General features: G+C 44.6%; 3 long non-coding RNA genes across 4 annotated transcripts; 1 reads left to right on the top strand and 2 right to left on the bottom strand.

Annotated features, from left to right (window-relative positions):
* Window positions 1-8,584: 8,584 nt before the first annotated feature.
* Window positions 8,585-17,209, bottom strand: LOC146437301 (uncharacterized). Its single transcript, XR_014852175.1, has 3 exons — window positions 17,113-17,209; window positions 10,997-11,197; window positions 8,585-8,708 (listed from the first exon to the last, which is right to left on the bottom strand). It is a non-coding gene; the product is annotated as an uncharacterized LOC146437301 (long non-coding RNA).
* Window positions 17,210-24,176: 6,967 nt separating this feature from the next.
* LOC146437302 (uncharacterized) lies at window positions 24,177-52,690 on the top strand. 2 transcript variants are annotated; one of them, XR_014852174.1, is made up of 4 exons: window positions 24,177-24,573; window positions 25,820-25,943; window positions 51,044-51,154; window positions 52,055-52,690. It is a non-coding gene; the product is annotated as an uncharacterized LOC146437302 (long non-coding RNA). The 2 variants fall into 2 exon arrangements; XR_014852173.1 differs by lacking the exons at window positions 24,177-24,573; window positions 25,820-25,943 and adding exons at window positions 49,655-49,698; window positions 50,011-50,036.
* Window positions 52,691-53,526: 836 nt separating this feature from the next.
* LOC146437303 (uncharacterized) lies at window positions 53,527-56,894 on the bottom strand. The gene is made up of 2 exons (XR_014852176.1): window positions 55,037-56,894; window positions 53,527-54,343 (listed from the first exon to the last, which is right to left on the bottom strand). It is a non-coding gene; the product is annotated as an uncharacterized LOC146437303 (long non-coding RNA).
* Between the last annotated feature and the right edge of the window lie 4,054 nt (window positions 56,895-60,948).

Below are 60,948 nucleotides of genomic sequence, written 5' to 3' on the forward strand. Positions count from 1 at the left end.
CTGTCAAATTTGTCATAGTTTATTTAATTACAAGTATGAGGAAGAAACAACCTGGTAGCTTTTCACAGTCTCCCCCCCAAGGGCAGATGGGTATTAAAGCCAATTCAGTCTGTTTCCTGATTGCTTCAGGCTACAGAAAATTGTTCCCCAGGGAAGAGAAGTAAATCAGTTATGATCTTTAGTCTCTCAGAGGGAGATTAGAGCCACCACACTGGTGAAACAGCAGTAGGCTTCCTCTGTGTAACTGATTTCACCTTTAATCCTGCCATTGATTGAATATTGCTAAGAACACTGCCACGCATTTTAAGGTCAAACCGATGATGAACACCCCAGGGAAAGGAAGTTATTTACACAGAAAGGTAAAGAGGAGCCTTTAGCTTTACTATTCCAAAAAAAGCAGTAAAACATCTCCTTTGGGGGAAAAAAAATTATTCCAATTTCAGCCATCAACCTTTCCCAAGTTTTTGTAAGGCTGCTTATCACAGTGGTATCTGATCATCTTTCAGGTAATATGAAATAGTGAAGCTTTTGTGGTCTTTGTTGAATGTCTCACTCTTTTTTCTTTTCCAGGTAAAGGTTGTCCTTAATGTGAGGTTTTTATTCTTTATCTGTTGATGTTAATTTTCTTTTAGGATTAACTAGAGTCAGGACAAAAAGTGACACTACAGTTGCAAGAGTAATTTTATGGCAGAAGGTGGTTTTATAGGAAAGGGGTGAAAAAAAGAGTTTTGTAAAATCCCCTAAGTTACTGCTGAACCTCCTCTCTTAGACTATTATTTTTTCATATCACAGCATGGTTTTTTTTTTCCTTGAGCTGTTATTTGTTTTTAACCAGAAAATGAGAATTCTTCTATCTCAGCTGGACTGAAAAGCACAAAATGTGCCTCCCAGGAAACCTTTGTATGGTTGTGTGCAAAACCTGTGTGCACAGAGCTGTGAGAATCACTGTGTATAGACCATGAAAAACACAATGTCTTGGTACAGCTGCAGGTGAGATCTGGCACAGAGGGTTTTTCTATTGATTTTGTCTTCCTGTTTAGAAACACTGATTTTTGAGAGACTCATTTGCCTTTTAATAAGGATGCACCCACCCCTCACTGGAAGGACAGTGAGGGTAATTCCTTCTGCCCTGGGTGTTTAGGTAAGGTTTGTAGAGCTGTTTATTTGACATGATACTTGATTAGGTCTGCAGATGTTAGTCTGCTGAGCATCTATAAAAATAAGTTCATTCTTTTTTTCTAATTCTTTTTGATTTCGTATATCCAGCTGTTGCATGATTTGTTTCCAGTCCTTCACACTTGAAATGAACATCTCTGTTTTTCCATCACAGAGGTTTTCCTCTATAGTGAGAACTTGTATTCAGATCTCATTATCTGTTCCTGTCTCTGGAATGCAGATCTGATCTGCTGGGTGATCTTGGAGTCCTGTTTTTCTTTCCAAGTGAGCTTCTTACTTATACTGAATGTTGTTGGGGGCAAAAACTCAGAACCAGCTCTTAAAAGAGCTTCAAAACTTTTGGGAATTCTGCTAATGACATATTTAAGATAATATAAATCAGAGTGAGACCTCGAAATACATGCAGGATAAGTACCTGCAGATAAATGACTGGACTGAACCAAAGTTGAGAAAACACATGAAATGAGAGGCAGCTCTCTTTTAAAACAGCTTTGTTAGTTGCTTAATGCTTGGGACAAAGTCTGCCCTTCTTCATGTGATCACAGCATTTCTGAGGAGACCTCTGGCTGGCTTAGGTAATCCATGGATCTGTGCTTTGCTGCTCCCTACCTAGGACCTATCTCATGATACTGCTTGGTGCCAAATGTCCTTTATCTGCAGGTTAGCTCCATGCCCTTTGCTGCCTCTTAATCCCAGCATTGCTGCTCATCCCATTGTGGGAATCCTGACAGGCACTTCGGTGTGTGGGAACATGATTTCATCAACACCCACAGAGCCTGTGCTGGTCCCTGCTGGGCTGTGCCTGTGCCTCCCTGGTGGCTGTCCTGGGTGGGAGCAAGGACAACCAGCCCCTCCCTGCAGTGACCCCAAACCAGCAGGTGCCTCGCAAGCCAGCAGCCATTCAGGACCTGCAAGCCACACTTGGGCTCGTGGGGGAGAGTTTAGAGCAGCCCCAGTGTGTCTCCAGGCAGGCAGCAGCCATTTGGGGTTTCTCCATGACCATACACTCCCAGAGCAGGTTCATCCCAGCCGATCCTGCAGTGCTCTGAAAAGGCTCTGCTGTGGAGGTCAGCTCTTCCACTGACCAGTGCAGGCCAAAATGGCTCTGCTGTGGAAGTCAGCTCTTCCACTGACCAGTGCAGGCCAAAATGGCTCTGCTGTGGAGGTCAGCTCTTCCACTGACCAGTGCAGGCCAAAATGGCTCTGCTGTGGAGGTCACTGCTTCCACTGACCAGTGCAGGCCAAAAGGGCTCTGCTGTGGAGGTCACTGCTTCCACTGACCAGTGCAGGCCAAAATGGCTCTGCTGTGGAGGTCACTGCTTCCACTGACCAGTGCAGGCCGCACACCGATGCCTGGGCTCAGGCTGACCTTCTCCCCTGCAGAGAAGGAGGGCACCCAGCAAAGCTGGCCTGGTTCTCAGGGGCTCTTGGGAGCAGGTCAAGCCCGGCTCTCTCCTGCCCTCACACAGGGGATTAGCCGGATTTGCCGCTTCACTTGGCCCAGGGCAAGCCTCAGGCCCCTGCCCCCTTCTCCTGCCTCCTGCTGGGAGGAGGTTTAGGGCCAGGAGAACTGTTTGCATCCCAGGACTCTGGCAGGGACACAGGGGGAGCAGGCAGGCAGGCCTGTGCCCTCTGTGGCTATGAATGCAGAGTTGCACCATTTTTTTGCAGCATTCACTGAGGCAGGAGGGGTTTGGTCTGCTGTTAGAGCCTTTTCGTGCTATTTTCCCGGCTTAATTCGTGTTGGTCCCTATTCCCAAGCACTTCTCTGGGTTAGCCACAAGGTGCCATCAGTAGACACTGCTAAACCAGGATTCCGGGGGCTGGAAACACAGAAAGCTAGGAAAAAAACACCCTGATGCTATGGAGAGGAAAAGGCTAATTAATAAAAACCATAAGCCGTGGGAGATCAAAATACAAAGGAAAACACACCAAGGACAGGCAGCAGGACCTGTGTGCTCCATGCAGGCTTTTTGCTGCTGCTGCACTGACAATCCAATCAGTTCAGATTTTGGGTTTTTTCTTAAACTGGTTTTAATCCTTAGTGCCCCTAATGCCAGTGGCATCAGGCAGTGTCCCTGCAGCCCTGTGTCCCATTGTGCTGGCTGCTGTGGGAGGACAAATGACAAGGCATGGCCCCTGCCTCAGATCCAAGGCAGGGAGCACATCAAGGGGAAATAATTGGGAAAGGGAGAGTGAAGATAAAAGTTATGGGGAGAGCAGATTTTTCTGGAGCATCTTCCTGAATGTGAAAGAGTATTTCCTGATGTTCTTTTGCTTTGCCCCTCTCAGGTGGCTGTTCCACACAGGCACAGATCTGACAAGGCAGGTGACAGTGAATTTACAGAGCAGCTCTGGAAGGAGTCAAGCTTGGGGAACAGCAAACAGGAAAAGAAGTCCCGGATCCACTTGAAATCCCAGCAGCAGATCTGGTGGAGACAGGTGTTGTTTACAGAGCAGGGCAAGACTGAAGTCTTTTCAAATGTGTGATGCCTCTGCAAAGTGTGGAGGCTGGATTACAGCCTGGATTTTGGGAATTGGGATGTAGGCCCTGGGAAAGCAGGTTGTACTCCCTGGCAAAGCAGAGGATGTAAAGATTTTCCCAGAAGGAATCATATTTTTGCTCTGTGGCAAAAATTGGGTGGCAAGGGCTGATTCCCACTAGTCTGGAGAGGAGCAGCCAGGATTGAAGGAGGTGCCAGTGGAAGATGTAGGAGGATAATGATGATTTTGGAGGAGCTGCCGTGCACCAAAGCACAACACCAGTGCCAGAGCAAAGGGGTGAATGGGAAAGCTTGGGTGCCATGTGGGGCAATGTCTGGAGGTGAGGCATGTGTTACCTTCTTGGATGTGAGGAACTTCTCCCTCATTGCATTTTTGAGTGCCTCTGACATAGCCTGGTTTGTTTGCTGAGTTTCCTTTTTGGCTCCTTACAAATTGACCCATTTGCTTTACTTTGTGTATTTTTAATTTTTCTTTGCGAAATAGCCGCACTTGGGGCTCATCTGGTAAATTAATATTAGTGTTTCAATAAGGCTGCTATCAGTCCTTATTTTACACTAAATCTTTCCTACAAGTTTTTCTTTCTCCCTCCTCCTCTCTATGACTAATAGATATAATTTCAACAGTTTGACTAACTGCCGTGTTATAGAAAAGGCAGTAATTTATACTGATGTAATGGCTGTGATAAAAATCATTTGTGTGCTGATTTTATAAATTAGGTAGGAAATGTGAGTGCCTCTGAAAAATGAAGTGCTACCACATGAATTCCAGTGTTGTTAATGCTTCATACCTTTCTGCTTCATTAAACCAATTTCACGGGGAGATGAGTTAGAGGAGGAAGCTGTGCTGCTTAAGAGACGCAACAATGGTTTATTGAAAGAAATGGGGATAAGATTAAATTAAGTGCTACTTGAGAAATATGGAAATACAAAAATATTCAAGCTTATAGATGGCGAATTCAAAAATATGATAAGTTAGCTCTTTCATACCCAAAGAACTGTCTCATCATAATTGCATAGGCTGAATTCACAGGCTACTAATTAATATTGAAGAGTTTCTTGAACCACTCTTATAAATGAATCAGAGTGCCCTAGAATTAATTTATAACTATTTCCTTTTGGAAATCAAGACAACTTAAAATGCTGCTTTCTGTGCATTCCTATCTTGGCTGCTAAATCCTTTGAAATTATTTCTGCCATGTATTTTATATTTATTTATTATTTCACATATTCCATTTATCAGCTGAATTTAAAGGGAGGACTAAAAAAAAGGTGTAAGATTAAGAAGCCTTCAGGTCTGGTAAGACCCTTCTAACTTAGGATAATGATCTGGAGCAACCTAAAATAACTTTTCTGACCACTTTTGATTTGAATTCAGCTGCATTGAAACCAGTGGATTTCAGTCACATTTATACCAGAATTGTTTTCTGACTGAAGCTGTGGAATATGTAATTTAAGAAAGAACATGTTTATGTCCACAGAGTGCCTTGGAGATCAGGTAAGATCCACAACTAAGAAGCTAATTGATTTTTTACCACTTCCATAAAATAGCTGCAACTATTTTTTTTCCCCCCTCCCTCGAGGACGAGAAGTTTTCATTCTCAACCCACTAAACCCTATTTGTCCTGTGGATGGTGGAACATGTAAATACAAAGGGAGTCATTCATTAAATAAGAGGCTTATGCATACACAAGTTTTAAAAAATGCATAGTTTGAAAGCCCAATGGAGAGGCTGCCATTTTCCCCCCCGGTTCACAATGAGAACCCTGTGTACAAGTGACCCAAGTGCTGGGATTTGGGCCAGCTCTCAGATTAGCACAGAAAACACGTCGGGACCTGGACGGCCCCCATCCCCCTCCCCCTGACTGCACTGGGGGCTCAGACTGTGCCCACTGGAGCCGTGTGGGGGATTTTAGGGGCAGCAGCACTGCCCTGCTCCTCTGGCCGTGGCTCTGCTCCCTTCTGGGGGCTCATCCCCTCACCCCAGCGCTCCTGCACTGCTGCCCATATGCTCTGCTTTGAAATCAATCACCCTACAAAATGGGATAATGTGCCAGGCAGCTTTGAGGCGGGATTGTGCCAAGAGCTCTCGATCCCAGCGAGAGGCAGGCAGAGCTGAGGACACTCAACTCTTCTCTGGAGCAGCTCTGGGCTATCACAACACAGCTCATGTCGGTCCTGGCAAGGATCTTCCCAACGAAGTGCTGGGCCCTGGCCAGTCCCAGTGCTGCTGGGTGACTCCAGTGGGGTTTGGCACCTCCCAGGATTGGCCTGTGGGGTGTAATTAACCATTCAGCTCATCTGCAAGCATGATGCATAGCAGGGTTTAGTTTTCTTCCTCTCTTTCTTCAAAATCTGTTTAAGGAAGGCAAGGCAAAATAGGATAGCAATAAAAATGGAATTTCTGTTTGTGCAAAAATTCCCAGAGCCCAAAGCCTTTGTCACTGCACATAATAAAAAGTTACACTCTTGGAGTTTGGAAAAAGAATTGGAATTTAGATATTCTAAAAATACGTATTTTCTTTTACCTTACAGAAATAACATTTTGACAATTTTTTTCAGAAAAACAAAAGGAACCTGTACATCCCCACAAGGATTTTTAGTATAGACATCAATTTCCAAGGAGAAAAACCTGTGCTTTGAAGTAGCCATAATTGCAGAGGACCCATATGGCTTCTCTTTGAATTACTCATTCTGTGAGATTCTCCCTCCTAACTGTACCAGAATAATGTTTTTCATTACACTGCAGAGATACCTGGACATTTTCTCTGCAATTTGGTGAGTTTTCACAGGTTTGAGTATGGAATTTCTTTCCCTGTGTAAGTTGGTTCCTGCCCATTTGCAGACTATCACTCCTTTCTTAGTGCTGCTTGGATGCTGAGGATGGAGCTGAGGCTCATGCTGGATTTGATGTGAGTTCCTGGTGGCACTGGTGTGTCACTGGTGTGTCACTGGTGTGTCACTGGTGTGTCACTGGTGTGTCACTGGTGGTGGTTGTTGTCACCCAGGCTGGCAGTGGGCAGATCTTGCTACCCGTGGGCTCCTCTGAGCAGGGATGGGGGAGCTCTGCTTGCTCCTGGAAGAACTCAGTCTCTCACAGGGCTGAGTTTATTTTTAAGATTTAGATTTCTTTCTCTTTTTGATCATGTATTTGATTTCATCCTTCTTTCTCTTTTGCATAGTTTATTTTTTTCCCCCCTTGTTTTTGGTCTCTTACTTTTTCCTTACTCTTTCCCTTCCCCTTTACTTTTTCATCTCTGTACTCTGCCTTTTATCCTGCACTGTGTCAAGTGAATGCAGCTTGTTTTGAGTCCAGGCATAGCAATGCTTGCCACTTTCTCTTTGCTCTGCTCCAGGCATGTGTAAAGCAGCAGATAAATGTTGACAGCATTTTGTCTTTGTACAAGTTGGGCTTACTGCAGGCATTGAGTGCAAATTGCAGAATAAATTCACGTGCTGAATACTGGAGAAGAATTACATCAAAGATCTAATAATGAGGAACTGAAACTGCCCACAGTTGCTAAAGCATTTAGCTTAGTGAGACACTTATAAAAGGTAAACATAACTACGAAAAAAAGAACTCTATAGTTTGCCTGCATGGATTCTTGAAGTCCATTCTTTCTTGTATCAATGTGCACTTTGAATCAGTTCATTAGAAGAGAATGAAAAATAAGAGTTTGTTTTACAGTGCCCACAAGATTTTGGCACCTTATGAGATATCTCACTCTTTTAAACACAGAGTGAGCTGTACAAGAAGCACAGCCTCACTTCCTAACGTTTTTTCTACCCCCAATTATATTATTACCCTGGTTGGTTTAATTTGGAGGCTTTCTGGGCTGCAAATTCAGTATGGAGGAACTGCATGCTTGCTATTATTAGAAACTGCATGTGCATTGTGGGACCAGCTTTGCTGTTTATGTTAGAAATGTTTTGGGGTTGCTGCTGTATTTTAGATAATCTGAATTAATTTTAGGGGTTTGATAGAATGGGTGACTATGTCCAGAAGTAGAGCTTTGTAACAAAAGTGTGGAATTTCCAGTATTGAGGCTCTTGACCTGCACAGTTTGGGTCAGTTTGTCACAAGTCTTCCTGCTGCTTCCAAATTTCCTTCCCACAGAAACCACGGCTTGGTAGGAGAAAGAACTTAAATATTCTTCATCTTGCTCTGACTTGGTTCCTCTTGTGCTTCTGAGCTGCTCTCAGCTCTGCCAAGTGAATAGTTTGTGCAAAGGTGTGAGATTTAAATTCTCCTCTCTGACTCCCCACCAAGCAGGCAGCACCTGACCACCATCACATCAATGATTTCCTCCCCTCCAAACTGCCCCTGCCAACAGGAGGGATTGATTTGTTTTGCACAGCAAAAATAGGAGGGCTCGGTATGCTCAGCCCATGGAAAATCTGGACACAATGAAATGCTTTCCTGGCTCATCTCTAGGTGAGTCTCATGCACATCTCTTGCAGAGTTACGAAACCAAACCCTCCAGAGTGCAAAACAAAAGTCTGAATAGTTCTGTGGCCCTGCTCATCGGCTGGCAAAAAATCACCAGCTCAGTGAGGCTGGATGCCTCATGCTGTACACGGCACTTTCTGGAATGTTTTATTCACTCACTGAGCATTTTGAGCCGTGGAAGTGACTCATGAGCACAAATCCCAGGACATTTAGCCTTTTTCACTTTAGGTTGTGTCTTTCCACCATCAAACATTCGTTGGATTTTCCTGTCAGAATAGCAATCTCTAAATGTGTAACTTCAGTGCCAGCATCAGAACAGACTGGTAAAACTAATCCTCTGTCTGATATCAGAATTGGGCAAATATCTTTATTTTGTATTCATCACTGAGCTGCAAGTTCAGACTTCTGAAAACAGCATCTGAAGTTTGATATTTGGTTTGATTTCACAGCCTAGACACCGGGCAGAAACTTTGGGGCTTTTAGTGCAGCTTTTTGCCTTTAATGAAGTTGAGCAGACCAGGTTCAGAGCCAGCTTTAGTTAGTTCCTTGCCACCCCTGTGCTCACCAGGCTGATGATGCTCCTGGTAAAACAGATACAAAGTTTACTCCCTAAAGTCTGTTTTACTCGCTAAAGTCTTTCCATCAATCATTTCTAAACAATGGTGACAATCCTTGGTTAGCAGAAATGTCAAAGAGTGGGTGGAACGTTCATAACAAGGAGCTATCGTGATATCTCGAAGAGAATAGGAAGGAAAACACGATCACAGGAGGGAGAAGTGATCAATACCATTGTAGGCAGTAAGAAGCTCCCCCTGAACTCCCACAGCCCCAGGCCTGGGGTTTTTATACTTTTCTATCTGTTGACATCAGTGTTTCTTTTGTATTATTGACCTGTAAGGTGGCAAGTGTGAGGAAATGAAAAGTGCTGTTGTCAATAATGTACAAGATTCCAGAAATGGGAAAGGAAAAGTTAAACTGAGAACTCAGCAGTGCAGCAGGAACTGGTGAATGAGGAGAACTGACCCTGGTAAATAGACCAAATCAGGACCATAAAAAGCAATGCCTCTGTTCAGGGGATTTTTTTTTTTTTTTCAGAAGGTTGCTGTTCTTTGGCTGTAGAAGTGACACATTTGCCTTTTTCTGAAGGTGGTGGTCTTATTTTCCTTGCATGTGTCATAGTAAAAAAAAAAAAACAACAAAAACCAAACATGACATGCAACAGTGATGACTTGTCCTGCCTTTATCTCTGTGTTCCCTTTCTGGTAGTGCTGTAAGAAGAAATGCTGCCCTTGAAAGTCATGTGGTTGATGACTTGAAAGTGTTGGGCATCTTCTGGCACTGCCAAATATGTTCTAATGCCAGGAAAACATTTCACAGAACAGTAGGCCTTTGCCCCTCTGTTGCAACATTAAAAATTAAAAAAAGTATTGTAAATTAATTTTAACATCCAGCTTCTATGTCTGTTGTGGAACTATAAATCCGCTTCTGTAATTAAGAATTTCTAAATCAAGTTGTGGCCTATGTAGCCTGTTATATAGACCCTTATAAATGGAAATAGTGCCAAAAAAAGGCCATCAGGAAGGTGTTGCTATAATTAGTGTCCTTGCAGAGAGAGAGAGAAAAGTATTCTGAGGCTTCTTCCTCCTTTTATGGCTAAGAAATATAATAATATAATGCCTGATGATAACATGATTCCAATGCAAATGGCAGGGGCTGGTGGCTTATTTAACAGGCCTGGCCTGTAGCAAGCCTCCCTTCCCTGCTTCAGTTTGAAATTGATTATTTTAATACAAAATTCCTGAATGAAAGAGGTTCTTGGCCTTTTCCTGGGCTGTTGAATAATGTATGTGGGAGAAAGCAAATAGAAGCAGAGGGTCTCAGCTGCCCGAACAATGGGCTGAGCACAGAGCTGAGGGGGCACATTAGTTTATCATTGCCTTGTCAATCCTCATAGGCTGGGAATCGTGGGATAGCCTGGAAAGAAGCAGCTGCTGAACGTGTGGTAAACTGACCGGGGCACTTTGGAGAGACGACTGCATTTACACATCTGAAAACAAGATATTGATTTTCCCCCGCAAAGCTGGGGAGGAAACAGGCATCCTGAAAAACGGAGCTGGCTCGGGGCTCGTTTGCAAAACCGTCGGTGCTTTCCTGGCTGTGCCCAGAGCTGGGAGCTTCCTCGTGATGGGGCTTGCAAATCTAAAAATAGTCTCTGCATAAACTTTGCTTTTCCTCCTCGCTGATTGACTGCCCTCCTAATCCTTTTAGTGATTCAGTACAAGTAAAATGTAAATGCAAGCCAGCTTTGGGAATGTTAACAAAAATATTTCCCCTAGATTTGTAGATTTTTTTTTTTTTAAGGTTAAAAATATTCCCTTTCATGGACCAAAGTGATCTTGAAGATAAATGTGTGTGATATCCCTGGTATCACAGGCTCTGCCATTTCTAAGGGAAATGGGATTCACTTCTGAATGCCAGTTTTGGTTTAGGACACATCCTCAGGCAGAAGGGTCTCTTTGGAGCTTTCAGAAATGACAGAAATAAGAAAGTGAAGCAATGCTTCACACGAGCAGGGTGGGATGATTAATTATTTTAAACAAGGAAAGGTTTAAGGCAGAGATGAGCACACGTTTCCTAGTGATTAATATTCAGGAAGATGCAGATGTCTTGCTCTAGGCCCAGTCATTGGGATGCTCTTATGTGGCTTTATTGCCACATGTTTATGATTTTAGCTATCAGAAATCCTATTTATGACTCAGGATTTTCTCTGCTGGCTCCACACAGGAACATGTTCACAATGTGAATCATAACATGGTAAGAAGTGTCAATTGAAAAAAGAGTGGCTTTTCAGAAAAGACACATTTTTTACCTGTGTAGGTCTAACTGTGGATCCAGATTCCCCACAGGAGTAATGAGTTGGTTTGTCCTTATCTTTGCAGCTTGAATGACATTGCAAACATGAAGACTCTTGGCTTCATGAGCTGCTCTTGTGATTTTGTCTGTCAAAAATCAGCTGCCTCAGCACGCACAGGCTGCTGTAAACATTGCATTTTAGCATTCCCAGTAGGAGCTGTAAAATAAAAGACTTAATATTTTGATTTTGAATATCATCGTCAATAGTCAAAAGGCTCTCCAAAAGCAGGACAAAGTGAAGGCACTTTTGCCCAGGGTATTTCTGGATTATTGCAATATTTTCCATCTGGATAGGCATAGGAAATCAGGCTCTTCATTGCCTTCCAGAATGACATTGCAACGAGAGCAATAGAAGAACTAGAACAGAACAAAAAGGCTTTGCTGCATCTTTTTAAAGTCAAGGAACGTTTAACACCTTTGGTGTGGGTGGATTCCTCAATCAGTGAGATGTGTCATGAGGTATTACAAAATATAATCACTTCAAATCAGGGTTCTAAGTCTGCATCTGATGAATTAATAAATGCTCAGGTTTTCTGCTGTTCAGAGAAGCCAGATCCTCCTGCTGATTGTAATGAGAATTCAGTGATTTTATAAATGATTCCATTCATTTGTATTTGGACTCAGGACTCTGGGTATAGGCAGCTATGATCTTAATTATTTCAGGAAAGTGGATCAAGGCAGATTTTGTTCTCAAAATGTGATCAAGGTTAACCTCACTGAATTAGTGCCCTCTTAGGAATTCGCAGATTTCTCACGGAAAATCAGAGGCTTCTCAAAACACAACAATTGTGTTGTGTGATTTCCTGACATCTTTGGGCTCTGGTTTGAGCTGCTCCCCATGAATGCTGTCCTTAGGAATAACCACATCCTGAAAATGGGAGGGGAGACACTTCAATTCTGTGGTGAGAGAATCCTGACTAAGCAGCGAGGAGAAAAGGCTGAATGACCTCAGCCAAAGACCAAGTTTATCACTTACTGGAACTTCCCATTATATTTGCTTCAGAGATTTTTTTCTGAGCAATGAAAAGCTCAAAGTGCCCAGTCTTTCATTCCTTTCCCTGTGATTTCAGGAGGAATTTTGCACAGGGTGAGCCAGAAAGGATCTTCTTAAAGTCTGAAATAGAGGAAGGGTACTTGTTTCTCCTCATAGCTAGACATTAATATAATCCTAAAAGATTTACTTGAATTAATTACATGGGCAGAAAGTAGTAACAGAACAAGATGAAGCCTTGACCCAAAAGATTCTGTTTCAGTATCTTTCCTTGGTGAAATAAATGCCAATAATTTATAAGCGAGGGAAGCCTTGGTGCAGTTTTACTGAGTACTTTTAAGACCAGCCCCAGACTCTAGATTCATTAAAATTCATTAAAATTCATGACTTATAGAGTGATGTGCCTGTCAGCTCGGCTCAGCTTTCATTCTGGTGGCACAATCGTGCCACTTGTCCACGGGGTAATCTGCTAAACAACATGTCCCAGGTTATATGTTTGTCCCCTTTCCTGAAATTCAGAGCAAGAACTACCCCAGAAGTGAACATAATGAGGGAAAATACCAAATATAGGCACTTGTGGTCTATCTGCAGACACTGGGGTTGTAGATCCCAGACACATATGGGGAAAAAACAGTGGAGATGATGAGTTACAACACTGCCAAAGAACACCTGCAGAATTCCTTTTAGCTGCCACCTTCCTCTTCTCGCAGCTGGACAAACACTTCATTCCTCTCCTGCCCTTCCTCACTGAGCAGTGCCCACACCCTGCTGTTCTGGCTCTCCTGCTCCACTGCTGCCACACAATCGCCTTTCCCCTTTTCCCACTGCAGCTCAGGGAATTTTGTGCCCCATTTCCCCCCAGACTGGCCCTGGATTGCCAGGCTCCTGCACCTTTCCCTAAAACCAGTAACACTCTTTGCTTGTTTCGATTCACATTTCCCTTCTACCAGTTTACAAAGCATTCTGCCCAGTTAAACATCAATCTGCCCTCCCCTCCCAGCCCCAGAAATGGTCTCAGTCCTGCCTTGGTAACAAGGCCTCTATTGCAAGAAGAATAGCAATATTGAAGTAATTTTCTCAAAACATTTCCTTTTGTGCATGTGTGGTGTGGGGGAGAAGCAAGAAGGAATGACTGCATTTTCTTTCAGAGTAAATGCTTTTAAAATTACTCATTCCACAGAGCAGCTAAATGCATGTCATATTCCCCTAAAATTTCCTATTAAAAGAGAGGCTGATCTGTATTCTCCCATTTCAAAAGATTTTTGGGAACATGTGAAGTTTTAATGCAGAATAGTTACAGTCTTGCTTTGTTTCCACTAAAATTACAGAAACATTTAGTTATTTTCTCAGACCAAGGATGCTTCTTAGAATACAGCTTCAGAAAAGGTAATCCACATATTTTGTTTTAGAGGACAGAAATAAGATTAATCAGAGCTATCTCTGTAGAGTAACAAGTAGCTCAATTTAACTTTGAGCAGTGAGGGGATACAGAATGACTTTCAATGTGCTCATTCCTTCTTGCCCACAGTGTTTTGCATTGGATGTAGTCTTTCATATCAATTCTTTTACACAGCACTGGCACAAACTACATTGTCTGTGAAACTGTTGGTGAAAGTGCAGGGAGTGAACCTTTTGACTGAGGATCTGAGCTGAGCTTCTTTTTCTTTTAGTAAAAAATTTGTGTCAAATTTGTTGTTCTATGTCCTTCCTGCTGTGCTAACTGAGAGGGACAGGAAACCTTTTGCTCCTCCTCTCCCTGAGAGCTGTCCCTACAGTCAGTGATCTCCTTAATCTGGGTCCCTCTTATCTGCTAACAGATAAGGCTCAGTGGCTGGGTCAGAAGTTAAACTCTTCTCTTCCATCTGCCTCACTGTGATTTATCACCTTGTTATTGTCCAGAGAAGATGTCCCAGCCAGGTGCAATGTCAAAAAGCAGCTCTTTGCTCCCAGAGTGTCTGTTGGGTTGGTTGGTGTCAGTACACTGCATTTTCTCACTGTTCCCCTCTGAGTTCATTCACCAGGAGGTGATCTTCACTTCACCTGTCTTTCGTGGAGAAATCATTTCCTTCCCTTGCTGGCAGTTGCAGGATGCTGGATGTAGAAACAGGACTGTCTTCCACTCCTGGAAAAGAGTTACACTGGGAGGGTAAAATCTGGGTAGCTCCCAAATTTGTGAGTGCTCTCTCTCTGCATTCATGGTAATAAATCTTTTACTTCTCCACCGTACTGAGAACAAAGCTGGTGAAATATAAATCTAGATAATGTCATCTGATGGAGCAGAATCTGTATTTCTGTGGGATATCTGCCAATGCATTTTGTTGCCTCACCTGAGGGCAGGTTTTCCAGGCTTCATCTCAGCAAAGCATTCATCAAATTCACCAATTCTTTTCATGCAGGATCGAGTATCTCCAGATGTGGCAGAGCAGTGGCTGCAGGTCCTCTCTGCACTCAGACAAGCCCACAGGGAAGTGGCTTCTTGACCTCACTAGCCGTGTGGGAATTAAAAAAATACTAACCATTTTTAAGTAATCTGTAAAGACCTGTTCCATTCTGCATTTTTTGCTAGTTATTTTCCTATATGAGTCAGACTGAATTCAAAGGCAACTGCAGTTGAAAGTAATCAAAGGTAACTTTCTGTCAAATCTTGCTGACAGTGCTGCACTATGTGCACCCAGAAGTTACCCTAAACCCCAGTATTGTCACACTGGTATTGCCAGGGACCAAACATGTCACTGTAAGCACTCACTGCAGCTTTTCCTCTATAGGAAAGGCAAAAAACTGCTCTGATGTGTATGAGATCTTTACATAGGCACCCATACAGAAGTTCATACCAATTTATCTATTAAATGAGATTACATCCCCCACCAAAACAGTGCACACTGCTGCAAAGGCTGTGTGTGGAAAAGGTCTCTGTGGCAATTTGTGCAGTGAAAATGTATCAATATTGTTGGCATATATCTAATGTCACCTGTCCTCAGATCCAGTCTGGACATCAGCAAATAAGATTCATGCAGGAACATTGTCTTCCTCCATTCTCCAAAGACCTTAAGAAGTTTTTGAGGTCTGTTTGACTTTGCTTAGTTTCATGTTGTAACGGAAATTACTTTTTCTACCTCACAGCATCAGGAAACTTGGGTCCTTTCTGGTAGATGGGAATCTAAATTAAAGTACTAATATACCTCAACTTTTCCTGGTCAAACAGTATAGTCTGATATGGCAGTATAAGGGGAAACGTGAAACTGAAACTCAGTCCTCATGGGGGAAGGAATTTGTACATTGATAAAGCAAAGAAAATCTCATAAATACAAATGTTTCATCTTGCTTGCTTCATTGGTTGCCAAACAATGAAAAGGAAATTGCTAATAATTTTCTTAGAGGTCACTCCAGTTTCCCCAGTTAATCTTTAGATTGCCTAAGAAGCTAACATTTTCAATTTAATCCATGAAATATATAAGTGAAAATATTCAATAAATGAGGGGGAGAAAAAGAGTTTAAAGTCAATTGTGGGAAACCTCTAAGTAAGCTCAGCTTATGAAGGATCTCTATCTCCAATCTCCTTACATTTTTTAAACTCACAGCCTAAAGCATATTTTCTTTTCCCAACACTGCTAGAATTCAAGCTGCATCTTTAATTGGTTTAATGGAGCCACAAGGCATCACATTAGACAGCTTTTTCCTAGTTCACAGAGGTCATATTGACATGTAACTCGTGGCATTTCCTTGTTTCCAAGATAAGATAAAACAAAGGGGAAGTGTTCAGTTCCAGGTGAGTGGGAGAGGGCACAAGAAATGGGAAGAAGATAAGGGTGTTTGATGCAGGTGGGAATTCATCATGCAGTGCCTCTTCCCTCTCAGGTTGCAGTTGCAGAGGAGGCTGCTGGCTCACAGCACCTCAGCCCTGCCTGAGGAATGCAAGCAAATAAGGGATTGATCCAGTGGAGGAATGAGCAGTTCCTCCTGACCAGGCAGTGTCTCCTTTCAAATCTCAGCAGGGTTCACAACACAGAGGGAAGATGCTGGGATAACTCCTGGGCTCCTCTCATGTCAGAAAAGCAGAATAAATGCAAGTAGAGGTTTCTAGGGGGTGGTTTTCAGTCCTGTCCTCCCAGCAGAGGCAAAGAAATTCTGCAGTTGTAAATAATTGGATTGGATTTTAACCATGGAATGCAACTTCTTTTCTGCAAAGAGATTTATAAATCTTCTCTCTTTAGGTCTCTCCTGCACCAGTGTAGCCTTGGCTGGCAGTGATCCCTCAGTATTTACTGCTGTCCTTGCTGAGAGCAGCTCATCAAGGCTCATTAGATTCCCTCATTCCCCTTCTCACGGGGAGCAACTGCTCTGAGCCTTTCGTGCAGCTCTTGTAGAGGTGAAAATGTTCTGTCAGTCTTTCTCTTAGGATTTCTTGGATACTAGCTGGAATTTCTTCACAGAAAGGGTGGGCAGGGGCTGCCCAGGGAGGTTTGGAGTCACCATCCCTGGAGGTGTCCAAGGGACACCTGATGTGGCACTCAGAGCTCTGGGCTGGGTGACAAAGGTGGTAACTGGTCACAAGTTGGGCTTGATGATCTTGGGGGTCTTTCCCAACCTAAATTATTTTGTAATTCTATGATTTTTTTGCCAACTTGCAGTTGTAAGGGACAAACTGAAGTTCATGATCAATAGTATGGCCAATAATGATTGTTCTTACAGTGGGTTCTCATGCCCATTTATCTTGAAATAGAGATATTGATATCTTGAAATAGATCTCTTGAAATAGAGTCTGAGAAAATTACTAAATGTTTTTGTAACATCAGTGGAAACAAAGCAAGACTGTAACTATTCTGCATTAAAACTTTTCACATGTTCTAAAAATCTTTTGAAATGGGTGAATATGTATCAGCCTCTCTTTTAATAGGAGATTTTAGGGGAATGTGAGCATTATTTTTTCTTCCAGATTTAGGGCTCACTCTCCAGTGAATGCCATGGATTTGAAAGCCAGTGGGGATGACTGTGGACATCTAAGTCTTCTATGGATTGTTGCTGCAAGGTCAGTACTTGTGCATCCACTAGAATATAATCTCAGAAAAATGCCTTTTACTCACTCACTGCCTCTTTTCTTGACCCTTGGATTCTCCAGTGTTACTTTGAATTGTGAAGGTCAGATTTCAGGACGTGTAGCACCACTTCAGGGGATAAGGGTACAAACCCTGCTGTTCCTGGAGATTCTGTTGCTTCTATGCCCCAAGATTACACTGTCCCTTGGTTACTTTATGATGCAGGAGATTGAATTTCATCCACAACCCCACAGATGTTTTCCAAAGTTGCCAGATCCTCAGGTAGATTCCTCAGCCTGCTATTGTGGCCTGCAGACTTCATTCCCAGGTTTGTCATCTTATGTTTGGCTCTACTGAAATGAGTATTTGCTCATATTTGTGCATAATTTGCCAACCTATCCAGTTTACTTTGTATTGCTGCTCCAGTATTCTTTAGTTAACATTCCCCCAGTCTGTATCATTTACCAGTGATGTTTTTATGTTTGGTTTTTTTTCCTCTCAAGTCATTGATAGAAATATGAAGCAGCAGAGAACAGACCCTTAGGGACTGCACTGGAAAACAGCTGTTAAACATGATTTCTATTTAGAGTTCCATGTAGAAATGTATTATTTAAGCAGCATTTAATCCATTCAGTGACACAATTTTAGGATTTAATGGTCTGGTTTGTTAATCAAGATCTCACCTACAAACATCACAGACATACAAACACTTTTTATCAACTGCTGGCCCTACAACTTTTGATTTTGAGTTGGTCTGACAGTGCAAGTTGTAGACAAACTTTTGCAGATCAGCTTTGGGTTTATGCCTTCCTTGTTCCTACTGCCTTTAGTAGGGGATTTGTTGTTTGACCCTCTTGGGAGTATTTCTTACTCATTTTTTTAGACATCATCTGATTTCATATTTCTACACGTAGCTGATGAAACTCTAAAAATAATACCATTACTACCAAGAAAATAGCCATTTTCTTTACTGGTGGATTATTTTTAAATAGAGAAAATAGCTAAAATGAAGATTGTACAGATAAACAGTGTGGGTTTTTTGGTTTTTTTTAAAGATCTAATCCTCATGCAAAGCAAGAAAATAATATTACTTTATGAGATGGTAACAGCTAATGTTGAAAGGTGTTAATGTCTATGGGTAAAACACTTGCATTAGTATAATGCAGCACAATTACTATGTGTTGTTGGATTATATCTAAGTAGATATCTGGAGTAGCCTTGGTTAATGAAAGCAGAAATCTGTGAGGAAAAATACCATGTGTGTATTGCCTTGTGTGTCTCTTTACCTGAATAAAATAAGCAGTAAATTACCTTCAAAAACTCATGAGAAAAGTTTCTTCTCAAAAAAATATATCTCAGAGCATCTCTGTCTCATCACTGGGTTTAAAAAAAGGGGGGAAATAACCATAATGTGTTCTGCTCCCAAAGTTTTCCTAATCCAATCAATATTTTACTAAAACATCATGTTTAGGCAGAAAAAAATGCTTTGGTAAAACCATGATGAGTTGTCAATTGTTTCTCCATGAAGTGCCTGCTGTTATTTCAGTTCTAGAACCTCAGTAGCTGCAGTTGCAGACGAGCATTGCCAATAACTCCTCAACAGAAAATGCAATGTAGGACCTGTACACTTAATTTTGCCAGCTGGAAAACTGGATAAATGACACAAATAAACAATCTGTCCTATCTGTTCCATGGGAATTTCGAGCAAAATATTCTAGATTTATATAAAAACATTAGGCATTTACTGAAAAGCAGTTTTTATAACCAGTGCTGAGCCACTGTCTGCTATGTTAATACCAAGCCAAAAACCTCAGTTTTGGGAAGCCAGTGCTGCTTCTTTCCACCTTGGAATCAGTGGTGTCCCTCTCTCCTGTCTGTGGTGGCAGCAAGGGGGTGGATTTGGGCTCTGTGAGCAGGAAGGGTTAAGCTTTTTGGGAAGTGCATTGTTTGGAGTTTCCCAGCGGGTGACTCAGCTGGCAGTGGCTGCATGGAGGTGCAGCAGTCATGGAGCTTTATGTCTGGCAGTCACAAAGTCACCTAATCAGATGTGACTGACACTATTGGACGTGACAGGTCACCCAGGAAAGTGCAAGGAAACAAAACCCATATTTTTCTGACCATTTCTGCTGCGTTTCCCCAGATTTTGTTTTCCGCTGCGCTGAAGAACGCCTGGGCAGGGGGAGGGAAAATGCATGAAAAGGGTTCCTGATGTAGAAAAAACACAAGCTGTTGTCACGTGGGCACAATCAAACTTGGGCAGAAAGTGGTTTTGCAGGCTTTTCACGGGGGAAGCCCTTGGGAACATGATTTGTGTTTGGGTATGAGGGGCTGAAGGGGCAGCAGGGAGTGGGTTTGTGATGTAGGAACAACCACACTCTGCCCTCATGGGCAGGAGGGCTTCACCCTCCTGAAAATCAGAAATCAGACACCTGGGTAACTTTATATCATACATGCTGGACATTTCCTCTATTTGAAAGCTCAGCTCTGGTCAAAAATACTGAAAAATGCAACCCCTGGGTTTCACAGATCCGAGGAGAAAGGCTTCTCTTACAGCAGAGTTGTTCTCTCCTACTTCTGCCTCAGAGCCATGCTCAGGACACAATACACAGAATTTTCACAATGTTATTCTCAGGATGAACCTCAGTATTATTCCACTGCTGCTTTGCCTGAGCATCCACGCCCAAGGCTTGTAGCCAAAAAACCCCTTGTAAATCCTGATGCACCTGCTTAGGGTAGGCACGTTTTTCACTTCTCTGGGAGTGCTGCATAATTGGAAATGTCCAACAAGTTCATGCTGAGAAGGGTTCAGCTGTAGCTTGTTTTTGCAATGGTGTTCTCTCTTTTTTAAAAAAAAATTGATGCCTTCATTAAAAAATTAATTTATATATGTAGTTTGGACGTTGTGACAGTCTTGTAGGAGAAATGCTTGGAAGAGGTCTGTGAGAACCCAAACAATGTAAGATATAATAGTAAAATTTACCTGAAGAATGTTCAGGTGCTAAGAACATCATCCCATAATTAAGTGCTGAGGTTCTAGCATCTGTTTTTCTATTTAGCCATTCTATTTTATTCCTTGTAGCCTTTTCTCATTCTTTCTCAGTGGAGTTAAGCAGGCAACAACTTACATATAGGAAAATATAAAGGTATAATGTATATACATATAATGGTATAAAGTTCAGGTTTCTACAGCCATGAATTTGTGCTTTTTTTGTGGCATAAATGTGGATTTAGGGGTTTAATTGTAAGTCCCTGAGTCAATGTTTTGTGCCATGTAACAGCAAGATCCATGCTGTGATAAAGTGGCTTCTCAAGAAGCAAGAAACTGAGGTATCAGCTTTCAAGAAGCAGCCTTTTATTTTCCTTTTGCAGTGTTTATCCCCTAAGACTCCTGTCAAGCACAGGAAGAGCAGCAGCTGTTTAAAATTAGAACAGTACACATGTTAACAAGTGACTGTACATCCCCTAGCAAGAGCATGGGAATAAACTGGAAAATAACAGGATTTTAAGGCTGCTTTAGCAGCACTGGAAACTGTTGGTGTCTGAGAGCTTCAGATTTCTGGGTGTGACGTGTTTTCCAGGCAGGGATCCTCAGCTGCCTGCACATTTTCTGTAGTGATAACAAGGAATAGGCAAAATTGGCAGAACATCCCTTTTTTTGAGTAGGTATTGGCACAGAGCATTCTGCTCTAGAGGAGTTTCTGTGATGTGAGTGTTGCTCCCATGGGAACCTCCAATTTCCTATCTAGAGAAGTTTTTATTCTCTACCAAACATAAATGTGTTGAGTTTGGGACTGGGAATGTCAGGCTGGTAATGAGTGACAGGGTAGGTGGAAATGACTTCAACTTGTGCCAGGGCAGGTTTAGGTTGAAAATCAGGAAAAATTTCTTCATGGAAGGGGTTGTCAAGCAGTGGAGCAGGCTGCCCAGGGAGGTGATGGAGTCACCATCCTGGAAGTGTTTGAAGAAGGCGTGGATGTGGCACCTGAGGCCGTGGTTTGGTGGTGAGCACAGTGCTGCTGCTGGGCTGGTGGCTGGACTGTTGATCTCAGAGGTCTTTTCCAACCTGAGCAGCTCCATGATTCCACACCTGTGATTAGGAGGTTGGTGAGGGGTGACTCGGCCCAGGTGAAACTGGTGCTCCTCAGTTTTGGGATAATTTTTCTCTCACTGGGATGGATGGGGAGAGCATCACTCATGCTTCCCCCTGCCCTGCCCTGCCCTGCCCGGCGGTGTTAACACAGCTCCACACCCACGCCTGCTGCCCCTTCCCAGCTCCCAGGGTTGCCTTGTCCTCAGGAAGACCTTCTCAGCCTCCTCTGCCCGGGGGGACTGGAAACCTGAGCCTGGAGCCTGCAGCTCCCGGCAGGAAGAGCACGGCATTATGCCGGAATGATGAGCTGGCCAGGGGTGTTTCCCCGCGGGGCTCTCACAAGAGAGCCTTTCAAACCTGGGATTGCCTCCCCAGAGCCTCCGGATTGAGTGACAGCAACATCCCCTCGTGTTTCCAGACCTCTTCCCCTCTAATCCTTCTGTTCCCTTTTCCTTTTCCCCCTGCCCCTCCTTTCCCCTCACAGCAGCTCTGTGTCCAGGTGAATCTCTGCATTCTAGGGTGAATTCATTACTGCTTGTATTCTATAAACCCTATATATATTCTCTATACTCTTCCAAAACCATGGATTATTGACGTTCTTGAATACAGATATATCACACTTCCCAACTGATGGCTAAGGGTCGATTTTGCATGTTTAAAAACTTCTCCCTGGAGTTCTCCACAAATAAAAACCAAACAAATAAAACACAGTAAGGTGGAAGTGATAGAGTTTTTGAGGACATTTGAAACCTATCTGTGAGAATGGATGTGTTTTACTTTTGTTTAAATCACGTGGAGATTAAGACTTTATTTTAGCCAAGTCCTTGACTAGTCCTAAGAAGCACTGTAGTATCAAAAAGAGTCTTTCCAAAATGCTATGGTTATGTTGCTTGTTACCCTGACAAGGGATTGCAGAAAAAAAAAAAAATAAGGTTAAACTTCATTTTGCTCTTCCAGTTTCCTTAAAATCGTGTTTTTCCTGTGTGATACACTCATTTATGTCTGGATGAACACAGCTGTCTTGCACAAGTACTTCTGAATATTTGAATCCCAGTTTAATAGATTAAAAGAGGAAACTTAATTATTCAGTAAAGTATGCAAATAGAATTATTTTTATTCTCAAAAACTAATAGACCTTTCAGAATTAATTTGTATAGATCTCTTTTTTCAGAGGGGATTGTTTAATCCCTGTTTACAAGTGTTTGACTTTTGTTAATATGGTTTTGCTGTAAGTTTCCCCCTCTTTTTTTTCCTCATTTTCCCATTAAAATGCCACGCTGCAACCTATTTGTTCAAACAATGAGGTTTCCTCTCAATAAATCATCAGATGAGCTATTGGCTTCATAATCTTTACTTAAACCCCAAAATATCCACATGGGTGCACAGCATTTGGCTAATTAATTTCTGATAATTTGCAATGTTCCCAGCCAGCTGCCAGGGGCTCCTGTGAGTGTTAATCTGTTAGCCATGGTGAAATGATTGGAGATCTGCTCCTGCAGGTTGCCAGATAAATTCTTCTTATGACAATGTCACTAGGTTAATTAATTCAATTAATGACTTCCAGTGCAATGTTTTCCTTTGTCTTTTTCATTTGCCACAGGCTGCTGAACAGGTACTCCCAGGGATGTATTCTGAAGTTGTGTCACTGATAAGGAATAATGTACCATTTTCATGTCTAGTTCTGAAGTGGCTTAATTTTTTTTAAATGAAGTTCAGGAGTGGTTAATTCCACCAGAAAATAGTTTATTTTCTGTTTTCTCTTAAACATAAGCAGTCCAACATCCATCACTTTATTCTTTTCAGGTACAGTTATGATTTTAGGTGACTTTACTGTTAGATGATTTTACTCACTGTGTAACTTTGCTCTCCAGATGCCATGAACTGCAAAGTTTGTTTTCACCCTTGGAAAGAGGAACTTCCAAGCTCGCCCTGTATTCACTCTGCTGTTTTTCCCATTCGTGGCTTTATTTTCATTCCTTTTCTTCACTATGAGATGAAAACATATCTGAATGTAAATTCTGGGTTTGGAAATGAACTGAAGCAAGTTGTAAATCCAAATCCCACCACCACTGAGGGTCTGTCCTGGCAGCTGTTTTGGGTTAGCCCCCATTTGGTGTGTGACTAAATCACATTTAGAATAATTTTACTCATCTGGACGACTGATTTAAATCCAGTGAAGGCTCTAAAAGGCTTCCAGCAAAAGTTGTGTCTTGCCTTGGGGCATCACAGCAACCTGGAAGGAAAGTGTAGTGAAGAACAACTTGAGCTGTTCCCAGGAGATTCTTGCTGGCTCAGCATCCCCCAAAAAGCTGAAGAACAGCTGATGTTACACTGCAATAAAGGTGTGGAAAGGGGGCTCTCTGAAGTGTCAGAGGGAGCTGTCTGTGCCATTTGCCCTGCAGAGGAATATCTGGCATTTTGGGCTGTATTTGGACTGCATTTTGGGCTGTATTTTCAGAGACTCAGCTGACTCACAGGGCGCTCTGCCCTGTGCCATATGAACCTCTCTGAATTGTGAATTCCAGGGTCAGCCTGCTCTTCTCAGCTGAGCTCCAAGCTGGTTTGTGAGGTGTCTGCTCTGCCCAAACCAGGTGCACACCCTCAGCCAGCCCCTGCAGGGAGGGGAGGGAAGGGGGAACACCTCAGGTTCACTGCTGAGCTCTGCGAGCCTCAAACAAAGCCTGCCCTGAAGTTTATGGCATCTTCTGACACTTGTTATCTCATGAAAAGCCTATTATCCCCCCGAGGGGGAAATCACCATGTGTTTTGCTTTCAATCCAACCCAAACATACCGTTTTTAAATAGAAACACTCTGGTGATTCGTGTCAGGGCCTTTTAGCACAAGCAGCTGCCCAGGCGAGCCACACTTGAGCAGCAGCATTAATCTGCCATTTCCCTGCAGAAAATGCTTTCTTTTGTCTCCAGGAGCTGAGTGATAGAAATCAGGATATGCAAATTCGGGCAATGGATCTTAATTATGAGCAGCAGGTGTCTGTGCAAGAGTGCTCAGGTGAGGGGGGCACTGCAGCTCCTGGGACTTGCCTGTTGTGGGTGTACAAAGGGAGGGCTGCAAAGTTCCAATTAATTATCCACATTAATGAGCTCGGCGACCCAAGTGAAAGGAGAGGGCCTTGTCTGCTGCTCCAATTTAGTCTTCTCCACAAACAGCAGTTTAAAAACCAGTTATGCAGCTCAGCCTCTGAAGAGCAGCAAGAGACAGCAGTGAGGATGAAATTACCATGATAAACCTCGAGAAATCAATTTGTGGGAGTACAGACGATGATGAATCATCCTGCTGGGGAAATTAATTGCCTGAGGAACATTTCTTCAGGATGTCTTGACCAGGGGAGCATCTTCCCAGTGTGTTGGTGAATCTTTGGGGAGGCAATGCTGGTTACCTTTTACCGATTTAAAAATGGGTAACTATTATCAGTTTGTTTTCTTTTTCTCAGCACAGCACTGATCACACTGCAAACATCAAGGTCAGGTGAGCTGGGGGAATAATTCATAACTAAAATAACATGTAAATTAGTGTTGGACTTTAGTGTCTGCCTCGTGGAGGCACAAGTAAGGAAGGACACACAAGGATGGTGCCTCCAGACCAGATGCAGGCCACACTTTGCTCACTCTGAGCCCTTGTCTGAGTGGATAAATCACTTTCTATGTCCATTCAACAATGATTTTTCTACCAAGGATGTAAATATTGTACCATTTATTGAAAAATGAAGCATTATTATTACTTTTTTTGCTGAAGTTACCAGCCTGCTTTGTAAGGAAATGTATAAAGGCCAAGTTACAGATTGTGGTTTCAGCTGATTTAAGGTCTGGCTGCTGTGTGAGTCTCAGTCCCTCGTTGTGTGCTGCTGCTCCTGCCTTGGCTTTGACACACATGAGGCTCTGTACTGAGCCCTTTCAAGTTGCTGACCAACAGAAAACTAACCCAGAAAAAAGAGCAGAGGGCTGAGATCTTCCTTCCTCCCTTGGTGTCAGACCATGTCTTTGTCCCCCACCAGAGACATCATAATTCTCTTTTAAGAAGGGCAGTTTAAGCAGACAGCAGCTGCACATGTGGACTGTAGGGAACAGTTTGTCACCTGGACAATGTATTTTGATCACATGTGGCATTTTTGGGCAGAGACCTTGGGCCGTTTCTGGCATAACCCAGTTTTGTTATTACACAGCTCTTGGATTTGAGCACATTCTGTTTTCAACCTTTCAGTCACTCATCTTCCCAAACTTTTTTTTTTTTCTTTTTGCCCCCTCCAGCTGTGGCAATATCTCAGCAGATAAAATGATTACCTGAGCTGCAGAGAAACGAACTGTCAGCCTCAGTGCAGTTCTGCCACAAATCTGGGGCACTGCAGTTTGAAGGAATCAAATCCTTTCCTCCTTTGGCAAACAGAAACCCAAAAGACACAAATTCTCTACCCATTGTCACCATGTGGAGGAAAGGCATTTGGCTGGCTTGCAGCAGAATAACTTAAGGGCTGACCTCACATGGGAAACAGTGTAGAGAAACAAATACTTGTTAAACAAAATCCCTTTCCTTCTCTAGCCTTGCTTCTTGCAAATCAACAGTCCCTGATTTGTTTTTCAGTAAGAGACTTGTGGATAGGGGTGCAAGTTTAAAATTGTGACATCCTATCCATTTGTAATTCTTTCCAGAGCCAGGAATACTTCTGAGTGAGAACTGAAGCATCTCTGCTTGTTTGGAGGAAATGCTCTTACACAATGCAGGACAAAACAGTTCAAGCCACTTTAAACAGGATAAATGGATGAAGGCTTCAAGGTAGGATCATCTGTTTATTTACATCCATTGTCTCCTTGTTTCCCACACAAATATATTCTGTGTTTAAAATTTATAAAGCTGGGCAAGCCCTTCTCACGCTGTTCTCAGTAAAATATTGCTCACTGCATCCCTCTGAGGAGCTGCTGACAAATAGGCTCTTGTTGTCTAACTTTCCCTCTGCCGAGGTTAATGATTAAGTGGTTCAGAAGGTTAATTCCTGGAGATAGTGTTGTCTTTGGCTCGAACAGATGTTGGTAGTGCTTTAATGTGGTTATCAAACTCTGCTGCCCTTCATCCTTTGCTCTGCGCAGCCCTGGGCATTGTTCCCCCGTGCATTCCAGGCCCCCTCTATGGAGATCCAGCAGAGCTGAACATACCATCGCACCGGGGCTGCCTCCGCCGGGGTCACGCTGGGCACTGCCCAGGGCTGCCGCGGAAACTGATAACAGCTCGGCCTTGGAAAGCTCCGTAAATATTTGTCTGTGCGTAAAGGTACGGGATACCTGGCGAGGCTCTCCTGAACCATCTGTAAATATCATCCAAAGCCCCCCCAGGGCAGAGCATCACCCTGAAAGCTGCTCCTCCTGCCCTCAGCACCTCCCGTCTTGCTGCAGGATGTGAATCTCAAGGGTGTCTGAGGAGTTCTGTGCTGTGAGCAGCACCTTTAGCAGCCTGGCAAAAGGCTGGGGCTTTGGAGCAATATCTGCAGCTCGAAGCTGCATCATTACAGGAGCTGCTGGTTGTGTGCAGGAGTTCTTTATTCCCACATCTCTGCATCACAATCAGCCAGCAGCATCTTGCTTCAGGTGCTGGACAGGGATGGATTTAGCAGGCAGCCTTGCAAACATCTCCTGCCCTCTCCCTACACTGCTGGCAGAAATCCTGTTGGAGTTAAAAGCATCTAACTTCACTCTGACTGGATATGACAATATTATTTTAGTTATTGCATTGGTTTTTTGTTATATGCCTCTGGGTATCACTAACTGAAAAATTGTATCCAGATCAAATACAGTAGAAAGGACTGAGTTTTAATTTGGGGAAGAATTAATTTCCAGGAGTTAACTGGCTTATGGAATCAGGGCATTTGCCAAGAACTTTGTCTTTCTATAACGTGGAGATTTTTAAAAAGTAATTCACAGCTGCAAAGAGAAGCAGGGTCTTGTGACCAAAATACACATTGCTATTTTAAACAGTAGGATGTTAAAAAAAGAATACAAACTTTATGATTTCTATAAATAGTCCTTGAAAGGGTTATTTTTAGGCTGGCTGCATGCTGAGATTGGTTATATTTGAATGTCAATACTGCCAATGCCATAAGTGAAGCATCATCTTGGACTTTACATGTTTGTTATTATTTGTGAAACTGCAAATGGAGAGGAATTGTTGCTGTTTGCTTCTGTTTCATTACAAGCTGAGATGAAACTCTTTGTTGGCCTCCCACCTGTCTTTCCCTTTCTTTCTCTCTTCCAACTGATGAACTTGTCCTCTTTGCTTCTGCTCCTTCCTCATGACTCACTCCACTGCATTTGCTGTTGGTGCTACAAAAGACACAACTTTAATTTAAAGGCCTGGTGTGATGAGGGCCATGGGCAGGGACACCTTCCACTGTCCCAGGCTGCTCCAAGCCCTGTCCATCCTGACCTTGGACACTGCCAGGGATCCAGGGGCAGCCACAGCTTCTCTGGGCACCTGTGCCAGGGGCTCACTGCCCTCCCAAGGAAGAACAGGGGCAGGGGCAGGAGCGGGGAGAGGAGCGGGGAGAGGAGCGCGGACAGGGGCGGGGACAGGGACAGAAGTGGGGACAGGGGCGGGGACAGAGCCAGGAGCAGGGGTGGGTATAGGAATAGGAGCAGGAGCGGGGACAGGAGTGGGGACAGGGGCAGGGACGGGAGAGACGACAGGGGACAGGAGTGGGGACAGGGACAGGAACGGGGACAGGGGCAGGGGGAAGGAGCAGGGATAGGGGACAGGAGCGGGGACAGGGACAGGGGACAGGAGTGGGGATAGGGACAGGAGCGGGGACAGAGATAGGGCTCGTGAGTGCAATTCCCACTCTCGGACAGCAGAGGGCGCAGGAGGGCCCGGCCCGGCGGAACGGGGAGAGGAAAAGGGACGGAAAATGGGCAAAATCAGGAAATTCAAGCTTTGAAGTGCTTCATACAATGCCTGACACATAGGGAGAAACGCAGCTAACCACGCAGAGCTGGCTGCAGTACCCTAAAAAGAGCGGTTGTGTTTCAAACTCACAGAAAATTGCTGTACCCCCCAGTCTAATCCCCTCCACACTATCCTGCCCATTTGGGTCTGCTGTCACTGGGAACGTATTGGAAATTATTTTGACGCTGTCCATTCTGAGCATAAGCAGGAATCTGCCGCAGTGAATGGATCTGGGTTTCCCCGGGGCTGTATTTCTTGCGGTGAGGTGTTGTACCACGATTTTAATTACCATCGCTCCATCTCCGCGCGGAGCGGCAGCAGCTCCGGAGGGTGGGGATGGTTGGATTTGCATGGGTATGAATTTCGGGTCGCTAGCGGCATTCCTGTGATGTATCTGTTGTAATTGCTGTTTGCAAGCTTTGAGAACAGATGAAGGCTGTGATAAGCGTGGCTCCCCCTGAAGATTCCCTGATCCTCGAGGAAGTGGCTGCTCTGCCGAGACTCAGGGCAGAAAAGCAGAGAAATCCCTTGTCCCTGCTGCTGTTTTCCAGCTCTTCTCTTGTAAAGCACATCCTCAACTGCCACTGGCTGAAAAGTAGCCCAGCAATGATTAGGAAATGATCCTTATTCAGCTGAAGCGATTTCCCAGCTTGGTTCATCCCAGAGCTGCACCCTTGCCTGTGCTGTTGTGGCACAGGAGGAACAAGAAAACCAGGAGGGAGAAGGGGAAGTAACTGTTAGCTTTGGGCCAAGTGCTTTTTACCAAGCTGGTGCTGAGCAAAGCTCGTTCTGAATTAGAATTTGTGCTAAAAAAATTGGTTGTCATCCCTGAAAATGTAAAATCCACACTCAGCAGTTTCCTACGGTGGGAAAGAAATATAGTTTAGAAGGAACTCTTTTTGTTCTGAACTCTTCCAAGAGCAATAGAGCCCAGACCTCCACCTCACAGGGCTGGGGGATGTGAGTCAGCTGCAGGGCCAAGCTCTCTCACACCACAGGAGCCTGGAACACCTGGGAGGAGAGTTAATTAACCATCCAGCAAGGAGGAATGATCTTGGTGCTGGAAAAAGAAAGCTACTAAATAAAGGGAGCTGGTCAAGAGGAATTAGGGAATTAGGCTCATCAGTGGAGCAGAGCAGGCAGCTCTGCACTGGTAAAGCACCACGGGCTGCAAGGGGCACAGGGCAGAAAGAGCTTTCCCAAGGTCCTTGTGAGGAGAAGTTGGGTTTGATGGAGGTGTTCCAGCATTTGGGACATGTCCCCAGTGTTCTGCTGGGTGCCAGGGAGGGCAGGAAGCAGTGACACTGAGTTAAAGCCTCATCACAGGTGAATCACAGAATGGTTTGGGTTGGAAGAGACTTTAAATCATCTCGTTCCAACCCCCTGCCAACATCTTGTTCCAACACCTTCCACAAGACTACAGTGAAGAAATTCAAGTCATACTCTTAAAGAATTGTACAAACCTCAGTGAAAAGGAGAAAAGCGAAGTACAATTAAGCAATTTGGTGGAGTTTTAGAATGGAGAACAATAATTTCTCTTAGCCAAAGTGCTATAATAGAGCAGAAAGTCTGGAAGATTTTTTTTCATAACTGTCAAGGCATGTGAAAAAATCCAGGTTAATTCTCCTTTCCCCCTTCACAGGTGTGATTTTTCAAAGTCAACTAAGACAGCGAGGTCCAAAGATTACATTGAGATTAAAAACCAAGTAAATACTTTCAGGCATCATCAGGTCCCTTTGGAAAGCCTTGTTGGCTGCAGAATGTGTATGTTGAATCTGTAATTTGAATAAGGGGGAGTTATTTCCTGCAGCAGAACATGGGAGGTCTCAGGTCCTGTGAAAGTCCTTTTCAGATCACTGTTTACTTGTGATACCCAGGAGTGAGACCCGAGTGATGCCCCTGTTATTTAAAAGTCTGCTGCACTCTAGAGAATGAAAATATTTGTGGGGCAAGGACACGTCTTGGATCCTCTTTTCTTAGCCCACATCCCTGGGTGAGGCATTTTTGCACTTTGAAACAATGAAAGTTCACAACAGAAATGTTCAATTAACTGTTAAACACTCTCATCAATTCAGGGATCATTTCCAAATCTGATGGATGAGTTCAAAATCTTCAATTCATTCTAACCATCAGGCGGAAAAACAGTTGAACTCCTGAGGAGAAAAGAGCAGATAAATGCTGGAATGAACTTGCATATCTTTGAGAGGTGCAGTGCTCTGCAGACAGTGAGTTATGAACAGGAAAACTTCCCAAATGTGTACTGTAAGCAGAATAATAATGGGCAATGGCTCCAGCTAAGGGTTTTCTTTCTCTGGCTTCATTTAGGTCCCAGTTTAAAAGGCATGGCGTTTGTTTTTGTGTGCACACGGGGAGAGTCTCACACCATGCACAATTAAATTATTTCCCATGACAGTAAGAAGAAAAAAAAAAAAAAAAGAAAAAAAGGAAAATTCTGTTAAAACCAAGAATCTAAAAAGTATGCAAATATTCAAGTGGAAGAGGAAAAGCTGAAAGAGGACTTTATGAATTCTTAGCTAAATGAGCCATTTTTAGAACTCTCAAAAATAATGCCGATTTTAAGTTAGTTTATTTGGATAGTTGGGATGTATTCTGGATTTTTAATCAATTCTCTTCCTCAGAGATACATCTGATAGATTCACGCTGCTGAAACTGCTGAGAGAGTTTTGAATTAATGCAACCTGTAAGCCACTGAAAAGTGAGTGGGAACAAATGCAATTTGCTGCCTTTTAATGGTAGGATTCTGTTTTGTGTCAGCAGTGCTCTTAAACTGACAGTTTCTGTATTTTATTAAAAATAGGTTATGTAACACGAAAAAAACGCTGTGGAGTATATTTTTCTGAATCCCATCACAGTTTCCTGTAATTCTGCATTATGCATGAACAGACTCAATTATACTTCCACTAGATTTTTAGACTCTGGCTCCACTGGCTTCCATTGAAAACCTCATTTTGAATATGCTGAGCTATGAATTAAAAAACCAAACCCCAATAAAACCAGCAGTAGGTGCACTGATAGCAGTGGAAGAGTCTTTTTGCTTGTTAATATCCATCCTGTTACCTTTCAGAATATCCAGGTTCCAGCTGTTTCTGCTCTTATGGAGCAATGTGACCTGGCATAAGTGAGCTATTCAAGACAGAATAGAGGTCAGTGTGTTTGCTTAAACAATCCAATACTAATAATTGTAATAAAAAATGTATCCCAGTCGCTCAGTGGATTTCCATGAGCAGAGTGTCCATTCTGTGCTGTATAGAAAAGGCCAGGAAGCTGCAAAAGAAGGCAGAGTTTTGCCTCCCATTTTGCAGGCAGAAAAGTCTGTCATTGAGGGATCAAGAGACAAATCCAGGTTGTTTCAGGGAGTTGGTAAAGGACCTAAACTGAGCCTGAAATGAGTGAGGCTCGGGGTGCAGTTCCATGGTGCAGCTGAGCTGCTAAAGCTGCAGGTGCTGCTGGAAAAGGAGATTCACTGGAAAAGGAGATTCACTGAGCCAAAGCAGGGGGTCCAACGAGCCAAAATCCCAACTCACCCCTGCTCCTGGGAGTGGGAGGAATGAGAAGACCCCAGGGCTCCCCTCACTTGCTCCTGCTGTGTCTTTCTGAGGTTGCAGAGCTCTGAGGATGCTGAGTGAGCCTGGAGCAACACGACAATCGCAGGGCAGCAGAGGGTTGGGAATGGAAAGGGATCCTGCCCTGCTTGCCACCACCAGCACTGCCCTGCTCTGGCCTGTCAGGACCTGGCACTCTCCCAGCACAGCTGCTTGGATTTCACTGTCAGATCTGTGTCATACATCCACAGTGAAATGAGTTTCTCCTCCCCAGCCAGGTATTGTGAACTAAAGAAACAGTGGGCACATGGAAGTAAGTTAAATGCCATTTCCTTTCAACTTATGGTATGGATGTATCCCTTCCTATCACTTGTCAGCTCTTTGAAATAACAAACTTCACTAGTTGGCCCAAATGGAAGTACTAAAAATAAACAGATCAGCACCACTTTGCTGGGTTTTTACAGGATAAAAGGCTCCCCTTATTTTCAGAGCCTGATTTTTCCATTTCCCTTCATGCCCTGACCTCTCTTTACTGGCCCACTTATTAACAACACTTACTTTTGGGAGATTGTAACATTGCTGAAAGCACAGAAAATACAATTCCTCCAGCCATTAATCCTTGTCTTGATGCTACCTCCACAGTACAATGGCTCTCTCTTTTACTCCTAGCTTTTTTCCTCCCTCTTTTTCTTCCCCTTTTTTATCCCCTCTGTTTACCCCAGTGTAGCCACTCCACGAGGTAATTCCCTTTGTGACGAGCTTGCTGCAAACTATCTCCTATTTACACTGGCTGCAATTTTCAATTAAGGACAAGAACTTAACTTCAGTGGAGGGTCCTATAGAAGCCGCAGAGTCCAGCATTTGGGACTTAAGATTTGCTTTCCCAGCTTGAGACTTTGAAGTAGGGAAGCTTGAGAGCTCGGATGAGGTGGCAAAGTGTCTTTCACAGAAGGGTTTTAAAGCAGAAAAAATGTTAACCCCGAGGCTCTGGGGCTGGGGAGAAACAAAAGGGAGGGAAACAAATCTGATGCAGAAATGATGTCCAGGCCTGGTAGCCAGAAACATGATTTAAGTGGCTGAGTTACCCTTTGTACAGTATAATAATGCCAGCAACATAAAAACTGCTTTTAAAGGATATCTCCAAAGTGTCCAGTCTAAACCAATTAGGCTTGAAGCAGAGGACTGTGAAATGCCACTTAACATGCTGTTTTAAGCTTATAAAAACCAACTGCAGGGAGGAGGAACTGTAAGCTTTTTGTTTGTGAAATAAGCAGGACACACAAGAAATTACCATTGGACAATGAGAAGAATTTCAGTGGACAAAATTCCCTTTACAGTTTCTCAGCTAACTCTATGTATATTGAGATAATTGAGCAGACTACAAATCAATTTTTTATTTAAAAGATGGCAGGTGCCATTGATTTTGTCTGTACCTACCATGCACTATATCATAAAAATTGGAAGATTTTATGGCTACATGAAGTTATATGAGATATGTCTTACAGTAGACAGGAAACAGTCCTGACTATTTTTGATCCTGTCAGCCCCCAGCTGAAGAAAAACCATCCCTAAACCAACCTTTTTTTGCAATTTCTGTTCTCTCCTCCAACTCTAAACCCCCTTCATGTTGTCTGCTAATAAGAATTTAATCATGTAATAGCCAGTGGATAAATATATTAGCTGAGCACGCACAGAGTGCTTTATTTAACAATTTTTGTCATTATTTTGAAGCATCCAAGAAGAACAGGCTCTGAAGAGTTTTAAATCTGAATTAGCTTAACTACTTGTGACAAGTTTACACATGAGAGACATCGAGACTGTGTCTTCTACTTGCTACTTTGAGTTTCATCCTGGCTTTCTGTTTGAAAGATCCCAGCCAAAGTTAAATCAACCCACCCTTTGCTGATTTCCAACATTAGACATGTCCCCAGCTCCTTTTTTTTTTTTTTTTTTTAACCTTGCTTTCAGGCTGACTTTCTTCCAATTGAAATTCAGCCCCTGAATGGTCGGTTTTTTCCTTGCTTCTAAACGTTGATAAAAAAGGGTTTTCTTCACTCCCTCAATTTGATGTGACAGGGCCCTGACATGAATAATGGACGTGTTTCTTTCACAGGCAAATCAACTTAATTTAGCATGCTTTTATACTTTCAATAGCAAAGCCACAAGCCTGTAAATTCCATGAGATCCTTTAGGTTTGCAGAAATCTTTAGAATTAGCAGAAAATGTATAAAGTAAACAGCACTTATTTTGTCAAAATACTTGAATAACTTTTATACAGGAGCTAGAGATGAATATATCACTGCCTAATCAGATTGTGATTTACATGCAGTTGAGGATGGGCTGCCCGGGCTCAGCCTGCCCTTTTGCTGAGGGAGAAAAGAGGAGTAGGAGGACAAAATCATCACAAATACAAAATAGAATTAAACCCCCAAACTCTTTCCTGAAGCTGGAGGAGAAAAGTGGAGCTTGAAGAAGAGGTTTATGCAATAGAGGCTCTGTCAGGAGAACCCCATTCTCTGCCCAACACCCTGAACAATCACACTGGAGAAGCTGCTGCTTTGCAGCCCAAGAAATGAGGAGAGAAAAAAGAATATTCTTTATTATCTACACAGGAGGGTGAGTGACCAAAACAACCCACCAGCTTTAGAAAAGAACCTGCCTGTGTGCACTGACAGGTATTGTTTGGGAGAGATCAGACTCAGAGCCCTTGCAGCCCTTATGTCACAGTTTTCCGTGGGGCAGCTCCATCTCTGCCTCCACTGTGCTGGAAAAGGTGTGTTAAAGCAGCCAAACTCCTCTTTGAAGCCTCAGAGAGCAATTTCGGGCTCCTCCTCAGCCGTGTGGTTTCAGGATGTGCCAGAACTGACTGGCACCTCCCTTCTGACCTGCCATAAATCTCCTGGGAAGCCAACAAATGCAAGGGTGAGCTCTGCTCTCTTCCCCCCAAGAAATCCAAGGAGTGGAAATGAGGGGAACTCTCTCAGCTTTGCCCTTTTCACCTTTAGGACTCCTCTCCCAGCACTGCTGGTAGCGAGCAGCCTGGTAACACTATCAAAGGAAAATAGAGGCTAATTCTATTGTCATTACTTATTATTGTAACATCAGGCAGCTGTAACAGCTCATTCATTACAATATCCTGATAGTGTATCCAGGAATAGTAAACAGGTTGGTTTGAGGTGTACAAACTGATAAAAATCATTCTGTCTGCATAACAGAGTGCTAAAAAAAAAACCAAACCAAAAAACAACAAAAAACCCCTTCCCTTTCTTTGTAGTATAATATAAATAAAATAGAAACTAGTTTAGAAAAGGATCTTCTCAAATGAAATGCTGCTTGACTCGAAGCCATCAGGCTGGGTAGAGAAAGCCAGCCCAGAGAGATGCTCTGCTGCATTCAGCTTTGTTTGCCTTGATGCAATCAAGTCCCGTGGCTAAGGGGATCCCACATACCTCCAGGTCTGTCTGTAATAAGTAGTTAATCAGCCAATTAGGGGAGCCAACAATTACAAATTGGGAGGAAGAGAACAAGGAGGGAAGAAGGGGAGTGAGTCAAGGTAGGCTGCAATCCCTTTGAAAAGGTTTCTAACATTAACTCCTAAAGAATTACGTTCTGCTGTACCTTGACTGATTTGTTTCCCCTCTCCCTCCCCCTTCCCCTTTTCCTACTCGTTGGGTCAGTTAATTGGCTGATTAACTAGCAATTACCTCTGGGACCAGCTCTATATAGGGTCTCTTTTAATCTAGAATTTTATTGACAAAGGCACCAGAGCAAATTCATCTCTGGTGTGAGCTGGTTGGAGTGAATGGACTGACACCCAGGACAAAGTTGAAGCATTGTACCACAGGCACTGTGTTTTTAAAGCATTTGATTAACTCAGAACTTTTAAAATTACATTCCCTTTCTGCAAAAATGTGTTCGTTTTGGGTAGGAGAGGGAGGAAGAGCTGGTGAGGGAAGTCAGTCAGATGGGTGATGGCTGGAGCAGCAATATCCTCCAACCCCAGCTTGGGGTGAACAGAACAGGGTGACACCTCCCTTTTTTCTCAGGCTGGCACTGCTGCAGGCTTGCTGGCATGGACTTTTCCCTCAGCGTGTGCACAAGGATTAATTGGCAGCCCTGGAGGGAGGGCAAAACCTCTTATCTTTGCCCTGGAGTGCACAGCTGGCTTCCCTAGCCAGGGGAAAGGGTTCTAACAGTATCTGGGGACTCCGTAGAGAGAGTACAGCAGCTCAGCTGTCCCTGGTCTCTTTTCAGGCCCTGTTTGGAGCATGCTTTACATCCCTTTCCTCCTCGTTCCTGGCACTCTGCTGGACTCCTGCAGCCCTCTGAAGGGTGTTTTGTGCTGCAGGAATCAAACAGAGTGTGTTTATTGCACCAGGAAGCTTAAACGGGACATTGCAATCAGAAATCCTTCATCCCTGTGTTGTCAGGAGCTGCTGCCTCCCCGGGCTGCTCCTCTGGGAAGGAACTGCTAAACTGGGGTGGACTCTACACGTGGTTACCAGGCAGTGGGGAAAGCACGATGCAGGAGGGGATGGAGATCCTGTTCTGGGAGAACTCCCACCAAAGAGCCAGCTCTGAGCACTAGAGCCAAAAGGCAGAGGATCAGATTATTGAGGGATCTGGCAAATTCCCTAGAACACTGGGACCTGGCAGGAACACATCCCTCCCTGCATGAAAGGGGCTCTGTGTTCCACAGCCTCAAACAGCACATGGGTTAAAGATAGGCCAGCCTGGGAATGGAACGGCTTACAGACGAGGAATATGGGGGATCTGTGGGGAGGGAAATGGAAGAAAGAGTGTCTTTTTCCCTTGCTATGTGAGGACAAAACAATCCTGCTGCTGGGTGCTGTTTTCTAGGCAGGCAGATGAGGCAGTGAGAGTTTTAGCAGCAGATCCACGTCTGCCATCCTGTTTGTGGTGCTGCAAGGAGTTGGGGCAAAGCAGTTTTGAAAATTTAGATGCAAAAGGCAGAGGTATAAGCCACAAAAATGACAGTGGATATTTTCTAGAGGTAGAGGGACAGAGGTGGGACACACAATTGCAGCCTGCCCCTCTGCAGCTGTCCAGAATCAGCGGTGGCACCTTCTGCAGCCAGCAGTGCCGGCTGGAAATGTCCCTGCTTCTCCCTAAAGGTCACCTCTGCATGGGTGCTCACTCTCAGTCCTGTGGTGAGGGCATAATGGAAATGTCATCTTGCTACAGACAAGGTTTTCCTGGCTAATCCAAGCCATCTTGTTCAAAATGTTTATGATAGAGGTCCCTATATAATAAAAAAATGCTGGCATTTTTGATAAAACCTACGTACTCCTTCTCTTTCAAACTTTCACACTGTAGTGCACTTGAAATGAAAGGAGATTTGGGCTGAAAAAAAAAGCAAAGAAAGAGAGGGGGAAAATCACTTTTTCTCTTTTTTTTTCCTAATAAAAACATGCTATCTGGTTCAGGGAGCAGCTGAAAAAAAATCAGTAGAAGAAAAGCCTTATCATAACTGGTTTTCTTGCAAAAGACATTTGCCTTGATGGAAAAACTTTGTTACACTCATAGTGATAAGAAACTTGTAATAGAATTCCCAGGATCTGAGGGATGTGGATATCAGGGGGAGAGAGTAGCTTAGCCTATCTTTGAAGGAAGTTCAGTCCCACGAGGTATTTTTGAGTCTTACAAAACACCTGATACCCAGTTTGCATGCTAACTAGAGAATAATGCATCTGCATTATCATACAATTGATAAAACATGTTCCTCCATGATCCAGACAAAGCCAGCACAGCCCTGTCATGTTGGAGATCTTCACTGGATTTTTCTGGAACACAGCTCATCCTAAAGCTGGACATCTGTCAGTGTTGTGGAGGGACTTGTTGGAGAACTTACCCAGAAACCATGTGGATTACTAGAAAACATTCCTGTCTTTCATGCTAGAATATTTAGAAGCCTCAGATTAATTTCCTTGAGATGCCAAGATCACCAATACAGTGAATGGGCTGCATTCAGGCAGGAGGTCAGACAAAATTCTGTTTGTAATCTTTTTAAAGCAAAATATATTTGTCTCATAAATTAAGATCCAGATTTACAGGCAGAAGCAAAGATTCTGTTCCTGGCCATGAAGGGAGAAGGGAAGTGGATGCAGTCAGAAGGTCAGGATTGCAGCAGTGCCTCTGATCCATCTCAATGTGGGAGCTGGTTCTTTATTCCTCTTTCCTTCACCTGTGCCCTTGCCACAAACCATCAAAAGAGGTTTTCAGCCATGGCAGAGTATGAAGGGAATGGGTGACAGATCCAGGCACATATCCCAGGACCTGATAAAATCAGGATTTCCTTTAGGCTAAACAAGTTCTTTCCATCCTGAGCCAGTGAATGTCGGTAAGCCAAGAGGAAAGTGCTGTGCTGGGAACGTAAACATTGCAAATCTTCTGTCCTTGCAAAGGGAATGAGGGAAAAAGCAGTTTCTGTAAATTGCTTAGCAGAAGACAATCTGGAGAAAGCAGAGTTAGTCCTCTGTAGCAAAGACACCAGTTAGGAAAATGCACCTGTTAGAAGTGATAAATAAAAATTATATATGACAGCTTTTGAAACTCTGCTTGTCACGAGCAGACAGCTGTCAGAATGATGGTGGAAAGGTGTGGTTAGTGTGGTTTTGAGGTTTGCTACAGAAATGAGGACCTGGATGCACTATGTAGAAACCAAAGGAGTATTTTTGTTTATCATATTCTTATTCCCTACTCCTTTGATGTCTCTTAATGTTGTGCTGCCTTCATGGAGGGATGGGGGTCTTTAATGGGTGCTGGTTTATACCTGCATGGTGTCATCAACTCATTAGGCATGAAAGTGGCTTCTTTCCACAGGTGTGGGATGGCAGATCCTCTTCCAGTTCTGACCTGGTGTTCAGGCAGCTTTTCTTCACTGCTAAATATGGATTAGACATGCAAGGAGTGACAGCTCACACAGGCAGCCCATCATAACAGCAAAGACATTCCAGAGCAGGACAAGAGGAAGAGAACAGATTGATTTTTAGTGAATCAGTCAGTTCCCCCTCGGGATGTGCTGTGCCTGTGCTCTGCACCCCTCCTGGCCAGGAGGCTGCTCCCTCCTCTCCTACTGTAGCCAGAAGTGACCACGACAACACAAACAACTTGGGAGCAATGATACACTGTCACCTTTACAAAAAAAGAAAAATACAGGAGTCTAGTTCTCCTGTTCCCCTTCTCCTGCCCCCATGCATCACTGCAGAGGCCCTGAGCAGCCGAGCCCACTATTACAATGTTGTCAGGGCCCTGCTAGTTTTCTAGTTCATATCCTTGTTCATGCTGTTTGCTAAGTACTTGTTCACTGTGACAGCTTTCAGCAAAACAGAACACACTGAATGCTTCTTTCCAAACAGCTCTGTCCTGCTGGGCTTCAAGTGAAACAAGCCCTTCAGACTCCATCATGTGAACTTTTCATAAGGAACAATCTCCTTTAGACAATTCCTTTCAGAGATACTATCCGTGAAACTGGGACTTGGGGATGAGGTGACATCACAGCCTTCTTCCTCTGGCCAGGGTCATGGCCACCAAAGTTGTATTTGTTAGGAGGCCTCCACATGGCATGGTGCATGATTTCCTTAATTACTTAATGTTTCCCCATTAAAAAAAAAAAATCTGCAACCACTCGAAAGTGTATTTTAGTATGTTTTCTGGTGAAAGAAAAGCAGAGGCTTTTGTGCAGTCAGTCAGGTCCTGGCTTGTGAAAATCAGAACTGATTAATGAAAACATAACTTGCCTGCAGTTAAATCTTAAAGGCAGATGTGCCAGAGCTGGTGGACCAAGACAGGCAGGTCTTTGCTGTTTCCCTGGTTGGTGTCTGTACCATCCATCCCCCTTTCACCTGTGCCTTTACTAGAAAAAGCAGGAGGTTTGAAGAGCAAGGCAAGGTGTGCATGGTTTCACCACTGAATTAGCACATAAATGGGGCAGAAAAGGCTGGGTTGGAGTCCGGGAGTGTGCAAAACTTTCATGTGCACTTCAGCAGAAAGAACTCTGCCCCGTGGATCCCCTCCTGCCTCACTGCTGAGGAGCAACCTTAGAAAAGTTCCCCCGCTTTCCCAGGATGTGGAATTTGAATGGATGGCCCAGGAAAGGTGTCCCAACCCGAATATCAGCAAATATCCATCATCCCAAATATCTGCCAGGCATGGCAGGGAAGGAAAAGTAACATGGTAAAAGCACCAGAGAAGCAGTCGCAGGGAGGAAACTGAGTGGAAAGAAAAGGTTCAGGTGTATAATTTGAGGCAGAAAATGGTCCTTTGGGTAGTGGTGTGTCCCACTGATATGGGAGTGGAGATTTAAGTGGTTTTGTGCTTTAAACTATTCTTGGTTTGTTAAGTTAAACGTGAAAAAAGATATCTCATGAGTGGCTTGGTATTTTATGCTGATATTTCTCTTTTTTACTGGATTAAAGAATTGTTCTTCTGCACTGCATTACAAAGAAAAAATGTAATCCCGAAGTGCATTAAGAAGGCATTGCCCTTGAATAACTTAAAATGCTAATTGGAAAACAAATCTAAGAAAATGTCCTTCAACCCCAAGTGGTGTTTGGTCCTTCATGAAAATGTGCTAATAACATGCCTGCTGGTGACAATTGTAGCTGAAAACATTTTGTTTATCCAACTTTCATGATGAAATGTATGGCAATTATGAGCTCCAGAATGTGTCTTTCCCTTAACACCATTGTATGAGATATTGGTTTTTAACTCAGATGGCGTTTTTTCACTCTAAATGTTAGTTTCTGAGCAAGGTTTAATTTATGTGGCTGAGTCAATTCGTTGTTCAAATTTAAAGGGCAAGTGATTTATATGAAAATTTTGTCTACAACATATGTACTCTTTAAGATACTTTCTGTACCATTTTTTGATAAAATTTATGGAATAGACTGAAAAAATTAACTTTGTTATGTCCAGAAGCAGCAATTTAGTTTTTCTATCTGACTTCCAGTAAATCTTCATTCATTTTCACTCAGATAAGGGAATTCCATCACTCATCTTTGTGTCTGGCCAAAAATTCAGGACTAAGAATGCGCAACACCAAAGCAGCAGGTCTCTCTTTTTATTCCCCATGTTTCTAATGAGAAATGCTAATTCAGAACTGCTAGAAGTTATGCATTTTGCCTACAGTAAAAAACTGGGGCAAGCTTGGGGCACAAGTTACTCATGATCCTGTGGAAATTTGTGCACACATGGAATTGTTCTACTGCTGCTGTTGTGGAAGTAATTCTTCTTCCCAGCTGCATCCCACCTTAATGAGAAACCACTTCCACGTGCAATTTCACATGTATTTCTGTGCCCAAATCAAGAAGGAAACCTTGAGGCCAAATTTTAAAGATGTTGAACAGATAATACCTCTGCTAGATTTTGATTGGAGATGTAAATGCTCAGTACTTTTGATTCCCTCACTGATATGGAAAAGGGAGACCATCCTCAAACTCAAGTGTTTATGATTCTTCCTTTTCACAGCTCAGCGCTGTGTAATTCCCACTGAGGGCACTGGGAGGTTTTTTAACACTGTAATTTTAGATATTGAAATCATTTTAGCAACAGTTAGTGCCTAATAATTAATCCAGCTTAAGAAAATAATAATAATAATAAACCAAAAACCAAACCAACCAACCAAACAAACCAAAAAAAAAATCAGAAAAAAGACAATGGAAGGAAAAGACCACTGAAGAGTCCCAGAATGTTTACAAATCAATTTGCCTTAATGTCTGTTTTAAATGTAACCACAAAGAAATCATGCTTGGCATTAATCACATTGCTTTGGAGTGGCTTGCCTTGAAATGCTCATCATATCCTAAGCCACGTAATTCCCATTCAGCTGGGACAGGCAGTGATAACCAACCAGCTCCAGGGTCAGCCAGGTGTGGGAGTTGGTCACCGAGCTGGGGCTGTGCAACCTGTGGCTGCGTTGTACAGAACCTCCTAAATAACAACCTGTTTCTGCCTCTTCTGTGTCCTTGAAACTCGTGAAAGAGCACACAGAGGAAAGGAGAGCAAGCAGAGAAATGTCTCCACGTGGGAGAACTTGAGCACAGAGTTCTCTGCAATCACGCATTGCATTTGTTTATGCTGTGCAGAGCGAAATAACCCCTGCGCTCCACTCTTTTCCCTTGAAAAGTGCCTATCGCAGGTTTCAAGTGCAGGCTGGAATAAACACAAACAAACGTCGTATTCATTCAGCTGGGGGCTTCTCCCCTTCACCCCTCCGCGTTCTCCCATCCCTCTCAAACCCGAGAAACGCACGTTTCCAAGCGGGGGGATGAGGGGGCGCTGGGATTGAGTTTTTTCTATGCAACCCTTGCTTTTTCACGATTCATTAAACCCTTTCTCCCTCGCGTGTAATTGGACCCCTCTCATTTACATGCATGAGGGATGCATAACTCGGAGAGAGGTACTGTGGCCAGGGGGGAATAAAATATAGAAAAGAGAAGAGACGGCCCTTGGGCCAGGGTGAAGGAGCCCCGGGAAAACTTGGCGAGGGAGAGGCTTTGGATGTGGGGAAGGAGCCGGTGCTGCTGCGCTGTGCCAGCTCGGGAGGAAGGACGGATGCTGGGGCGCTGTGCGCTGCCTCGCCTGACCCCGGGGCTGGCCCTGACTCCAAAGCCATCTGTGCAGTGACCTCAGCTTCCCGCAGCAGCCCTGCTCGGGGTCCGAGGCAGCCAACAGCTTGCCTGCCTGGGAGCCTCCGTGCAGAGGCAGCCGATTAATTCATTAATTCATGAATTATGGCTTGTGGAGCGCTCGGTGCGATGGCTGCAGAGCTCACATCCCACCTGCTGGAGCTGAGCTGGCAGTTTTGGGACGGTGGGAGGAAAGAGAAGAACAGTTTGAAACCTGCGATAGGCACTTTTCAAGGGAAAAGAGTGGAGTACAGGAGTTATTTCTCTCTGCACAGCATAAACAAATGCAATGCGTGATTGCAGAGAACTCTGTGCTCAGGTTCTCCCACGTGGAGACATTTCTCTGCTTGCTCTCCTTTCCTCTGTGTGTTCCTCCCTTCCTTGGCACTATGGCAAATAACTCCTCACACCCAATAGATTTTTTTTCTTGTGACACAATGTCAGAAGTTTAGTAAGTTTGGTCATGGTGGGGAAATTTGCCAGCCAGAGGGTGAAATGCTTCACCTGGCTTTTTATATTGTCAAATTTCTGCATCCTGCTCTTACTAGAAACTGCTCCTCTGCACAGGCTCTGTGTAGCTCATCTTTGCTCAGCTCTTAAAGCTGCTGTGGCAGTGCTGAGCTGTGTTAAAAAAACATCTAACCTCGTGTCTCCCACTGGCAACTCCTGATTTATCAGTAAGGTGGAGATCTACTCAAGCTTGTTAATATCTAGATACTGAATAGCAAAGCTCATTTTTGTGATTTTGACTATCTAATGCACAGGCCAGGTTGTCTGTATGTCAGACAAGAAATTAGGCTCTGGTATGTGCCCTGCAGGAGAAGGACCATTCCCTCTCCAGGAATACCTGCACTTCCAGCCCTCCCTCAGGGGGAACAAGCAGGAATGACACTTTTCCTGGTTAAAAGAACACAAGCAGCTTTTGCTGACTGGTGCTGTGGGCAAAGTGTAAAGATCTTTGCATTCCAGAGGAATTTGTGGGAAGGGAATCTGCATGGCATGGAGCCTTGGTAATTTACTTCTAGAGACAGCATGGCTTTACATGTCTGAAGAGATGACACTTTATGGTGGTAATAATTTGGTAATTTTTAAACCCTTGACAGAAAACAAGGAATGTGATATGACCCCATGGTGTAGCACTTAGGATTGTGTCTTTTGTTACGTGTTGCAGTCATTTAAGATTTTTTTTTTTAGTTTTTATTCTTCTAATGAGTTTTTATAAACCAGTTGAGTACTTTTGATGAAAGAAAATATTAGAATACTGTCAGGGCTAGTATTTGTTTGTGTGTTGTCAATGGGAAAGTTTTTAAAGAAAGAAATAAAAAGAGTAGATAGCTATATTAATGAGCATTTCTTCTAAGCTCTTACTTTATATGCTCAAGCCCATCTTTTAGCTTAACTTCTATTTAAAAAGTTGAAAGAAAGAAGGAAATCCCCGCAGAGAACAGCCAGCCACACTTCTGAATTTCAATGTGTCCTTCTAGACCAGCATTTTTATTTTAAATGGTAAAGTTGTTGCTTTAATCAGGAGACAATCCTTATATATTAGTTGTACTGGCTTATAATTGTAAGAGCTAAATGATACACAAAACTGGATACACATCTTTGCAGGCCGATTAATGGGGAGGACTGAAAGCAAAAGTAAACACTAACCTTGCAAAATAAAAGAAGTTAAAAGATAAGTGTTAAGGACCTTTTCCTTTTTTTTTTTTTTTTTTTTTTTGGGAGAATAAAACAAGATTTAGTAGCTTTCCACTTAATTTCAATGAAAAGAATCGCTACCTTACATATTGCACTGATAATGCGGGGGAGAGCGAAAACAAAACCGCCTTTGTGGCACTGACACCTCCTTTAGTTGTTGTGAAGAAACTTTTCCCCTCGGTATCTGCTAACCAATTCTAATTAATGCTGCACATTCCTCCACTGAAATCATTTAATGCATAACAAGGGGGTGGAAAAAAAAAAAAGAGAGAGGAGAGAGAGGGAGAGAGAGAGAGAGAGGGAAGAGATTCTCAATGCTGATGATTGCCCTGTTCGAATTATGGGAGTGAAAGCCCAGGCCCCCCTAACCTACTGTCTATAAAGCACAGCTTTGAAAGGGAGCTGCGGCCTACAAAAGCTGTCAATCTCCCCTGCCCCGAAAGGCTGGGTTCACATGGATTCCAGTGACAGCCCTCCTCCCCCACACACAATACATCAATCTGTCTCTCCCCCGAGCACCCAGAGCCCATTGTCCGGCCGCAGGTGCCTCACACAGCACCCATGGCCGCCCCCGGGCCCTGGGAACGGCCGCACAAAGGGCCGGCCAGATGGGCCGGGGGGAACGGGGCAGCCCACGCCTACTGGGGTTGGCTTTTTTGGGGTGTCTCTGCTTCAGAGTGGAGTGTTCCATCCCCTTGGCAAAGCCTGTGAGGGGGGTTTGGTGCTCAGGCTCTGGCATCTGGAGAAGCGGGCGTTGAGGTGGATGGCAGCATTTCTGAGGCGGCAGGAAATGCAGAGGCAGCGGCTGCTCCTGCCCAGGGAGCTGGAAGGAGCTCAAACCCCCTTCCCAACATCTTAACGGGCAAACAAGCCCTGGAGACCTCTCTGTTCTGATTTCCCCATGTCTGTCTGGCACAAGGGCAGGGTGGACACCCAGCTGTCCAGTCCTGGTGGCCCTGGGAGGAGCTGACTGCCCACTTGGTCTCGGGCAGTGAAGGTCTGGCCTGGAACAGCATCCCAGATTCTCTGCAGACCTTGAATAAACTGCTTTGTCACTTGGTGTCTCAGCTGGCCTCCATGTGGAATGAAGGTTTTTATCTTCTTTTCTCATTGATGGAAACTATAAATATGGGGAGATGGGGATGTGTGTGTGTGTGATTGTGCAGGAGGACATTCCTGCATGAAATAATTGGCAGTGGTGATGCAGATGGTATAGAAGACCTGCTGATGCACAGTGATGAAAGGGACATTGGCTCTTCTTGCTGGTTTCCATGTCTGAGCTGAAAATGTGTCATGCTCTGCCTCTCCCTGTCCCCCTGAAGATCTGCAGCGTTGAGTCAGGTTTGGAGAACCCAGGGGACAGCCATGGAGCCTGGTGTGACAGGGAACTGCACAGGGAGGCTGAGCATGGAGAAGAGGGACCTCATCCCTCACATGCTGTTACAAGTGGTGTATAAATGGCTGGTAATACTGGTTCACCCCAACTTTTTAGAGCATAGGAAATTGAATCTCTTTCAGTGGAAATACACAGTCTTCTTGAGAAGATTTACAACCCTAGAAGTTGTTTAATAACCTTTACTGAAGTTAAAATTTGCATGAAATAATCTTCTTTCAGTTCCCCTTTACATTATCAAGAAACAAACAAGCAAACGAACAAAAAAGCCCCCAAAACCAGCACAGGTTTGACTATTTAAAGCTCCTTCCAGGATCACTTTGCTCTAAGGTGTCCCAGGAAGTCTCCCTTTCCGTTCAGCAGTGCCACAGCTCCATGTTGCAGGGCTGCACCCTCAGCTGCAGGTTTTGCTGGGTGCTGGGGACACCCCAGAGCTGTGTGGTGTGGCTGCTGCAGCCCTGAGTGCAGGCTAATTGCTCGAGTACTTCCTTTGCGCTTGGTGAGGTTCTGCTTCAGTGGCTGCAAATTAAAGTGACACTGCAATTCAAGCCAGCACAATGAAATTATGCTCTTGCTGCTTTGATCTTGGTCCTCAGATAGATAACTCCTTAAAAATAAGAAGAAAGAGGAACTGCTGACTAATTTGGTACTAAGCACCAGCCAGAGATCACTAATGTCCACGTGCAGAGCCTGCTTGTAGGCGTGGTGATAACATCTGTAGGTGAAGACAGGTAGAAATCATCTGGTTCACCTGCAGCACTTCAGTGTGTTCCACTTGAACAGCTATGCTTCAACCTTCATTTCATTTGGGTGTTTTATAAACACCAGCCACAGCTGGGGCTGAGAGAAACAACTCTGCAGCACAGCCCAGGTGACCCTATGGACAAAACTGTTTGCTTTGAGCTTCTTTAAGGAAAATAACCCAAATGTAGGATGCCAGATCTGCTGCAGTGAAGCCAGGAGCTGAGTGTATGAACAGAAATGGTTTCATGGCTGTTTTGTGGTTTCATTGACATTTTCTCAGTTTGGACTGACAGAGCACCTTCAGGTAGACTTTGAGCCTCCTGCCAGAATACAAGGCAAAAGTAAATTCATGCTGGTATTGACTTGTCTCAGCAATTCCTTACAGTTTGAGAGCAAATTATTCTGTTGCCTGATACTTCTGGTTTTCTTAATTCTCCTTCAAGGCTAGATGAGTGTATTCTTCAGTGTATCAGAACATAGAAAACCTTCATTGATCCAAGCTGAGCTTTATTTACAACAGGCTCCTACTGATGTCAATAGCAAAATTGCTCTAGCTTTAAGTGTAGAACCAAGTCTGATATTGGAGGCTTACAGCAATTCTCATCCTTACTTCTGTGAATGTAGCTGTGAAGTAGCAGGTTTTGTTTCCTTTTCAGAAGTGGGTTGGCTCCAAAAACCCTCAAAAATTCAGTGTTTAATATAGTTCACTGAAGACAGTTATGTTCAGCCTTTGCTGGAACAGGGCAACAGTGCAAAATAAGAATTAACTGGGTAGCGCCATACCTTGCCTTTCTTCTTGGCCTCAGCCCTTGCTTTTAAATGGTTGTGGCCACAAGTGAGAGGGAAATGTTTCCCAGCAGTTCACTAAAGGCTTTTGAGAGAGGCACTCTTGCCTTGAGCAGGCAAAAAAGGCCCCTGATGTGCCTGACCACTTTGTTGGGATTATCTGCACAAGAAGTCAGGGTCTGGCTGTCCTGGCTACACAGTGCTTTGAATCAAGGTTTGTTCTTCTGAACTTAAACACCTGAGAAGGAGTTTGAATCTACAGGTACAGGAATAAAGTCATGTAAATATGACACCTCTCTTTAAAGGTAGCTGCTATCACTCAACAACAACAACAACAACAAAAAACCCAATAAAAAACAAAAAAACCCATGAGGCTGGGTCTTGTAAAGACCTATCTTCTTCTTTCTTATATAATCACCCTCTTGCACACACACAAGTTAAAAATAAAGGCCCAGCCTGGACACTGAGATGAGCTCAGTAAGATCTAATGTACGATTTGCAGTGAGGAAAGTGGAACTGAGCTGTGGGAGTGATTCATTACCCATGCATTCAGCTCCAGCACAGTGTTGCAGACAGTTATTCTGGGCCTTAATTGCTTCTGTTAACATCATATTCTAGAGCTCATTAGTGATAAACAATGTGTATTAATATCATTCAGACAAGAACTAAAGATTAAGGTGGAAATCCATTTGCTGTGATGGCCATTAGTCAATTCAGAGCTGTTGAATGATGCTTGAGAATCTAATATGAATTGGGAGAGTCAATATTTCATCAGGCAGATCCTCTCAGCCTCCTGTGAAAAGTTCTTTGTCTCAAAAAAGTTACTTAATGAAAAGTGCATGCTTGAAAAGGACACACACTAAGTAGTGCCCTGCTGGTCTCTCCAACAGTTTCAATCCTAAAGGGTGGATAAGGCCTGGCTTGGGACTGATGGGAGCATGTCTCCCTTGGGAGAATCATTATGATTATCTCACTGTAAGTCTGGCCCAGCGTTCCTAAATAAATTATTGTCAGATGTAGAGACTTCTCAGCTCCAGTTCCATTTTCTGGCCCAGACAGGTAATTTCTTTTTTTTTTTTTTGTAAGTGAATATCCGCTGGGATTTCTCCAGATGTGACTGAGAGCAAAATTTGTTGCTCCTTGTTCTTAACTGGTATTGGGCAGACCCCACAAATGGCTCAGCACCAGTGAACATGAACAGCACCAGTGGCACAAATAATCTCTTCACACCCAGAAATGTTGCCTGCTCCCTTCCCACACACTATTTCTTCTCCCCTTCTTCCTGAGTGCCAGCAAATGTCCATTTCTCTTCATAACTTGGCTTTGAGTGTCATTTTCTTTATGGTGTAGAAGCCCCACAGTGCTGGAGCCTGTGTGATCTGAGGAACAGACCTGGTGTGGGTGATGAAAAGGCAAAGCAGCAGCTTCAGTCCTGCACTGGGGCTCCTGTTCCAGACTCAGCTGGAGAATTCTGTAGTAAGATCTGGAATATCTTGAGAGAGTTCAAAGGAACTTGAAAAAGAAATTTATAATCTTTTCAGATTAAATTTAAGAAACTGCCATTTTTCTTTTAGTTTATTTAAAAAATAGTAGAGAGGTAATATGATTATTGAGTTACCTATAATTCAGGAGGTTGGGAAAGGAGTTTACAAACATACATAGCCTAGCTACAAGCAGGAATTTCCTAATTCTTGTGATTTCTTAATAATAAGTTGTGATTTCTTGATAATAAGAGGATTGTACACAGAAAGGTCTTGCTTGGGTGAGCTCATCGAGTATCCTTGTTTGGAATACGTCTCCAAGATAAAATTTATTCAATTTCTGGGAAAAAAATGTTGTGAGCTGTATATGCAGGAGGTCAGACTAGATGATCCTAATGCTGCCCCAACAGCCCTTGGAACCCAAACTTCTGGGAAAGTTGGAAAAGTGCTAAAAAATTGGCTGGATGTATTTGAAAGAAATGACATGTGATTTCTCTGCATAAGTTTTCTGTGCGAATTGCCTGTCCCTCACCAAAGGAACACAAATTTCTACTACCTTTTTGTTTGTTTGTTTGTTATCTGGATGTGGTTCAACTAAAGGAATTACTCCACTCCACAACTGAGAAAATCAGCTAAAGGCTTCTGCTATCAGAGATCACCTTTTCCCAACGCTGAATGTCTGCTGAGGTATTTGGGGTGATAATTGCCAATGTCAGCACAATGATCTCATGTTTAGCCTCGTTTTTTATTTATTCTCCAGCGCAATCATTATTTTCTCTTTCCAGCAGCGTTAAGAGGGCATTTCAGTTTACAGGAGGCTGCACAGCTGAGTGAGTGGCTGCCTTTGCCAAACCTCCGGGCTTTTCAGAGCACAAATGCCTCGAGTTACCCTTCTCACTTGGCTCAGCGAGAGGCTCTAGGTGTCCAATGCCCACGGCTAATCCTGCCTTTATTCCTCCCAGCTGCGAGCTGGATGGGCTTTGTAGCTCCCGCGGGAACAACTCAGCAGTGCAGAGCTCTCCCTGCCGAGGGGGAGGCACTGCTGCCCGGAGCCTGGGGACACCCAGGGAGCAGCTGCCTCGGACCTGCGGACACCGAGTGCCACCTGCTGCGGCTGCCACAGCGAGCAGGAGCCTTTGGGAGCAGGTGCCACACCGAGCTGGGTGTTTTGGGAGCAGGTAACACACTGAGCAGGAGCTTTGGGAGCAGGTTCCAGAGTGAGCAGGGTGTTTTGGGAGCAGGTTCCAGGGTGAGCAGGAGCCTTTGGGAGCAGGTTCCAGGGTGAGCTGGGTGCTTTGGGATCAGCTGCCACACCAAGCTGGGTGTTTTAGGAGCAGGTTCCACTCCCATGCTGAGCTGGATCCTTTGGGAGGAGGTTCCACACTGAGCTGAGTGTTTTAGGAGCAGATTCCACTCCCACACCAAGCTGGGTGTTTTGGGAGCAGGTGCCACACTGAGCTGAGTGTTTTAGGAGAAGGTAGTACACTGAGCTGAGTGTTTTAGGAGCAGATAACACACCAAACAGGATGCTTTGCAAGCAAGCAGTAACCACCTGTAACACTTCAATTCATGCCCATGTCCATATTTTTCCAGCTGCTCACCTCGAGGCTAGAACTCAGGTAATGTCCTTCTTGCTACAGTTTGTCTAGGAAAAGGAATTTGTTGCACCTGAGTCCTCTCCTGTTTTGATTTTTCAAGCTTAAAGGAAATTTTTCTATTTTATTTTAGCTTTTGAGAAGCAGCATGCTTTCAGGTGTCTGTAATACTGACATAGTTCAAAACTGTGTTCCATTTCCATAATCCTAAAATGAGGACTAAAATGATATTTTGTAACCTTAGCTTTTAGTGGGTCAGACCAGCAGCTAATCACCCCTATTGGTCAGAAGAAAATCCTAATTTATACTAGTTGAGGGTATTAATGTTCTTTTTTTAAACGGTGAATGGCAAAATAAAATTAAAAAATTAATGCTGTGAGTGAGGACCCTCCCTCTTGCAGACCAATTTAATCAATGACTGTCAGAGCCTCGAGGGCACTAATGAGCCTTTCCAGCCTGAGCAGTCTCACCTGGGGCTCCACACCTGCCCGTGGCCTCAGGAGCCCAGTGTAGTCTGATCCCTGGTTATTCACTCTCCCTTTGAGCTGCCCTGGAGCAATGCTGCTCTCTGGCTCAGCCACAGCCATCCCTTGCCAGTCCTTGGCTCCTGACCTGTGCACTCAGATCCTGCACTGAAGCTGGACGTGTCTCATCACCATCGCCCTGCCTGACCATTCCAGGGCTGTGACTGATGCTGGAGCTAATCCTGAGCTGTGGATTGACCTCGGACCTGTCTTGCCACTGTGGGTTTGTTGGTGATCCAGGATCTTGCTGGAACGTCCCTGCCCTGCCCTGCTCCCTGCTCCCACTCCAGGGGGTGGTGGGATGGCTCTGGGATGTCCTGCCCTGCTGGCTGGGTTATCCCCTTGGGTCCTGTCCCTGTCCCATCCCTTTGCTGCAGCCTGAAAATGATGAGTTAAATGCACTCATTCAGAGCTGCTGTGTGCTACCAAATCTTAGTTCAGACCAGGCTGACATGATGCAGTTTTATATTACACTGACACCTCTTCATTTTTTTCCAGAGCTCAGAGAACTGTGAAGAAGAAGAGATTAAAAAAAAAGCAACCACCAAACCAAAATAAAACAGAGAGGATGCACAGGATGAAGAGCATTTGGCTTCACACTTTAATCACAGTGCAAATGTGAGTGTACCACCACGTGAAGGAGTGTTTAAATTGGTGTATCTGCTTTATTTTACCCATTATTTTCACCTATGAAATCGAGGCAGTTGTGTCCCACCCTTATTTCTAGAGCTGACACAATGCAAGGCAGCAAGACCCCTGTCTCAGCCAGTATCCAGCTGCAAAAGAGCAGGGAAAATAAACTGCTCTGGAATTTCCTAGATAGTGAAAGAGCACGTGGGTTTTGAGTTTGGGTTTGGTAGTAGCTGTATTAGCTCATGCATCTTTTGGGATGGAATCTTCAATCTTAAAGCACCTTGGCCTAAAAAAGAGCTTCCCCTGGTCAGGTACCCCAGGTGGAATTGTATTTTCTTGCACTCCTTTGCATTTCTCCCACCTGCTGTCTGGCAATATGGATTGTTTTTCCATGTCCTGGCAGCTGGAAGCCTGGTTGCTCCTCTGGGCACTTAGGGCCTTGCTGTGGAACTCCTCTCTCGTGAGGACACCACCTGAAGCTGCTTTAGTGCTTCTGGAACCTCTTAGAGAGAACCTGAGCTGATTGAGGGGGAAAACAGTTTCCCTGCAGGCTGTGAGCACAGCTCTTGGGTGTTCAAAGCATTTCTGGGGTGGTGAGGAGATTACTGAGAGCTCTTTATGACAATTTGAGTTGTCAAAGCAACTCATTTGAGGCCCTGTTGCCAAAGGGAAGAGTGTGTAGAGTTGTGTGGTGCAGAACTGCTTGAAGAGGCTGACCTGGGATGGGTTGGTGCAGGGAGTGATTCCAATTGGAAGGGATATAGCTGGAGCTCACCTCTCCACTGCCTGCACAAAGCAGCTGCAGCTCTGGCAGGTGGCTCAGGGCTCTGTGCTGCTGAATTTCCAGTGGCATCATGTTCCAAAATGCTGCAATTCTTTCCTCAGACCGTGGTTGGACCTGTGTGGAGATGCCAGAGGTGCTGTGTGCCACCAGGGCTGTGTGATGTGAGACCTGCTGCCCGGAGAGATGGAGCTGTGACCAGGAACAGCCCCCACCGCTGTCCCCTGGCCGGGATGAATTCCTGGTGGGCTCTGTATTAGCCCATGGAAAAGGCAGCAGATCTACAGGCAGATGCCTGCCCTGCTTGCAGCAGGGATTTCTGAGAGCTGGGCGGTGATCCTTGGCTCTCCTGCCATCGTGTGGCTGCTCAAGGGAGGCTGAGCTGTGTCTTCTGTGCGGGGCAGGGCTTGGTTCCCTCAGCAGTCCCAGCTCAATGAACTCGAGGTCTGCTAATGAGGATTGGCTGCAAGCTTCCTCCCTCGCCTCAGCCCTCTGCCAGGAGAAGGGCTTTGCAGCACTCTGGCTCCTCACCAGCACAGAGGAATAGGGAAAGGACCCCTCATCTGGGGGTGGAGGAGTTTGGGATCTTGTCCCCCCAGGGTCTGGGGTGCAGGACACAGCCCCTCAGTGCTGAGCTGGGAGGTGCTGCCCCAGGGGCTGGGGGGAAAAGCAGGTGCTATTTTCAGTCAGCTCTGGAGTCCTCAGCAAAAGAAGGACATGGAGCTGTTGGGGTGAATCCAAAGGAGATAGGAATGGAGGGAGTACCTCTCCTATGGGAAAAGTCTGAGGGAGTTGGGGGTGTTCAGCCTGCAGAAAAGAAGGCTCCAGGGTGACCTTACTGCAGCCTTCTCGTGCCTAAAGGGGCTCCAGGAGAGCTGGAGAGGGACTTTTGACAAGAGCATGGAGTGATGGGACAAGAGGGAATGGCTTCAAACTGAAAGAGGCAGGTTTAGATTGGATATTGGGAAGAAATTCTTCCCTGTGAGGGAGGTGAGGCTCTGGCACAGGGTGCCCAGAGAAGCTGTGGCTGCCCCTGGATCCCTGGAAGTGTGCAAGGCCAGGTTGGACAGGGCTTGGAGCAACCTGGGACAGTGGAAGGTGTCCCTGCCCATGGCAGCTGTGGGATTCGATCATCTTTAAGGTCTGTTCCAACTCAAGCCCTTCCCTGACCCAGCTGTGCCCTGCATGGTGGAGCTGAGTCCCCACTGGGGTTGTATTAGCACTGAGAGGCCAAGTGAAGTGACTGGGAGGTGCAGAGCAAAAAGGCAGAAACTGTTCCCAATCTTCTGTTTTCTTCCAGCAATATTAGGGCAGGAATCAGTGCAGTGTGAACAGCATACAGGTGTGAAAGCACAGGGAACAAACCCTTGGGCATGTGATGGGATCAGCACTGGCATCCCACTCTGTGATCCCGTAAGTGATCCTGGTTAAACTACAGGGGTTAGTGTGTGTGTAAATTGATAAAATCGGCGTGAGAATGCACCAGGAGGTTAAATCATGCTATTTAGAGATACTGTAACAAATACAAGTTCTGCAAACCCCCTCAGGCCTACAAAGGAACAGAAAGCAGAGAGCCTTAAATTTTCAATATTTATTTACATTAAAACAGTGCTACTCTGATTAATTTATGACTGATTTATGGCCTTAAGTAAAAGGTATGACTTTAAGGAGTTGAAGTTACACTTTCATCACTTTTGTGAAAAGGAGGAGAGAGCAAGGTGGTACAATTTGCAAAAGGGGAGGCAGGGAAGGAAAAGGCAGGAGGACATGTCCTTTCCCAGGTGTGATGCACTGAAAGGAGGGATGCAGCTGGGAGATGAAGGTGACAGGAGGCTGCTACCTCTCAGCACTGGGTCTTCCCAACAAGGATTTGAGTGAAAACAGCACTTCTCTACCTTCTGACCATCCTTGTCTGGGGTGGCCTTGTGCTTCTCACCGAGGCTTGAAGCTCTTTCTCTCTTTATTGCATTGACACAGCGCCTCCTGTGTTGTGTCACTTGTGTCACAAGTCCCTTGTGAGGAGCTCAGAGCAAAACTGCAGTCAGAAGAACAGAACCCTTGAGCCAGGTTTCCCAGTGACAGGTCCCTTGCCTATACACAGGCATCCATTGCTTCCTCCAGGACAGCATCACGTGGAAAGTCCTTAAACAGATAGCATCCACCATTCCCTAAGGACAGAGCCTGGCTTGGGGCAGTGCTTTGGTCCTTTCTGCTCTTTACCTTTCTGTATTTTCACTCAGGGTGCAGGACCATCCTCCAGGAGCTCCACAGTGTCTCCTTGGCAGTTCTCAGCCACCCTCCAGCACTGAACAGCCAAGCTGGATGCCATCAGCTGGGCTCATGGCACAACCCCTGGGCAGATTCCTTCCCCATGGTCAGAACTGAGGTGCAGCCTAAGAAAGACAAGCATTTATACCTCGTGGCTCAATGGCAGATTAAGAAGTCCTTTGTATGTTAGAAGGTGGCCAAAAGTTTCCTTTTCACACTCTTCCCTACCCTGACACTCTCCTGTTAGAAAGGGGAAACAGTGAAAACCCTCAGGCCCATCTCAGAGCCATCTCCTTTCCCTCAGCGGTGATGCAGTGCTTCCAGCAGGACAGCACAGTGGGGTGCAGCTCTGAGCCCAGGTTAAACCCTAAAACCACAAGGTACAACACACAGGAAGCTCGTGGCATTGTCCCCCACACGTTCAGGAATGTGCCTGTTTAACAGGTGCCTTCTTTTAATCTTTTCTGACAAATCTGTGCCATGCAGGGCCTGGATCAGCACATCTCAGCAGCTGCTCAGTGATTCCCTTCTGGCTGTGTCTTCTTGGGGTGTCCTGTGCAGGCCCAGGAATTGGACCTCATGATCCTGATGGGTGCTCTCCAGCTCAGCACTTCCCATAGCTCTGTGTCCCTTCACACCACGAGGCTTCCACCTTATTCCCAACCCTCTTCCCCACTCAGTGCAGACACAGAGCTGCTCTGAGAGCACAACACCCACTGCAGAGCTGTCTGGGAAAGCTCATTCCCCTGCCTGGCAGCCTGTATAGGTATAGCCTGTATAACTGCAAGGTGTAAAGAAAATTCATGTCCTCCACACACCTGTCATCTCACCTCCAGGACATTTCTGAATAGGTCCATTTTCCTGCCAACCTCTCCTTCCTGAAACAGAAAGGGAGACACAATGCTCTGAATCCCACAAAGAACCACGAGTTTCTAAGCCCAAACATCGAAGTATTTACACAGCCAAGCACTAAAAGCTGCTTCATAGCTTCTCCACTTCAGAAGGTGAGGGACAGAGAGGTTTTAGACCATGACTTAGCCTAAAAGCAGCTGAACATTTCTTCCAAGGGTACTGCAGCTCCAGAGCCTCTGTCCAGCGCTACACACACATTACTCCACACATCCTGGAGCTCTTGGCAGACCACTTGCTCCACTGTGCTGCAGACAAAAGGCTCAGATCACTCAGCAAATGAAGATCTCACAGAACACTTAATTTAAAAGCTAAATATAGTATCACAACCATGCTTGAGAGTGCTCCTCTAATAAAGAAGTTATTTGCACAAAGATTCCTACCTTTCAAATGAGAAGTTGATACCTGATGAGAGCTAGTTTTCAAGTGCCTTGTTTTCCATTCCTAGAATTGTCACTGAATGCAGTATAAAATCCCAGATTCTGTATTGACTTGAATTAAACTGAGAGCATTAGAATGTCCGTGCTGAAGTTCAGGCCCCTGAGGCCAAAAAGCCACTGATGTTGCCCACCACCAGCAACCTTATGGAGCAAAGAGTGCTCAGGAATTCAGTTGCTCAAAATGAGACCCGGGCCATCATTCCAGATGACTTTTGTGTCCTGCAAGCCTCAGTTTCACATTTCCTCCCTGCTGCCTGGCCCTGTGTCCCTGAAATGCCCACTGGCTCTAATGGGAAGCTGAGGAGACACACCCATGAAATTTCCTCACCTCCCAGCCCAGCTCTGCTGCCCTCAGGAGCTGCTTTGCCCCTGTTTACCTGCCTCTGGCATAGCCCAGAGAAGCCCTTGCCCTGCAACAGCATATCTGATGCCTCGTGCTGCTGCCTTGGACTTTCTGCCATGGGTTCTGAAAGCAGCCCAAGGTTATCAGCTCTAAAAGCAGCTAATATGACAGTGGAGGTTTATCCAAGCATTGCTCCCAGCCCCGAGACTGACAGCTCATCAATGGGGAAGAGACACTGGGCTCCAGATCAAACAGCACATCCTTAGAGAGGAGGATAAAAATAGGAGAGCAAACCTGCTCTTTCCAAGATGCACAGCAGCCTCAGGGCGTGTTCAGCAGCACTGTCCCCAAGGCCAGGCAACAGATGGGGACCTGCTCCAAAGTCAAACACAGAAAGGTGTGTGCCTCTCCCCTGCTTCCTGGGCAGTTACTCAGCAGTGGTTTGATCAGAAAATACCCTGGGCCAAGGAAAACCCTTCCAGAGACTCCCAAGCTCCTCCTGGGGGCCTGGCAGGAACCAGTGCTCCCAATGCAAGTGTTACTGAGCCTCAGTAGCATTGGAAAGGCAGCCAGGCAGGGCAGTTGAGAGCAACAAAAAGCACAAGGATGTTCCTCAGGGCACTGCCAGCAATTCCTTTCCTACCAGAGGATAGAGATTCAAGTGGAATGGAGAACTAAACTCAGTTTTGGTCTGGACTGACTCAGCTCTGTGTCAAAAGTATAAGCCAAGTGTGTCTGAAAACCTCAACAAACCATTTCCATGTATCCTTTGCTGCTGATCTTTCCTTCTTCCTAAGATTTTCCTCATCTCCTCTTTTCCTTGCTGCTCCTGCCCAGATCTGGCTTTAGGGACACCTGCAACACCTGCAGTGCCACAAAAACAGGCACACCTGCCCTACAGGACATGTCTGCATAAACCACAGTGCAGCTGTGATGCACAGACCCACAGTGGATGAGAGAGACCAATTAATGGGTATAAAACCTCATGTTGTTTTTCAGCTGAAAAAGAAGTCTGGGATTTTTTTTTAAGCTGCCTAGTATGTCAGAGAAAAAAAAATAGTAGAAAAGAATAAGAGAGTCAGCCTTTGCATGTGATTCGTGTCTAAAAACACCCACGCAGCCTATTGCACTGACCTCAAAAGACAGAAATGCTGCAGCAAGACACTTCCAGAGAGAGAATCCATGGGCACTAAACCATGGTGAACAAAGAGCTCATGGATTATCAGCTCCTCAGAGCTAATCTGCCAGGCAAATTTTAATACAATAACTATTGATCCCCACGCCTCGTTGTTTTCAAGTTATACTGAATTTTTTGAAGGATGGAAACTTGTCACTGCCTTCAGCAGATCTGAGCTGGGAGAGAAAGAAATAATAAAAGAGAGAAAAACCTAATAAACCAAGGAAACACTTCTTTTCCTACTGGGTATGGCCAGAATGGCAGAGAAGCTGCTGAGTTTCATCAGGCTATTCAGAAACACAGCTCTCAAAACGTGGTGCTGCCCAGGACTGCCTGCTGTGCTGTCTCAACCTGTCACACATCAATCTGCTGCAGATTCACTGAGAAGGGAAGGTCTGAAGGGGCTGTCAGTGCCCTGTGCTCGTGCTCTGGCTGCCAGCACAGTGAAACGTTTCTGAGGAATTTCACAGCTCAGCCCGGAGGAGGCAGGGGGTTGCTGATGGCTCCCTGGAAGTGAAGAGCATCTTTATCAGGGCATGACCTGAGGCCAGGCATTGGCTGATCCCTGCAACCACCACTGAGTCCAAGCAAAAATCCACCCTTTCTTCATCCCAAGTAAAACGGTAAAGGAGAAATTTACTGTTGGGTAGCTCCAGATGAAGCTGCATGAATAATTACAAACCCATCTTCTGTGATTTAGAGAGCTCTCAGATCACAGAGGTTGGTTTTCATGTTGCTTCATGTGTTCTCCAGCCGGTTCCTGACCTCTGCATGAATTTTTTTACTCCTGGTAAAGAGAACCTCTCCATGAAGGTGGAATCACTGGGGAGTTTGCCCTGAGACTCTCATTTGCTCAGTGCACATCCAAGTTTGGAAACTGTAGCCTTCAATGTTCACCCAGCCAATTCCTCCTCAGAAACAAGGAAGAAACACCTTTTCCAGCTATGAAATCCACAGCAAGAACATCCAAGCATCAGCCATAGTTTCAGCCCTTTGAAGATGGGGAAGCCTCCATAGCCTCAAGCTACCAGAGTCACAAGAGATACATAGCTAAAAAGAAAAATCCCTGCTATGACAGCCCAAGCACTGAGTCTCCCAGCTCAGACCCCTCTGAAAAACTCCCTCCTTGGAGTTATTTTGGAATGAGATGAGCTGGACATCAAAACAAAAAGCTCTTACAATTCATTCATATCTTACCTGCATCCAGGTTTGCACATTGTTAAACAATTCATGAGCCAAAGATGATCGTGCTTCAAAAATGATGTATGCCTGAGGGCAGAACATCTTGTGAAAATACAGAACAATATCAACATGCAAACCTGACATTTTATTCCAAAAGATGAATGAAAAACAGTTGCTAATGCTCTAACATGCAGTTGAAGAATTTTGTGAGAGTTTTTCTTTTACTTTCCAAACAGAAATTGTTTTTACAGCTAAAAAAAAATGCTTGTATAGAATAAAAAAATGTAAGAGGGCATAAAATTCTGAGTTTGAGAGATCATGAGTCACAGGCCTGTCCACTTGTCACCAGTCCTTGTCTCACTTCTCACAGAAGCTGAAAGCAAAGGGAAGGAAGGTAAAGAGCAAGACAAGACTGTGAGATACTGACTCTCTCTAACATCTTAAACCCCTTTCAGCTCCTGGGACTGAGCAGATGCAATTCCTCTGCCCTTGGCAGCCCTACAGAGATGTCTTTCCTAAAGTGACCACCCCATATAAACCTTTGCTACCCATGAAGTCCCTTTGCAGGAAGATCTACAGTCCAGCCAGGCTGAATGCAGAACCACAGCCTTTTCCTTGCCTCCTAACTGCTCCTATCACTTTTATTTGGTGCTTCCAGATGCTTGCAGTGGAAAAGAGGTCAGCAGTGAGTGCCCAGCCACTGCCTCCACTCTGCTCATGTTGTGTGTACATGCTGTGGGCAGAGAGATGAGATTTTGGAGTAGATGCTGGAATCGAGTACAATAACATAAAGCCTTTTGAGAGACTGATAGGTTCCCTCCCAAGTTGTCACAAGGCAAAAAAAAATTTCAAAGGCTTCATTGTCAACCTTTCTGCATGAATAAACAATTCAAAAATAGCAGAATTCCCTTTGATACAAAAAAAATCTGGCTTCTGCTAAGCAGTGCTGTTGAACAAGCAGCTTCTGTGGCACTTCTCCTCTATTGTTTCTTCCCAGAGACAAGCCTGGTGCTGTCCCCATTCCAGGTGACGCCTGTTAGCGGCGAGAGGCTGCGACAGGCACTTCAGAAGTTTCCTTTTTCACCTGTTCAGGGAAGGAGAGCTCTGAAGCTCACAGCCACGAAGTGATTTCTTGCCATTTCCTCTCTTTGTGCCTCGCTGCAGGTTTCCACCTCTGGTCTGCAGCACCCCGGGGAAAATACATACTACTTGTAAGCTGTCAAGGCAAGGTAACTCACTGGAGGAAGTCATAATCAGCAGGCTAAAATTAGCTCTAGAGCAGGCTGCATCTTCACTGGGAAATACTTGGATGTTGCATACTGATGGAGATGGAAAACAGGGAGAGCAGCCCTGGGTGCAGTGGTTGGCAGAGAAATGACAGAAGCAGCATTTCCCTTCTCCCTGCTCTCTCCTGAAATATTGCTGCTTCTTTAATTTCTGTGCACTCTAGGTCTCTATCCATTTTGACCAGAGCAGTACAGAGGCTTTCCTCTCTCAGATGCTTCATATTGTTTGTTTTTGTTTAGATTTTTTTTTCTTTTCTTCTCCTCATTTGCCCTTTTTCCTTTTCTCCAAAGAGCTTTCTTGCATGGAAAATGGCAGCCACCTGCTCCTATTGTGAAGCTGCTGCAAATGGGAGCAACCACTTTACTGAACACAACTGCCTTTGGGCAGGAGCAGGCCCAGCTGGGACTAAGATCTACAAGTGGACAATTAGCAGCCAAGTAGTGGACTGAAGCTGGTTATTTTTATTGCTGCCCCCAGGAGATAGGTCAGGCAAGGCAAAACATTAGGATAACCAGCAAACTGTAAGCATCTGAAGCTTCTGCAAGGCCTGAAATGCCTCATTTCTGCACAGCACCAAGCAGCAGGGAGATGTTTTTCCCATCATGATGTTTATGCCATGCAAGCTACTGAAAAGGGAGCATGATGATCATTTTTCATGTCTCATTTTTAAAAGCCAATTCTGAATTTCTTTCTTTGCTCATCACACCTTAATTTGTCTCTGCTGGCTGCCACTGGTCATTGGTCACTGGTGGTGCCAGAGTGGCATTTTCCACTTAGGTGTGCATGAGGTGAGACCCTCTGTGCCAAACCCACATCTCCAGAACCAGCCCAGAGACACAGGACAGAGTCCAAGGGACCCATTTGTCCAGTCCTGCTGCCAAAGGGACCAAAAAAGAGGTGGCTGCAGTTTTCTCTCACTTCTTTATGCAACACCACCATCAACCATCCATCATCCAGGATGTGGATCAGATGTGGATATTAGGAAAATTTATTCACAGAGAGGGCTGTAAAGCACTGGATCAGGCTGCCCAGGGAAGTGGTGAAGTCACCATTCCTGGAAATGCTCAAAAACCATGTGGATGTGGCACTTGAGGACACGGGTTGGTGGTAAACACACTAATGGTGCTGAGCTGATGGTTGGATTTGATGATCTCACAGGGCTTTTCCAGCCTTAGTGATTCCATGATGGAGAAGATGACTTAAGCTGTGGTGGGTGTGCCAGCACAAAACTGCAAAGCCTGCCAGGAATGACCTCCCTCATCACAGGGATGATTTTGTCTGGACTTTGCTCCTTCCCGATTTTCAGGAAGAGAGAGAACTGAAAGCTGCTTGTCTGAATCCTCCACGTACTGTCACGGCTGCTTTTTGAGCCACAGTGACACTCCATGTAGT

The sequence above is a fragment of the Lichenostomus cassidix genome, chromosome 4A, assembly GCF_008360975.1.
Source record: "Lichenostomus cassidix isolate B80296 chromosome 4A, HeHo_3.0, whole genome shotgun sequence".
NCBI classification, from domain to species: domain Eukaryota; kingdom Metazoa; phylum Chordata; class Aves; order Passeriformes; family Meliphagidae; genus Lichenostomus; species Lichenostomus cassidix.